The sequence below is a fragment of the Amia ocellicauda genome, chromosome 13 (assembly GCF_036373705.1).
Source record: "Amia ocellicauda isolate fAmiCal2 chromosome 13, fAmiCal2.hap1, whole genome shotgun sequence".
NCBI classification, from domain to species: Eukaryota; Metazoa; Chordata; class Actinopteri; order Amiiformes; family Amiidae; genus Amia; species Amia ocellicauda.
The window spans coordinates 4032940-4105028 of NC_089862.1; the positions used below are offsets into that span (position 1 = coordinate 4032940).

The 72089-nt window shown below is 43.0% G+C and overlaps 13 non-coding genes across 13 annotated transcripts; 11 read left to right on the forward strand and 2 right to left on the reverse strand.

Moving 5' to 3' along the window:
- Positions 1-13824: 13824 nt before the first annotated feature.
- On the reverse strand, positions 13825-13915 carry trnar-ucu (transfer RNA arginine (anticodon UCU)). Its single transcript is given in 2 exon segments — positions 13825-13860; positions 13879-13915. It is a non-coding gene; the product is annotated as a tRNA-Arg (tRNA).
- A 7202-nt stretch (positions 13916-21117) lies between these two features.
- On the forward strand, positions 21118-21191 carry trnai-aau (transfer RNA isoleucine (anticodon AAU)). The gene has a single exon. It is a non-coding gene; the product is annotated as a tRNA-Ile (tRNA).
- Positions 21192-22264: 1073 nt separating this feature from the next.
- trnal-caa (transfer RNA leucine (anticodon CAA)) lies at positions 22265-22379 on the forward strand. The gene is made up of 2 exons: positions 22265-22302; positions 22334-22379. It is a non-coding gene; the product is annotated as a tRNA-Leu (tRNA).
- Positions 22380-23751: 1372 nt separating this feature from the next.
- Positions 23752-23866, forward strand: trnal-caa (transfer RNA leucine (anticodon CAA)). Its single transcript has 2 exons — positions 23752-23789; positions 23821-23866. It is a non-coding gene; the product is annotated as a tRNA-Leu (tRNA).
- A 1210-nt stretch (positions 23867-25076) lies between these two features.
- trnal-caa (transfer RNA leucine (anticodon CAA)) lies at positions 25077-25191 on the forward strand. Its single transcript has 2 exons — positions 25077-25114; positions 25146-25191. It is a non-coding gene; the product is annotated as a tRNA-Leu (tRNA).
- A 30183-nt stretch (positions 25192-55374) lies between these two features.
- Positions 55375-55465, reverse strand: trnar-ucu (transfer RNA arginine (anticodon UCU)). Its single transcript is given in 2 exon segments — positions 55375-55410; positions 55429-55465. It is a non-coding gene; the product is annotated as a tRNA-Arg (tRNA).
- Positions 55466-61501: 6036 nt separating this feature from the next.
- Positions 61502-61575, forward strand: trnai-aau (transfer RNA isoleucine (anticodon AAU)). The gene has a single exon. It is a non-coding gene; the product is annotated as a tRNA-Ile (tRNA).
- A 1234-nt stretch (positions 61576-62809) lies between these two features.
- Positions 62810-62924, forward strand: trnal-caa (transfer RNA leucine (anticodon CAA)). Its single transcript has 2 exons — positions 62810-62847; positions 62879-62924. It is a non-coding gene; the product is annotated as a tRNA-Leu (tRNA).
- A 1363-nt stretch (positions 62925-64287) lies between these two features.
- trnal-caa (transfer RNA leucine (anticodon CAA)) lies at positions 64288-64402 on the forward strand. Its single transcript has 2 exons — positions 64288-64325; positions 64357-64402. It is a non-coding gene; the product is annotated as a tRNA-Leu (tRNA).
- Positions 64403-65514: 1112 nt separating this feature from the next.
- Positions 65515-65629, forward strand: trnal-caa (transfer RNA leucine (anticodon CAA)). Its single transcript has 2 exons — positions 65515-65552; positions 65584-65629. It is a non-coding gene; the product is annotated as a tRNA-Leu (tRNA).
- Positions 65630-66902: 1273 nt separating this feature from the next.
- On the forward strand, positions 66903-67017 carry trnal-caa (transfer RNA leucine (anticodon CAA)). Its single transcript has 2 exons — positions 66903-66940; positions 66972-67017. It is a non-coding gene; the product is annotated as a tRNA-Leu (tRNA).
- A 1372-nt stretch (positions 67018-68389) lies between these two features.
- trnal-caa (transfer RNA leucine (anticodon CAA)) lies at positions 68390-68504 on the forward strand. Its single transcript has 2 exons — positions 68390-68427; positions 68459-68504. It is a non-coding gene; the product is annotated as a tRNA-Leu (tRNA).
- A 1210-nt stretch (positions 68505-69714) lies between these two features.
- On the forward strand, positions 69715-69829 carry trnal-caa (transfer RNA leucine (anticodon CAA)). Its single transcript has 2 exons — positions 69715-69752; positions 69784-69829. It is a non-coding gene; the product is annotated as a tRNA-Leu (tRNA).
- The last annotated feature ends 2260 nt before the right edge of the window (positions 69830-72089 follow it).

Sequence of the window (72089 nt, forward strand, 5' to 3'; positions counted from 1 at the left end):
GAAGTGAGAGGAAGAGGAAGGGATAGCACGTGTGTGGGCTCACTGGCTGCCTCAGCTGGAATGGGTGAATGAGAGAGTGCAGGAACGGAACGCAGGAAATATACAATTGTATGTGACAGGCCGCTGTCTGTCACGGCACGGCTGCTGCTGACGTCTACTGATGAGGTGCTCATGTGCCACAGCTGTGTTGTCGCTGCCTCGCTAACAGGCTGTGGACTCACGGTTGCGGACAATGAGCACCGAGGCCATTGTGACGTCAGTGGCAGCTGTGCCTTCTCTATTTAATCCCTCTCCTTCCCAGACGGAGGCAGCTAACCCGCCGAGAAGGAGGACTGACACTCCCAACCCTGACTGCCCGGAGCACCCTGTTTTGTGTGGACGTTTCGTTTTGGTTGTTTTTACCCCTTGTATCTTGTCCCGTTTACCCTGTGAACCACAATAAAGCCCGGACACCAACGGAACCAGAGATTCTCTCCCTCCCTGTGTCTGGCTTTTACATTGTATTATGCATATTCTGAATCGATATGTAAAGTATATTAATGATTTATTGATTGAAAGAGTTCTGTTTCTTCTGGCTAAACTTGTTTGCACATTGAATATTGAATTGTAGTGTGTGTGTGTGTGTGTGTGTGTGTGTGTGTGTGTGTGTGTGTGTGTGTGTGTGTGTGTGTGTGTGTGTGTGTGTCACTAGAAGTCCAGCACACTATCCATTGTGGCACAGAACCACAAAACTGTACGACGAAGATTCTCTTCTGCATGCCTGCAGATGACCGGGCGTCTCAGCCCGTGCCAGCAGGGTTAGGCAAGATCTTGCAAGCCCATCCCTCCCGACAAGCGTGGTTTATACTCTGTCCGATTCCACCGTCTTGATTTCTGTTGCAGCCACTTTCCATGCTTTGCTCACTCGAGAGGCAGCCAGGTTAAGCGGGCAATAATGCACAAGTAGCTCTGTCTTGCGAATCTTGGAACTGTCCATTGGACGTACACGGCGTCAGTCGTCAAGAAATGTCAAACAAGGAATGCCCACGACGAAGGTGGGATAGAAATACTGTTTATTAGGTTTAGTATTTTTACATTTCTTAAAATAGAACAATTTCAATTTTAATACTTGTGATTAAAATCATTTAGAATATCAATTCTTAAAATCACTTAAAATTTTTAAAATCTTGTGATTTTTTTAACAAAACTAAAACAATAAACTTTAAAATAAACGTGCTCAAATCAAATAAACAAAACGTGATAAAAGCAAAAACTGCACACCAACAAAAGAGTCAAATACATTGAAAATAACAGAAAATGCATTAGACAAATTAAAAAAACAATTAAAAAGTAAAAATAAAAAACAAACAAAAAAAGTCTAATGCATTTTAAATTAAACCCAAAAACGGTCAATGTATTTGACAAAAAAATATAACAAAACTATACCTAAAAAGCCCTAAACAATGTGATTTAAAAACAACTAAATCTTTAAAAGCAATTAAGATTCATTATTTAAAATTTTCTTTTAAAAACAATCATTCATAAAATCTTTAAAAGATCTTGGACTCGGGCTCCAGCAGGGGGAACTAACCGTCCCCGGAGGTGGGTCCCATCACGGGATCCTGAGCTCCCCCAGATCTTGTATGCGCCAGTTCTTAAAGGCTTCCTCCTTGCCCCTCTGATGGACCTCCAGATTGACGTAGTCTTTCACAAACACCATGCCCCTCCGCGCGATGACGATCGGGTCCAGCTCCTGCTTATTGAACAAACAGATGTTCCGTCCCTCCCACAGTGCCTGCTTCACTGCGCAGACGACACGCCACCAGCACCTCAAGGTAGATGTAGAGATTCCCTTGGCTGGACCGTATAGGATCTGCTGGGCGGTCGCCCGCGCAGGAACGGCGAACCTGTGGAGGAACGGAGAAAACAGGAGCCAGACCCTGTGGGCGGAGGGGCACTCACTAAGGATGTGAGCCTCCGTCTCCTTCCCCAAGCAACCCTTATAGGGGCAGGTGTCATAAGGAGCTATGCCCCTTCTGTGCATAAACACTCGGGTGGGGAGACACCGACTCACAGCCATCCAGGAGACAAGGTGGGATAGAAAGCCACGTGTGCAAAACACAACGGCTTAGTAGTCCATGGCCTTAAGTACATGGCCACCTGATCCAGCTGTTCCCGGAGATGCAACTGACACGGAGGGGGACTGGTACAGTGACATTGGCTAGGAAAAGAAGCAGCGTATGAGGTCTTGAGAGTCAGGCAAGGATTTGGGACAAAGTCAGCATTCCAGAAAAGTAAGAAGTGAAGGTCTCAGCGAGGCACTTGACTGCAAGATACCTCTGGCTGTCCAACACACTATACATTGCACCACAGAGCCACATGAACAACTGGTGATGATGCTCTTCTGCACGCCTACTGATGACGGGGCATCTCAGCGTGCTTGTACAAGTAGCATTTTCAGATGTGTTTTTCAATCCCTGTCTCGCTGATATTGACACAAAAGGAAATGATGGGTTCTTCTTTTAGATTATGCGGCTCATGTTGACTTGACTGTGAGGGGAAGTATTTGTCAAGCACACTGTCTGTGTGTCTGTCTGTCTATCTGTGGCTGTCTGTGTGTGTCTGTGCTTGTGTGTGTGTGTCTCTGTGTGTGATGTGGGACAGTGCCCTGTCTGAGTGCCAAATATATTATATTCCCACCATTGTTGCAGCAAGATTGTGTAACCCATATATGAATTTAAGCTTTGTGTATGGCTCCGGAGAGGACAGGTACAGTAGTTCTGTGCAGGTGATTTTTAGAAAAACATTTTCATCCAAGGACATAGAAAGAACATAATGTAAGACACAGGAGACGTGTGTGTTAAAGTTTGAGGTACCTCATTACCATCATCTAGTTGCCCAGAAACCAAAGGGAGTCCTTTTGTATATGATAGCAAGTTCTTTAGAAAAACTTTAGATGTGTCTTGCCCAGTGACCATCTCCGGAGCGCTTCGTTGTAGCTCAATAAACTTTTTTGGTATTATTTCAGTTAAATCAGGTCCTGATTATTCCTTGTCCGCCTGTTTATTAAGGGAGTAAAATTTGTCCCTATCAGTGCGTCTGTGTCTGTGTCTCTGTATGTGTGTCTGTGGAGGGTTGACATTTTTGATATCCGTAACATCACAGCAGATGAGCTGAACATGTTTCTCATTATGCACACTGGGCACACTATATTGAAAAGCGATAACACTACACACATATGAACACCAAACTATTGCTGAAACTTTAGTTATGCTAACTCTGAAAATGATAAAATGATCATCTGAAACACACAACAATAAAGCAAAGAACATCATTCCACAAAGCAAAGCGAGTACATACAAGGATACTGTAACATTGTAACTGTACGCATACACTTAAACTAGTTCAACTAATGTACAGGCACAATGACCATGAACTCAGACCCAATTCTTGGTGGGGGGGTTTAAGACTATAAAAGTCACTGGTGCCATCACTGGTATACATTGATTACAGATCGGGCCCTGTGTTCAGTGTGGCCACTGCTACCTTCCTACATACCAGAGGAGGCTGGTGCATAGAGGTGCGAGAGAGCAGTTCTGGATCAAACACACCTGCTGCTGCGCTCTGCTCTCCAATGCGCACTGCAGGTCAGTCTCAGAACCAGACAGTGCGCAGTAAGTTGACCATTGAAATACTCTTGCTGTGCTGGATTTTATTTCTGCTATGACACTGACAATTTGATGAATGGTGATAGCTAGTTTAGGGTTACCATACATCAGAGGAGGCTGGTCCACAGAGGCAGAGGAGGTTGCTCCTCCTCTATCTTTGAGTGTTTAGCTGTTACTGTTTCTTCAGTTATATTTGTACTATATTACCTTGTTATAGTGTTAAAATGTATTTTCATTTAATAGTGTGGTTTTTCAAAGTAAATAATTTTTATATACATTAATCATATTAACTAAAACAAATATGATATTCTTTTTAGTAAAAATAATACTAATCGTTAATGTTATTTATTGTTTGTTATTGATTGTTAAAAAAATATGTTTTAGCTCACAAGTTTTTGTGTTCTTTTCTTGGTAAAGCATTTTAGCACCTTTTTGCCATGTATTGAACAAAGAAGTGCTGTTTTTTATTTGACCTATTTGTATATATTTGCACAGTATATAATGTTACATAAGGGTCCAGGGATTGAATGTTACACTCATAACTTATTGTTCAGACATTAATACATAGATTTTGTTTTGCATGTAAATACTTGTTTGAGGTCATAACACTTTGTTGTAAAAGGGACTACTTAACATACAGTGTTAAAGATGCATTCTAGTGATGTTGGGGGGAGTTGTGTACCCATTCTCTCCAGTCAGGCATTTTCTTTGTTTTTGCATATTAAGGGGACCCTATTTTGTTCACTAATACCATTCCCTCTTGCACTGAACACATGCTCAAGGAATGTGTCCATATTGAAGCACTTTTGGGGGTGAGGCGGGTGGAAAAGTTGTCTGTATTGTCTTGTGTTCATGGCAAGAAGGCATCACCGTTGTCTATTGTGTTCATTTTAAAATACATTTGTCACTAGCAAATGGTAGCAAATATGGTGGTACATTAATGCTGGATTGTTATGAATAGCTCAGCTTATCCTTGTAATTTGCTTCAATCTTGACTTACAAACTGAGTTTTTAAAATCAATTTTAAAAGCATGCCCCCAGACCCCCCTAGCAGACCTCTCTGTAATAATCATGGCCTCCTTATGGCCCCCACCCCATTTTCAAAATCCTAGAAATCACCCCTGTTCATCAGTGAAATTGTTTTTGTCCTGTTTTTCATGTTGTACAGAATTGATTTCTTATTATCATGGTTGTACAGTAAACTGTCCAATTTATTAATTCGGGACCGTTTAGGCTGGAGCTTAGGCTCACTCAAATCTTCCTCTTGAAAGTGGCGACTGCAGACGCTAGTATGAGGGGTTATGCTGAACTGCTCACACCAAATATTTTGTATCCACTTTTTGAGAGTATCTTCCATGGCAGGGAAAGTATGAAAAGAAAGCTCAACACGCAGTTGAACTAGAGGAAGCCTCACGCAGCGGGACATCTGATACCCCACTCCCCCGCTGTTATTGTGAAAATGGTGCGGTCGAAACACTTGGCCAGTCAGATGTGCGGAACACACTGATGTGCATTTTGCAGCTCAGCAAAGCGGAAACTGACTAGCGAGTCAAAATGCCTCACCAAAGGCAAAAATCAGGGGACAGAGAGGAAAAGGAATCGAAAGAAGCAGAGAGGCAATGGCCACATTTCTTGCAAAGCATGAACACCAGGTATGATAGGCGAAGCTGAACATGGCAAAAGTGAGGAGCTGGTAGACTAGCAAATAAAACGTCAGCTAGAAAGCTTAACCTTTAAGTAACGTTAGCACATTCACTTCACTAGATAAGAAAAAAAAAAACACTGCTTCACTGGCCATGAGAAGGGCTGTGTACCAACCCGGTATTAAACGGGCCCCGGTGCTAAATGATTAAAGACTGTAGTATTGATGAGCTCCGACGTTACGGTTCTTTTGAACGTGTCGGTGTCATTGGAAATCACGCAGCTGCAGCCGCTGCTCTGCTCTGTCGGACTGACAGACACACACACACACACACACACACACACACACACACACACACACACACACACACACACACACACACACACACACACACACACACACACACACACACTATGGCAGGGATGGCGAACCCGTAATGCAACGTCTGAATTTCAGTGTGAATACATATACAATAAAATAGCACCCTTCCCAGTAGCTAGAAATACCACGCATTAGGCTGCTATGAGTTAGATCATGGGTTTTCAAACCGGTCCTGGAGTACCCCCTGCCCTGCTGGTTTTTGTTCCAATTTAGGTTTTAATTACTTAATTGAATGGTATATTGCTTTGTTAGGTCAATTAAGGATTCAATTAAGCAATTTAAGACCCCAGTTGCAGTGAACATTTTGTCAGGGTTCACATCGCAAAAAGTGAGACAAATTCACCTCCATTTGCGATGTATTTTCTTCATCGATTCGTTGATTCTACGATGCATTAAAATACGTTTTTCCGACCCAAATCAAGCATCGAAAATGCTTATAAGCAATGCTGAGGTACCTCCCCTTTAAGAAACGCGTTTTTTATTTTTTTATTGTGACGCCCGAGAGGCGGCCCGCACTCCGTGCCCTGTTACCCGAATCCCGTCCCTCATTGGCCAGCGGGTCTGTCACTCATACAGGGCAGGGCTGTAGCTTTCCAATTACACCAGACACGCCCATATCCGAGCACTTGGCTGCGCTGCGTGTTTGTGTGAGAGGCACAGAGCGCACATGGGGAAGACGGGGCGCACACAGAATAGAGGCGATTCACAGACAGCACAAAGACGCCATACAGCACGAAAAAACAAATACAAAGTAGAAAAAATGCAATCTGACAAAATAAATAAAACAAATCAGCTTTCAGAAACAAATCATACATGCGGAGTCTGTTTACAGCACTATGAAAGCCACTGACAGTGTGTTGTTTGCAAGAATAAAACGCCAGGGCGGCGTGGTAGCTGGGATGAGTTACTGCATCAACATAGATAGGAGCTCTTGTAAAGAATAGCCTGTGTCTATGTAAGGCCTGAAGTGACAATATTCAAAAGCCAGATGTTTGGAATTCTGTTTCCCTGTTTAGCATTCTTATGTACTTGTATATAGTTATTCCGGCTGGTGGTAGTCTAATATAAATGGCTGTAATTTCTGTTCTGGAGGTCAGATTTGAGTAGTTATTTTTACACAAGTTCATAAGACTTCGAAGTTTCACTGTCCAGTGTCAAAAGTCTACCTGGAGCACTAAAAAAGTGTTATATTTACAATAAATTCATTTTTTCTTATAAGCGCTTTTGATTTTCTTCACTTTTTTGAGTTCTGTATTAACTCTGGTGGGGCAAACACAATTATTTGTTATTTTCCGAATTTCCATTTTGTGCTGAGTGTTTCCATATAAGATACTTGCCTCTAGCCCTTGTAGTTACAGAGTTATATGACAACAGTAAAATCAGGCAAAAATGTGGGGCCTCAGTGGGTTAAATAAAGAAGTTGTATTGAAAGTCAATTGCATAACTGTATTAGTCAAGACAGATGTTATGATCTGCATTCAGTCTGATGCTGAATGTTATGCATCTATAGAGTTTCAAACTTGTATTAGCACACCAGTTCCTCTCCTATGCAATGGTGAATGCAGGCATTATTTAATAAGTAGACAATGCAGTCAGAGTCTGTGAGCAGAGATGGATAGTACTGTGCAGGATTCTGGAAAGGCTTGACTACATACTACAGGAGAAGCATGGAAGTCTTGGTGGTATAACTTGGGTACAGGGATGAGCATAGGGCAGGATATTATCTACAGTCACACACCTGCAACATGCAATCATTAAACAACAATGCAAATATCTGTAAAATGCATTTCACAATCTAAAATGCATGCAAAGTAATGTAGATACGAATGCACATATCATATGTCATGAGAACAAATCATAATCACCACTTTTGATAATTGGTAGACCAATTTAAGTTGCTAATCAAGCAACTCGTGTTGCTAAGCAAAATTATATTTGATTAGCATAACTGCTATGCAAATTTGAGACAACAAAATGTACGCTGCAGTTGGAACAAAAACCAGCAGGGCAGGGGGTACTCCAGGACCGGTTTGAAAACCACTGGGTTAGACGATTGCACTGACTCCTTTTTTCACACGCAAAATTACATCGAGAGCAACAGACATGGACGGTCACTACTACTGAGTTCAGGCAATAATTACTATGCATGCTATTTAAAGTCGTTCACATTGTCTGTCAAACCCAGCGGATTGTACATCACGCGTCACACTCCCCTCACACACACGCACACAAAGTAAGAGATAGAGAGACACCGAGAGAGACAGATAGAGAGAGAGAGCGCTACAGTAATTAACGGAGCACAAGAGGTGGCCGCCGAGGCCACACAAAACACGACAAAGTCAGCACAGTTTCCAAATCGACCCTATTATTTAAAATATATTCAAACTCGGCATTTACGTTTTCAAAGGAGCACAATCTGCCGGTTGTCGTGGTTGGATCGATCCATAATAATGCTAACAATGTTCCAATTTCCCAAATTACTTAGCTAGCTAGCGTTAACTAATTTGACTCAGATCAGTGTAATGTGTGATGCGCTGCATCACTACACTGCATGCTAACGCCCGCAGTTTCACGCAGCAATGACGCAGTGACGCAAATGGAACTGGCTGGCACTTATTCTGCTCGGTGATATTCTTGGTTGTTCCATGGTGGTGCTAAGGTGGGGCTGTAGCCTAACCAAGCCATACCCCGCTGCCGCCCCTGACGCTGTGCAAGATTTCTATGAGGGCAATTATTGCTGTGAGTGACCTAGACAGATGTCATCATGGGCAGACTCTCTCTCTATATATTTTTTTTCACAATAATGCATATTGTCTTGTGCATCATAATAATTTACCCTTGGCTAAATTACTGACCATGCCACTCGTTTCGCCCAAATAGTTTTAGATATAATGCGCACAACTCAGGTTTCCCCCTACAAGATCTTTTTAATCAAATAAAAGTAAGCAGAGACCGGAATAAATTGTACAAAATGTTTAACAGTTTATTACAAGGAAAAATCCAAGAATAAAAGCAGGATATGCAATAAACGATTCAATAATTATTCATCTTAAATGCCACAGGCGAACTGGGGTTAGTGAAGTAAAATTAACAAATAAACCACACTAAAAACCAAACTCTCAATGTGAAAACAAATCGTAATCATTGTAACAACTCAACTCCAAAAAAGAAACCATTCAAATAAGAAACCCCAACTACCCGTTCACCAAGTGGCAATTAGACAGATGACTTTTAAAACTATTGTACGTTACAAATCATAATATAACAGTAGTTTAAAGATGGATAAAAACAAAGCAAAAAATACATAAAATCCATTGTCAGAATGATTAAACAAAAGTTACCTAAAATGCAGTTTAAATACAGTTACCTCGGGGAGGACAGGTATGCAGAGCAGCTTCCTTCATCCAAATCCTGTCACAGACAGTTAGATGAGTTGGGAGCTGTGAACACAGGTGGGACTTGATAGGGGTGGGACACTTTCCTGGTTTTCTTCTATTTTTACCCCTTTCAGAGATCCCAGTTTAATACTAATGTCTAATCACATTAATCTGTGTCCCAGTCTGCCTCTTTCATATGATATGCAAGTATTACTGATGTAACAAATATCATTTTATTTTGTAGAAAGGGGTGAGGTGACACATTAGCTGACTAATGTAGGTAGAAACTTTTTTTTTTTAATCTATGTACTATTTGTCAATAGTGAAGTCATGCTGGATTCCAAGACGTGTCTCAGGCTGCCCTCTGACAGAGAAGGAGCTTATTAAGGGCATGTGTTGTGTGCAGGGTATTGTTATTGTTGTATTGCTATGACCAGCAGTACATATTGTGATATTGTGGAGCAGTGTAGCACAGTCACTCAGAGATGGCTCACACTCTGGGCCCTCATTCACCACAGCCCAACACTATAATGGGGATCCCAGACTGACGGGTAGTGGCAAAATAGTTTTCTGTTGGTCTCAGTGTAGGATGTTGTTAATATACACTGCACTGCTGGGTTTACAGGTCACAGTGAGTGTCTCTCCTGGCTGAACAGATTTCACTGATGGAGTCTGAGTCACAGTATACTGTCCGCTGGATTCTGGAAACGAAGAATAAAAACAATGCTTACATATATATGTAATATACATGAAAACAATCTGATTTGGTCTATGAGTTTGATGTGTGCCTGTTTAGATATTACAAAGAAATACATACAAAATGGAAATAATAAAATCAAAATAATTCCCACCCTGAGTGCAGAGTGTCCAGATTAACATGGTGATGAAAGTCATTGTTGATGTGTATTGTGTTGGCATGAAGGGCAGCTGTCAGTCATGAAGTGTTAAACTCACAGGCTATAAACACTCCCAGAGCACTGAAGCATGTGCTGCCGGTGCCAAGTGTCTCGTTGTCGGACCTGCTGCATGGATTCCCCAGATCACCGCTAGCTGTCACCCCTGTCTCAAGTTTTGTGGTTTCCCTTCTAATAATTTAATTATCAATTTCACCTGTCTACTGTCTCCCTGCCCTGCTGAGAAAATCAGCTCAGACCAGCTTCAATTCCAAGATGGTCTAAGGTGGTTCATGATGGGCAATGCTGGTCTATTGCTGGTCCAAGTTGGTTTAGCTGGTTTGATGCTGGTAAAGCTGGTAAATGACAATATGATGCTGGGAGATGGTCATTTGAAAGACCAACTTGGTCAAGCTGGTTGGTTGACCATGTAACCTGGCTAAACCTGGCTAAAGTGACCAGCTAAACTGGCAATGAGATGATCTTTCTTTCAGCCTTGATCAAGATCTAAAGCAATGTATGCTCAAGGTGGTTATTAGTGATCAATTATGAAGTTGCATGCACTTATCAATAATACACGAGAGTCAGGTTTAAAATCCCAATTATTTTATAATCTGCTATTATTGTTCTCCACAATCTTAAATAGCCTTAATTCCCTGTGTTATAGCTCATGTTTTCTTGTGTATTTGATATGCAAATTCCCATAAATCTCCAGCATTGTCATTTAAAAATAATAATAAAATATATAAATACAAAATGTTATGTTTTTTAATTAAATTCCTTTATTGAGAGTTGAACACAGAAGAGTAAAACAGCACTCCTTGCTCTAAGCCTCTCCCAGCATGCATGGAGAGTAGCCTTTTCTACCCTGAGTCTACACTGTGAAATGTGCTGGGTAATAATTTGAACCCAATCATTGGGTTGTGTGTTGAGTCTAGTTTCTTACTGCTCTGAGATCTCAACCCAGCGTGTGGGTTATTTCTCTTAACTACTCGCCGTCACCTGCAGGTAACCTGCACGCGTTACAATGAAGAGCGTTTCAAATCTCTAAGAAGCAGGTAAAGTTTCTGTAACGTACCGTGGGGCACAGGAACACGGGAACCAATTGCAGTGCGTGGTAGAAGTGGTCAGACAGTCGTGGGTCAGATACGATCAGAACAGGGCAATCAAGGGCAAGGCAAAGACGTGGTCGTGGTCACAGGCAAGAGTCAGGCGATCAGGCAAACAGGGGAAGAGCAAGGTCGTGGTCGGGAAGTCAAGGAAGCAAGGCTGAGACAATGCTAAACAAGAAAGAATGCTTGGAATTGTAGAAAGAGCTGACAGAACTTCAGAATGTGTGAGAGACAGTGAGGGGTTTATAAGTGGAACAGAAAACCAGGTTGGGAGGTGCAGGGTGAATGGCAGCAGAGGGGCATTGTGGAAGTGCACATGGGTTTCAGGAATGTGATTGAATGATTGAATGAAGGGAGCTGGGAGAGGTGACTGGGAATGGGTGAGTAGTACAGGTAAGTCATATTTTTATTTTATTTTTAAATGTAGGCTATTATATTTAAATATTATAGAATTAAACTATATATATATTTATATATATATATGTGTGTGTGTGTGTGTGTGTGTGAACCCTGCAAATAGAAAAATAAAAATAGGTTGTAAGTTGCTGACTAGTGCTAATGTTTTTATATTTAACGTGTGTGTGTGTGTATATATATATATATATATATATATATATATATATATATATACACACACACAAACACAAACACACATATATATACACTGTATACAGTGGCTCTCAAAAGTATTCACTCCCCTTGGACTTTTCCACATTTCCTTGTGTTACAACAGGAAATCAGTTTTTGTAGTTTTTGCCACTGATCAACACAGAAAATGTCCATAATGTCAAAGTGAAAACTGCAAATTGTTCTAAATGAATTACAAATACAAAACAGAAAATAATTGAATGCATAAGTAATCACCCACTTCAGTCAATATTTGGTAGAGGCACCTTTGGCAGCAATTATAGCCATGAGTCTATGTGGATAAGTCTCTACCAGCTTTGCACATCTGGAAACAGCAATGTTTGCCCATTGTTTGTAAAATTGCTCAAGCTCCATCAAGTTGGATGGGGACCTTTGGTGAACAGCAATGTTCAAATCTTTCCACATATTCTCAATTGGATTGAGGCCCTGGCTTTGACTGGGCCACTCCAGGACATTCACCTTTTTGTTTTTAAGTCACTCCAGTGTGGCTTTGACTGTATGTTTGGGGTCATTGTCCTGCTGGAAGGTGAATCTTCTCCCAAGTCCCAGGTCTCTTGCAGACTCCAGCAGGTTTTCTTCCAGGGTTATGCTGGGAGGTTATGCTGGGAGTTCAGGCAGACTGCAGTGTAGGACTGCGAGGCTGCAGCCCGACCGGTGCTCTGAAGAGTCACGTTTTTATATTCTAATGAAAGAACCATTTGTTTATTGATAATACATATTTGGTGATTATACATATGATATCCATCCAAGACTTGGTCACCTGTTGCTCTTAGTACTTTCTTCAAATGTACTTAAACCAAGGAGTACAGTTTTTGAACCATTCAAGACGATTTTATTAATTTGTCCTTTTTAAAAAAAAACTGGTGGTTCAGTTAATTTGCTACAGAAATTCGATACCCTCTCAGTAATGTTGTGTAGATTGCTAAATGGAGAGTCTTTGACAGCATAAACATATTAACTGTGTAGTGGTGCACCTCAACAGAGCTCTTCACAAGCTTAACAAGCTTTCCATTTCCATTTTCAAAATAAGAAGCAGAATGTGCTCACAGGGCTCCCCAGGTGCGTACAATCCCCCAGGAAATTATATACTAGGCTGCAATTTAGTGCGTATCCTCCACTTGTGTTGCAATCTGACCCAAAGGGCAACACCTTTGAGTTACTAACTTAATCCTGTACCAATGTTTACATATTAGATAACTTTCACCATCTGCTGTCAGAGAAACAATGCACTATGTTTGGCAAAGCACTACGCTATGTACAGAACACACTTATTCCTGGGTAGCTGCTGCCATGCTGGAACAGGCTGGCACACAAAATCAGGCACCTGCAAAACAGTTTATATGTTATTGCTCAACTGTCATAAATTGTAGAATACATGATCTCGATAAAAGCTCAGACATTTATCACACAGGGCAAGCCAGCTAAGTGATGAAAGGAACCATAACCGATTTAATGTGCCTTTTCACAATTGCTGGCGCTCTGTGCCACGATCAGCCGTGTTCAGCCAGCATTAATGACACAGGCCGCTTGTCTAGAACGGCAACATGAATTGAGCACCATCAGAGTAAACAGACAGTCGCAGTGCGGGGGCTTCTGTAGACTTTCACAAGTATCCGAATTTACTTTTCTCGCTTTAATTCTGTGCTCTCTATATTATCGCTGGATCCAGGGTGGGGGGGGCGTGCTGGGCGTCCCAGGTGCTGCTCTCTTAGACCGAGGTGGAGCCCGAGTGGTAGTCTGAGGTCACCTTCTCTGTGGCACTCGTCACTTCCTTAGTTATTGTCATCATTGCCGCTGCTGGGGAAACTCTCCACTTTAACCGACACGTGGGATAGAAAGCCACGTGTGCAAAACACAACGGCTTAGTAGTCCATGGCCTTAAGTACAAGGCCACCTGATCCAGCTGTTCCCGGAGATGCAACTGACACGGAGGGGGACTGGTACAGTGACAGTGGCTAGGAAAAGAAGCAGGGTATGAGGTCTTGATAGTCAAGCAAGGATTTGGGACAAAGTTGGCATTCCAGAAAAGTAAGAAGTGAAGGCGTCAACGAGGCACTTGACTGCAAGATACCTCTGGCTGTCACAAGGAAGCCCAGCAAGCTGTAAGCTTCATGAAGTGAGCACTGACTCTGGTGGGACTCGAACCCACAACCTTTGAATGACCACTGCCCTTTTCACTAGAAGTCCAACGCGCTATCCATTGCGCCACAGAGCCCCACAAGACATTTATCGCCATACTGTTCTGCACGCCTACTGATGACGGGGCATCTCAGCGTGCTTGTACAAGTAGCATTTACAGATGTGTTTTTTTAATCCCTGTCTCGCTGATATTGAGACGAAAGGAAATGAATGGTTCTTCTTTTAGATAATGCTACTCATGTTGACTTGACTATGAGGGGAAGTATTTGTCAGGCACACTGTGTGTTTGTCTGTTTATCTGTGGCTGTCTTTGTGTCTGTGGCAGTCTGTCTGTGTGTGTGTGTCTGTCTGTGTGTCTATCTGTGGCTGTCTGTGTGTCTGTGGCAGTCTGTGCTTGTGGCTGTCTTGTGTGTGTGTCTGTGGCTGGACCGTTGGGGCTGGTTGGAAACATCATCGACCTGGGTTTCTCTTCATCACAAATACATCTTTCCCTGCCCACATGCCCGAATTGCTTTTCAGCTGGATCACAGCCTCGCCCCAGGTGGGCAAAACCTCCAAAAGTGGTACAAACTCATCCACGTATTGCAGTGTTTCTGGGAAAGCTGGCATAGTGAGTGAGAAAGTCAACCCTGACAGTGTGGCGAGAGACGGGAAGCCACGGAATTTATGCGCTCTGTGATGTCATAGAAGTCAGCTGTGAGAGAGTTCAGCGATGACATCTCAGATCTCTCTCACAGCTGACTTCTATGACATCACAGAGCGCATAAATTCCGTGGCTTTTCGTCTTTCGCCACACTGTCAGGGTCAACTGAAAAACATATTAATTGAACTTAATTTTTCAAGTTTTCACAACTATAAACCAAGTCTAATTGACAAAATAGTCATTCTTCCTCAACTTTCATTACTTACAGTGAGGGAAAAAAGTATTTGATCCCCTACTGATTTTGTACGTTTGCCCACTGACAAAGAAATGATCAGTCTATAATTTTAATGTTAGGTGTATTTTAACAGTGAGAGACAGAATAACAACAAAAAAATCCAGAAAAACGCATTTCAAAAAAGTTATAAATTGATTTGCATGTTAATGAGGGAAATAAGTATTTGATCTCCTATCAATCAGCAAGATTTCTGGCTCCGAGGTGTCTTTTATACAGGTAACGAGCTGACATTAGGAGCGCTCCTAATCTCAGCTCGTTACCTGTATAAAAGACACCTGTCCACAGAAGCAATCAATCAATCAGATTCCAAACTCTCCACCATGGCCAAGACCAAAGAGCTGTCCAAGGATGTCAGGGACAAGATTGTAGACCTACACAAGGCTGGAATGGGCTACAAGACCATCGCCAAGCAGCTTGGTGAGAAGGTGACAACAGTTGGTGCGATTATTCGCAAATGGAAGAAACACAAAATAACTGTCAGTCTCACTCGTTCTGGGGCTCCATGCAAGATCTCACCTTGTGGAGTTTCAATGATCATGAGAACGGTGAGGAATCAGCCCAGAACTACACGGGAGGATCTTGTTAATGATCTCAAGGCAGCTGGGACCATAGTCACCAAGAAAACAATTGGTAACACACTACGCCATGAAGGACTGAAATCCTGCAGCGCCCGCAAGGTCCCCCTTCTCAAGAAAGCACATGTACAGGCCCGTCTTAAGTTTGCCAATGAACATCTGAATGATTCAGAGGAGAACTGGGTGAAAGTGTTGTGGTCAGATGAGACCAAAATCGAGCTCTTTGGCATCAACTCAACTCGCCGTGTTTGGAGGAGGAGGAATGCTGCCTATGACCCCAAAAACACCATCCCCACCATCAAACATGGAGGTGGAAACATTATGCTTTGGGGGTGTTTTTCTGCTAAGGGGACAGGACAACTGCACCGCATCAAAGGGACGATGGACGGGGCCATGTACCGTCAAATCTTGGGTGAGAACCTCCTTCCCTCAGCCAGGGCATTGAAAATGGGTCGTGGATGGGTATTCCAGCATGACAATGACCCAAAACACACAGGAGTGGCTCAAAAAGAAGCACATTAAGGTCCAGGAGTGGCCTAGCCAGTTCTCCAGATCTTAATCCCATAGAAAATCTGTGGAGGGAGCTGAAGGTTCGAGTTACCAAACGTCAGCCTCGAACCCTTAATGACTTGGAGAGGATCTGCAAAGAGGAGTGGGACAAAATCCCTCCTGAGATGTGTGCAAACCTGGTGGCCAACTACAAGAAACGTCTGACCTCTGTGATTGCCAACAAGGGTTTTGCCACCAAGTACTAAGTCGAAGGGGTCAAATACTTATTTCCCTCATTAACATGCAAATCAATTTATAACTTTTGAAATGCATTTTTCTGGATTTTCTTGTTGTTATTCTGTCTCTCACTGCTAAAATACACCTACCATTAAAACTATAGACTGATCATTTAATTGTCAGTGGGCAAACGTACAAAATCAGCAGGGGATCAAATACTTTTTTCCCCCACTGTACTTATTAATTTCATTATTTGCAATCCACAAAGTCCATCTATAATCATTCAAACGCGGGCTACTTCATCTTTTCTTGCATGATCAGCAACTTTATCCCATGCTAATTAATACAAAAAATGTCTCAACTCCGGTAAAGTAGTATGTCATCATGACGTGATGGTTTTGGCACATGCGCATTAAACAAAACGTTCATAGAACATATGTTTTGTGGTTACCTGAACACGTTATTTAAAGTTTTACAATTCTGTTCAAGTTGAGGTTGTTGTAACTCATCTTATTGTGTGGTGAGACACTGCAATTTCACAGAACATGATTTTACTTGTCCAATTTCCAAAACGAGCTCTCTTCAATCTCCGTTTCAAATCCATGTTGATTTGCGGGTAATCACTGTATCCACTCAATCTTACTACAGTTGTAAGAAAACACCTGTAATGCTGTACAATGCATGTGTTTTTCAAGCACATGAAAGATTGTAGACAGGTAGAGATCGCCACTTGAGTGCCAGACTGACTCTATTGTAAAGGGAAGGCAGGATTATGTGTTATATTTGATTTATTATGTATTTAAATGACCAGTCAAAATAACCCGATTTTGGCTATTCTAGGTAAATGTGTTTATAACTTATTTATTTTCGTGTTTATGCAGCTAAAACGCTGTAGGCATGTTTAATACATATAGTTAGGAATAGTCACGAATGGGTATATGCGCAGTGTATTTTGGAACACAGTATAATTCAAATTTGAATAACCAAAACGGTCAAATTGACCGGCTCTGCGCTTGTAGTGTTAAATGTGGGTGTCATATCGTGGGCCGCACTTCCATGTGTGACGGGCCGCAGGTCGAGAACCACTGCCCTATTCAGAACAGGTTGGTCAGATAGGACCAGAACCAGTGCAGACCCAAAGAACAGAGGACGAGCGTTAGGCAGACAAACCCCAGGGCCCCAGGGCCACAGGTTAGTGCTTTCCTGGAGGTCTTTAGCTCCCCTGTATAATGGACCATTCCAGAGAGATTCCCCTTTGCAGTCAATATCATCAGCTCAGCAGTTTGCCAATACAGATCCCTGGGGAGGTGGGGGCTCAAATCCAGGACCAGGGTTAGCCACCCCTAGCATAAAGCAAAACATTACATGTGTTTAAATGGTTGAAGTCAATACAATGATTAATGAATTGATGTATTTATTGAGGTGGCTGTGACAGAGCAGCTATAGAGACTATTGCACTCCTTCACAGCAGCATCTCTGTTGCTTATATTAAGTTATACTAAGGTATGCTGAGCTGACGATATTGAGGTTTTTACTAAAGAAAAAACAGATAACATGCCACAGGTTAACAACCAGTCCAGTCAAACCCTAAGAGAGATCAGGATAAATGAGGAGGAGGTAGTAAAGGGACTAGCAGAATTAAAAACAAACAAATCACCTGGGCCAGATGGTATATTTCCAACAGTACGTAAAGAAATTATGGAAATGATTGTATTAATTATTTCTAAATAGCACTGGTTTCACTGTTTGTGAATGTTTTGATGGTTTTTTTATTTGTCAAATGCATTGACCGTTATTGTTCTTTTAAATGCATCAGATTGTTTTGATAGTTTTTTTTTGTTTGTTGTTTTTTACATTTCAGTTATTTTGACAATTTTTTCACCATTGCATAAATTAAATAGTCTAAAATGTGCTTTTTATTATTTTGTCTTGCTTTTCAAAGACAAAATCAATTACAAAACTACAATTAAAAAATATATATTTAAGACTGAACATTAAACACTGTGCCAACAAAGCACAATAAATAAAATAAAATAAAATAGATACATTTATATCTGGCCATCTTTGAGCCCCCCTTCTTGAATAGCCTACTGTGAAAGCCGGACACAAATAACGGGGAGAGAGAGAGGGAGAGTCTCCGGTTTCGGTTGTGTCCGGGCTTTATTGAGTTCAGGTATGTCAAAAAAGGGCGGAGATACAAAACAAAAACAAAATCAAAAGCAAAAGCAAAAGCAAAAAGTGTCCACAATCGGGGTGCTCCGGGCAGACAGGGGTAATAGACTCAGTCCACCTTCTTGTCGGTTAGCTGCTTCCGTCGGGGAGGGAGAGGGATTAAATAAACAGGGCACAGCCCACTTTATAGCGAGACACTCCTTTTCAATGGTGCTATATTTACGCTCCTGGGCGATAATTGTTTGCTTAGATAGAGGACGGGGTGTTCCTGACCCCCAACACTCTGGGACAGGACCGCGCCCACTCCAACTTCTGAGGCGTCGGTCTGTAGAATGAAAGGGAGAGAGAAGTCAAGGCATTTAAAAAAAGGGTGTTGGCAGAGGCGGTCCTTAATCGCCTGGAAAGCCACCTGGCACTGCTCCGTCCACTGGACCGTATCTGGAGCACCTTTTCGCGTCACTTCGGTCAGGGGGTAAGCCAGGGTGGCAAAGTCCGGCAGAAACTGGCGATAATACCCGGAAAACCCCCAAAACTGCCGAACTTCCTTTTTGGACTTAGGAGGCGGACAGGAGGCAATAGCGGTCACTTTGTCAACGACTGGCCGTACCTGCCCCCCTCCTAAGAGGTACCCCAGATACTTGGTCTCCCTCCTCCCAACTGTTCACTTGCCCGGGTTTTCCGTGAGCAGCGCCCAGCCGATCCAGCAACTCATCCACACGGGGCATCGGATAGGCATCAAACCTAGACACTGCATTGAGCTCCCTATAATCAACGCAGAATCTAGTGCTGCCGTCAGGCTTTGGCACCAAGACTATAGGGCTACACCATTCCGATTGTGACTTTTCAATGACTCCCAGCTCCAACATCTTCTGCACCTCTTCATTGACAGCCTACTTTTTGTAATAAGGGGTGCGATAGGGTTTGACACGCACGCAGGTGTCCAGTGCCGTGTGGATGTGGTGTTCAATGAGAGGTGTGAGCCCGGGTCGGTGAGAAAAGACATGCTGGAAGTGGCACAATAAAGAGCGAACCTGCTGTTTCTGGGCGTTTGTTAAATGGGCGTTTGTTAAATTGAGTTCAGTGCGAACCTCAGAAACAGCGGCTTCAGACTCTTTGTTGTGGGGGGAACTAGAAGCACCCAATGCTTCCTCCTCTCGCCACTTCTTCAGCATGTTCAGATGATAGATCTGCTTTTCCCACCGATGATCCGGGCGACACACCTCATAATCAACATCCCCTAAGCGGCGTGTGACCACAAAGGGTTCCTACCACTTAGCCAGCAGTTTAGATGTTGAATTTGGGAATAACACCAGTACCTTGTCCTTGGGTGAACGATCGTAACCGGGCTCTCCTGTTGTACATGCGCTGTTGTCGCTCCTGGGCCTGTAAGAGATGCGACTGTGCAAGTTTCCCCAGTGCCGATAGCCGATCTCTCAGGTGCAGGATGTGCTGTACCATAGAGGTCTGGGAGGGGGCGGTCGCCTCCCAGTCCTCCTTTATTAAGTCGAGGATGCCCCTCAGCCGCCTCCCGTACAGCAGCTCGAAGGGAGAGAAGCCGGTGGACATCTGGGGCACCTCGCGTACAGCGAACAGCAGGGGTGGCAATAACTTGTCCCAGTCCCGAGCGTCTGTGCTCAAAAACTTACAGATCATGTTCTTTAGGGTTTTATTAAAGCGCTCCACTAGGGCGTCTGTCTGGGGATGATAGATTGAGGTCCTGATGGACTTTATCCCCAGCAGCCTACAGAGGTCTCGCATCACGCTTGACATGAATGGAGAGCCCTGATCTGTCAGGATTTCCTTTGGGATCCCCACCCGAGTGAAGACCTTAAACAGCTCCTCGGCGATCCTAGTCGCTGACATTGTCCGTAGATGAATTGCCTCCAGGTACCGAGTGGCATAGTCTACTATGACCAGCACAAATTGATACCCCGGGGAGCTTTTCTCCAACGGACCGATCAAATCCATCCCAATGCGCTCAAATGTTATCTCCATGAGAGGCAGCGGTACCAGCGGAGCCCGCGGTACTGCACTGGCATTGGTCTTCTGGCACTCCGGACAGGCAGCACACCATCTTTCTACCACCTTTTTGATGCCTGGCCAGAAGAATCGGTCCATTATCCGGCTTAAGGTCTTGTCACGACCCAGGTGACCTGCCCCAGCCAAATCAGATGAGAGCCTATGATCCTTAATATTAGATAGATAGTTTTCACTAGCGAGCACCCGGCCGGGCGATGTCCAGGCTGCCCGCAACGCCGGCACATCACCGTGGTTTTTCCAGGGGACCGCACACTGCCGGGAGAGAGAGAAAAAGAAGGAGCTAAGGAGACAGATTTGTTTTTGGGACGGGTAAGGCAAGAAGGGGAAGTGGGTTGGGGAGAAACATGTTTAGGTGTGGTGTTTGGCAACGTGCTGGTATCCAGGACAGTCGGGGTCTTGGGAACGGAAGGGAGGGTGCCTGCCATCGGGCATCAGAAGGTGGCATCGTCCCAGGCAATGATGGTTCTGTGCCAGCCTGGAGGCCTCCTCCAGGTCTTCGGGTTGGACGTGAGGACGTGGGAGATGGCAGATGAACTGCTCCAAGGCCACCAGGTCGGCAACTTCCGTGGCGGAGTGCTCCTCCGGCTTGAGCCAGCGGTGGCAGGCGCCGGAAGCCAGGTTCAAACCGCAGGCTTCTGAGCTTTCAGCGCTGGCCGTCTGACGGATGGATGGAGGCGTGTGTTCAAATCCCACTTCTTAAACACTGATTTATAACATCACCAATGCTAGGAATTACAAAAGTGTTCTTTTCACACTTGTGTGTAATGCATTTTGCAGCCATATTACATAAACATGAGCAAATGCCTGGCAGATAGATTGCTTTTGCTGGCCGGTTAGCTCAGTTGGTTACAGCGTGGTGCTAATAACGCCAAGATCTTGGGTTCGATCCCCACATCAGCCAATGCCAATCCAAGGTGCTCGTTCGTCCAGTAAGAGTCATGTTTTTTGCAAGTTATAGATGAAACTCCCTGAAGGCAAGCGTAGTAGTGCACTTAAGCAGTGGTAGGATCCACAAGACTTCATCAAGCCGTGTCAAAGTCGGCCATCTACATGCACACGGGAAAATGTCCTTTCTCTGCTTTGCTTTTCTCAGAACACTTCATTTGCATTCTGTCCTCTGATTGTTTCAACTCGTGGGCTCCTGCCAAATCCTAATTACACAGACTTGGAGAGGGAATCAAAGCCAATGGCTTCAAGAATCAACGCAAGTTTCATGAATGGCACATCTAAGCCATGTTGCCAACCAGACATTTAGCTGTTGGTCACCTCGACTCGGTTTCATAAGTGTTGAAAGTCACGGAATCCAGCAATTCTGGCATATCGATCTTTACAGTTAGGAAGCCTAAGCGGTTGTGAATCACTGTCTCCATTTTTGGTGCAAATGAAAGTGACAGCAGGTGCACCGGAGAGAGGCAACAGCAAGACAACCCCAAAAAGGGAATGGTTTTGCAGGTGGTGGCCACAGACGATTGCTCTCTCCTTATCCTTCCCGACTGATTCTTCTCTAGTTTTGCCTTTTGCTAGTGTCCTTGTCACTACTGGTATTATGAGGCGCTCCCTGCAGCCCATTCAGGTTGCACAGGTAGTCCAGCTCCTCCAGTATGGCACATCCATACATGCCGTCTGACGATTGCTCTCTCCTTATCCTTCCTGACTGATTCTTCTCTCGTTTTGCCTTTTGCTAGTGTCCTTGTCACTACTGGTAACATGAGGCGCTCCCTGCAGCCCATTCAGGTTGCACAGGTAGTCCAGCTCCTCCAGTATGGCACATCCATACGTGGCGCTTGAAGAAAGTTTGCTGTGTCTCCCAGTACAGTCTCAAAAGCATGAAGGTGGGAGAGTTATGAATTTTGCAATGTACGGTGAAGATTTTGAGGTTTCCTAGACTTCGATCACGGAGATCCGATGTGTGATTTAAGTGTCCCCGCAGTTTTCTTGAGCACTATATAATCTCCCGGTGGACACGTACATCCTGTCAGAATGGCCGAGTGGTCTAAGGCTCCAGACTCAAGGTGTTGTTCCCTCGAAGAGTGTAGAAGGGTTTTCTGGTCTCCTGATGGAGGCGTGGGTTCAAATCCCACTTCTGACAGATTGATTTATAGCATCACCAATGCTAGGAACTGCAAAAGTGTTCTTTTCACACTTGTGTGAAATGCATTTTGCAGCCATTTTACATAAACATGAGCAAATGCCTGGCAGAGAGATTGCTTTTGCTGGCTGGTTAGCTGAGTTGGTTAGAGCATGACGTTAATAACTACAAGGTCTTGGGTTCGATCCTCACATCGACCAAGGCCAATCCAAGGTGCTCGTCTGTCTAGTACGAGTCCTATTTTTTGAAAGTTATAGACGACACTCCCTGAAGGCAAGCGTAGTAGTGCACTTAAGCAGTGGTAGGATCCACAAGACTTCATCAAGCCGTGTCAAAGTCGGCCATCTACATGCACACGGGAAAATGTTCTTTCTCTGCTTTGCTTTTCTCAGAACACTTCATTTGCATTCTGTCCTCTGATTGTTTCAACTCGTGGGCTCCTGCCAATTCTTAATTACACAGACTTGGAGAGGGAAGCAAAGCCAATGGCTTCAAGAATCAACGCAAGTTTCATGAATGGCACATCTAAGCCATGTTGCCAACCAAACATTTAGCTTTTCGTCACCTCGACTCGGTTTCATAATGTGTTGAAAGTCAAGGAATCCTGCAATTCTGTGGCCTCATTCTCAAGGCTATCATTTATAATACACCTCTCAAAAAAATAAGGGAACAAGTAATCATCACAGCATAACACCAAGTCAGATACACTTCAGGCATATCGATCTTTACAGTTAGGAAGCCTAAGCGGTTGTGAATCACTGTCTCCATTTTTGGTGCAAATGAAAGTGACAGCAGGTGCACCGGAGAGAGGCAACAGCAAGACAACCCCAAAAAGGGAATGGTTTTGCAGGTGGTGGCCACAGACGATTGCTCTCTCCTTATCCTTCCCGACTGATTCTTCTCTCGTTTTGCCTTTTGCTAGTGTCCTTGTCACTACTGGTATTATGAGGCGCTCCCTGCAGCCCATTCAGGTTGCACAGGTAGTCCAGCTCCTCCAGTATGGCACATCCATACGTGCCGTCTGACGATTGCTCTCTCCTTATCCTTCCTGACTGATTCTTCTCTCGTTTTGCCTTTTGCTAGTGTCCTTGTCACTACTGGTAATATGAGGCGCTCCCTGCAGCCTATTCAGGTTGCACAGGTAGTCCGGCTCCTCCAGTATGGCACATCCATACGTGGCGCTTGAAGAAAGTTTGCTGTGTCTCACAGTACAGTCTCAAAAGCATGAAGGTGGGAGAGTTACGAATTTTGCATTGTACGGTGAAGATTTTGAGGTTTCCTAGACTTCGATCACGGAGATCCGATGTGTGATTTAAGTGTCCCCGCAGTTTTCTTCAGCACTATTTAATCTCCCGGTGGACATGTACCTCCTGTCAGAATGGCCGAGCGGTCTAAGGCGCCAGACTCAAGGTGTTGTTCCCTTGAAGAGTGTAGAAGGGTTTTCTGGTCTCCTGATGGAGGCGTGGGTTCAAATCCCACTTCTGACAGATTGGTTTATAGCATCACCAATGCTAGGAATTGCAAAAGTGTTCTTTTCACACTTGTGTGTAATGCATTTTGCAGCCATTTTACATAAACATGAGCAAATGCCTGGCAGAGAGATTGTTTTTGCTGGCTGGTTAGCTCAGTTGGTTAGAGCATGGCGTTAATAACTGCAAGGTCTTGGGTTCGATCCTCACATTGACCAAGGCCAATCCAAGGTGCTCGTCTGCCTAGTTCAAGTCCTGTTTTTTGAAAGTTATAGACGACACTCCCTGAAGGCAAGCGTAGTAGTGCACTTAAGCAGTGGTAGGATCCACAAGACTTCATCAAGCCGTGTCAATGTCAGCCATCTACATGCACATGGGAAAATGTCCTTTCTCTGCATTGCTTTTCTCAGAACACTTCATTTGCATTCTGTCCTCTGATTGTTTCAACTCGTGGGCTCCTACCAATTCCTTATTACACAGACTTGGAGAGGGAAGCAAAGCCAGTGGCTTCAAGAATCAACGCAAGTTTCATGAATGGCACATCTAAGCCATGTTGCCAACCAGACATTTAGCTGTTGGTCACCTCGACTCGGTTTCATAAGTGTTGAAAGTCACGGAATCCTGCAATTCTGTTGCCTCATTCTCAAGGCTATCTTCTATAATACACCACTCAAAAAAATAAGGGAACAAGTAATCATCACAGCATAACACCAAGTCAGATACACTTCAGGCATATCAATCTTTACAGTTAGGAAGCCTAAGTGGTTGTGAATCACTGTCTCCATTTTTGGTGCAAATGAAAGTGACAGCAGGTGCACCGGAGAGAGGCAACAGCAGGACAACCCCAAAAAGGGAATGGTTTTGCAGGTGGTGGCCACAGACGATTGCTCTCTCCTTATCCTTCCTGACTGATTCTTCTCTCGTTTTGCCTTTTGCTAGTGTCCTTGTCACTACTGGTAATATGAGGCGCTCCCTGCAGCCCATTCAGGTTGCACAGGTAGTCCAGCTCCTCCAGTATGGCACATCCATACGTGGCGCTTGAAGAAAGTTTGCTGTGTCTCCCAGTACAGTCTCAAAAGCATGAAGGTGGGAGAGTTACGAATTTTGCAATGTACGGTGAAGATTTTGAGGTTTCCTAGACTTCGATCACGGAGATCCGATGTGTGATTTAAGTGTCCCCGCAGTTTTCTTCAGCACTATTTAATCTCCCGGTGGACACGTACCTCCTGTCAGAATGGCCGAGCGGTCTAAGGCGCCAGACTCAAGGTGTTGTTCCCTTGAAGAGTGTAGAAGGGTTTTCTGGTCTCCTGATGGAGGCGTGGGTTCAAATCCCACTTCTGACAGATTGGTTTATAGCATCACCAATGCTAGGAATTGCAAAAGTGTTCTTTTCACACTTGTGTGTAATGCATTTTGCAGCCATTTTACATAAACATGAGCAAATGCCTGGCAGAGAGATTGCTTTTGCTGGCTGGTTAGCTGAGTTGGTTAGAGCATGGCGTTAATAACTACAAGATCTTGGGTTCGATCCTCACATCGACCCAGGCCAATCCAAGGTGCTCGTCTGCCTAGTTCGAGTCCTATTTTTTGAAAGTTATAGACGACACTCCCTGAAGGCAAGCGTAGTAGTGCACTTAAGCAGTGGTAGGATCCTCAAGACTTCATCAAGCCGTGTCAAAGTCGGCCATCTACATGCACACGGGAAAATGTCCTTTCTCTGCTTTGCTTTTCTCAGAACACTTCATTTGCATTCTGTCCTCTGATTGTTTCAACTCGTGGGCTCCTGCCAATTCTTAATTACACAGACTTGGAGAGGGAAGCAAAGCCAATGGCTTCAAGAATCAACACAAGTGTCATGAATGGCACATCTAAGCCATGTTGCCAACCAAACATTTAGCTTTTCGTCACCTCGACTCGGTTTCATAAGTGTTGAAAGTCACGGAATCCCGCAATTCTGTGGCCTCATTCTCAAGGCTATCTTCTATAATACACCACTCAAAAAAATAAGGGAACAAGTAATCATCACAGCATAACACCAAGTCAGTTACACTTCAGGCATATTAATCTGTACAGTTAGGAAGCCTAAGCGGTTGTGAATCACTGTCTCCTTTTTTGGTGCAAATGAAAGTGACAGCAGGTGCACCGGAGAGAGGAAACAGCAAGACCACCCCAATAAGGGAATGGTTTTGCAGGTGGTGGCCACGGACGATTGCTCTCTCCTTATCCTTCCTGACTGATTCTTCTCTAGTTTTGCCTTTTGCTAGTGTCCTTGTCACTACTGGTATTATGAGGTGCTCCCTGCAGCCCAATTAATGTAGAGTAGGAAGTCCAGCTCCTCCAGGATGTCACATCCATACGTGCTATCAGAAGAACCAGAAGGACCAGTATCTGCTTCTTTGTGCGAGGAGGAACAGGAGGAAACAGACTCTATGAGGGTAGCATGAGGGCCCGTCATCCTCTAGTGGGACCTGTGCTCACAGCCCAGCACCGTGCAGCTCGATTGGTATTCGTGAAAGAGTCTGGAGGCACCGTGGTGAACGTCATTCTGCCTGCAACATCATCCAGCATGACCGGTTTGGCTGCTGGTTTGGAGAGAAACACAAAGTGCCCTCTGTGTATTCACTATGCAACCATCAACAACTCTGACCTGGTCATATATACGTCCCAGGGCATCATCCTGTGTCTGGTCCATAGCGAAATCGGAAAACCTGTTGAAGGTGGGATCCAGTATTGGGCCTTCCACGGGAAGAAGGAGAGAGGAGGTGAGTCCCAGAACTCGTTCCTTCCCCTGGGTCCAACAGGGTACTGTTGGCTGCTACACGACTGGAGTCAGAGGGAAGGCTGTCCCTGCCCCGCTCATCACCTGCAGTCACTAATGGTGATCGGTCCCAAGAGACATGTCCCAATTGTGCCCCAGCCAAATCAGACAATGAGAGCCTAGGATCTTTAATATTGGACAGAAATTCAGAGCAGCCGCAACACCGGGCAGTACGTTCAAAGATGATGAAGAAAGCCTCTGGGTCGTCCTCCGGTCCCATCTTTGGAACCTGCAGACCTGCCCAAGCTGGGTTTGCTGCGGCCACAGCAGGGTTAGGTGCAGGAGTTGGTACTTGAAGTTGCTGGACAAGCGTCTCGAGAGTTTGTTGTTTTTGAGCCTGCAGCTTCACCACTGGGGCCAACAACTGTTCCACTGGAGACGCCTCCATAGCTGTCCTTCCGGGTACAGAGTTCAGGGTAAGTATGTCACAAAGCTTCCCCACATTGGCCACCAATTGTAAATGCCGGACACAATAAACGGAGAGAGTCTCGGGTTCCGGCGGTGTCCGAGCTTTATTGGGGTTCACAATAGTCCAACAGAAAAAAACACAAAAAGGGGAAAACAAGGCAAAACCAGCACACAAAACATCCACATAAACAGGGTGCTCCGGGCAGTCAGAGGTAGGATCACCAGTCCTCCTTCTCAATGGTTAGCTGTCTCCCTCGGGGAAGGAGAGGGATTAAATAGATGAAGCACACCTGCCAATGACGTCACAGTCGCCTCAGTGCTCATTGCATGCAGCCGTGAGCTCACAAGCTGTCTGCGAAGCAGCGGACAACACGGCTGCAACACATGAGCACCTAATTAGTGTGCGTCAGCAGCAGCCATGCCGTGACAGACAGCGTCCTGCCAAAATCACAATAAGATGTATAAAAGTACAGAAAAACAAAATGTAATAAACTATAAATGATCTTTAATACATAGAACTAAAGAAAATAGGTTTAGTGTTTACAGATTCCTTTTTGGAAATACAATGACATGCATTACAAATGAGTATTTACATTTTATTTACAGCTGGTGCTCATGTGTCACTGTGCCCCTCAGGCTGTGGCAGGTGGTGACATATTGGGCAGCCAGGGAGGCTGTGTGCCCCTCCTCCAGGAGGACTGACCATTTTAATTTTTTCTCAGTTTTGTCAAAGGTAGGGTGGCATTCATTATTTTGTTAAGGAATGTGTCCCTTATTTTGGGCATATTTATTGCATTGCAGGAGGAAGTGCAACTCTCTCTCTCTGTCTCTTTCTCTCTCTGTGTGCGTCCGTCTGTCACTGGAGGCGTTTGTCGTCCCCGTCCAGTGACTCCCTCTTAACTCCCCCGGCCCCCTGGAGCGTGACCTACAGCCGAAGGGAGCGCCTGAGGGCTGGTTGGAAGCATCTTGGACTCGGGTTCCTCTTCATCACCAGAAGGGGGAGCCGGAGTAGATTCCTGCAGAGATTGACACTTGTTTTTTTGTTTCAGTAGAAACAGTGCGGAGGCGACCCTAATCCTGGTGGGGGGAGGTGTTTAAAAAAAAAAAGTTTTATCTTCTTCATAATGACATTATCCTTCAAGAAAAGACAAAGGGCATCAGATGATCAATACGTTAATACATCTCTTATAATCTCTCTTTAAAATACCAACTATTACAATGTTAACCATACATAAACAAAACAACCTATGCTTTTGTTTTTAATGTTGCTAGATCTCACAGTGATAAAATAAGGAAGATATGGTTTAACCAAAGTTGATAAAACATTTCTTGGCAGAGCGCAAACAGAGGACATGTAAATAGGCTGACATTAAATTAAAGATAAGATTCTAAATAAGCTATCTTTTCTCTTCAGTCATGATGAGGAAAAATTAATAACTTGAATAATTTCATTCAGAATGACAAAGTTGCTCAATGTAAGCGCATTTTTCAGAGTAACGTTAGCACAGCTTCCTACAAATTGTCTGATAGATAAGATTAAAAAAGAAATCAGCTATCGGCTATGTTACAAATGAGAATTATACTATTAATATTGTACATTTATGATCATTATGTTTGTAGTTTGGATATGTCGATAATATATTTGACAGTAAATGGGTTTTATACGTTGTGTCCAAAAAAACAAAACAAAAACCCATCCCAATTTGCGTTACGTGATCGGGACCACTCCGTGGACCACAGTGCCGAGGTCCGGACCACTCAGTCGCTGTGATCCAGACCTTGGACCAAAAAATGCTACAACCCCTACTGCTCCGCTGTGTCAGTTGTTGCTGTAACTGAATCACAAAACTGGGTTTTGATGTGCTCCCCACGTGCGTGTTTACAACGTCACTGAAGAAAAAAAACATTGAATCTGGAACACTGACGAGAATTGGAAGAAGCCGTGGCTGTGGCTAACTGTGTCTGTGAGTAGTATAGATGGCAGCATCACTTATTTTGACAGCCGGAAGTCCCGCCCTCCCTATGTACCTTTGAACTGGAACTCCTCTCTCCTTCCCAGCACCACCCTGGGTTACCCTTTGACCCTCCCTCCTTATGTACCATTGAACCGGAACTCCTCTCTCCTTCCCAGCACCCCCCAGGGTTACCATTTGACCCTCCCTTGTCAGCCATCTTGGATGATATCAGCCATTTTGGCTGATATCGACCATTTGTAAGGTCATAGGTCATCTGGTAAGATGGTAGCCATTTTGTTAGGGTGACATCCATCATGGTGAATGTCCAAGGGCACCTCACCCTGCTGGTGTGGAGGTGTAATGTTTAATAGCATAAACTGTGTTTTTAAGGTTATATTGTTTTATGATACTGTGTTGGTAAATTAAAAAATAAGAAAATTAAAGTTTAATATATTTTAGGTTATATTGTTTTATGATACTGTTTTAGTAAATAAAAAGAGAATAAAAGTTTTAAATACAGATTTATATATATATTTTTTAGTTTAAATTGTTTTATGATACTGTTTTAGTGAATTAAAAAATAAGAAAAATTAAAGTTTAATATATATATACATATATATATATAACAATAGGTTATATTGTTTTATGATACTGTTTTAGTAAATAAAAAGAGAATAAGAAAATAAAAGTTTGATATTTTATTTTAGGTTATAATGTTTTATGATTCGTTTTAGTAAATTAAAAAATAAGAAAAATAAACGTTGTATATATATTTAAGGTTATACTGTTTTATGATACTGTTTTAGTAAATTAAAAAAGAAACATGAATATTTACCCAGAGTGGGATTTGAACCCACATGTGTTTTTAGTTTATATGTTTTATGATTAGGCTTAGGATGATACTGTGTTGGCAAAATAAAAAGGTAAGAAAAAATCAATTAAGAAATGTATAGACTTACATATATTGCATGTCATTACATATATATTTAAGCAAACACTGATAAACACACATACCTATATCTCTTTAGTTTATATTTATCAATAGACAATAGAGAACAACAGTGAAATGTATAGAATTATTTCTGTACATTTTGACCAGCCCTGTACTTATTATATTTGTTACATTAGTGAATGCTCAAACGTAGCCTTAACATGTATCATATTTAAGAATATACTGCATTTCATTCCATTACACACACACACACACACACACACAAACATATATATATATATATATATATATATATATATATATATATATATATATATATATATATATATATCTTGTAAGGTTTTATTTATCAATAGACACTAAAGACATGCACACCACTTTTCTTAGAGAGACACAGTGAAGCACTATTTGTGAATACTCATATGTAATAAATAATATATGTATATATGATTTGTTTGTGCTCAAATGTATAGAATTAATAAAATACACACACACACACACACACACAATGTTGACTTTTATTGTGACAAACAAGCATTTTACAACATGGAACATAGTCAGAAGTAGAAAAAGATACTCCATGAAATGTTGTATAGATACTTGTAATCATTAATTTCTGGTTCACAACACCAACATTGGACAGAAAGAAACACTGACCTGTACGGAGTCATGTCATTTCCAGCATATTCCATATATATTCTATTAAGTCTTTCACTCTTGGCTTCTTTTTCAAAGTTATACCAGGTTCTGGCGACAAAGTACATCAGGTATCTATTGTAAATAAAGTGAGAAACACTTAAGTTTCTATTCCTTTGGAAATACCTTATTTTTCAAACCTACAAATACATGGTGACAACTGCAAGCATGACACACATACAAAACACAGAAATAGGGACCACATTGCAAGGATATAATAAGCACAGATGGTATTTTACTGCAAATTTTAAGTTTTGTAAAATTATTTATATAACTTCTAGGAATAATCTGCAAACTACATAGTGAAAATGCAATCAGTCTTCAGGAAACACACACAGCAGACTGAAATAAGCACAACGTCATATTTATATGAACCAAAACTGCATTCTACTAAACCCTGAAACTCTGAAAAATCACTACAAACTCTATGTTTTGTAAAATGGCTTATTTCACAGACACAGAAACAAATAGGCTCACCCTCAACATATTCCAACACTTACAAAAATTATGATGTAAACTTAAAGGTTTACCAGTAGTACAGGGGTATTATTAATCTATTCATGCAACTTTTAGACACTTGTCTAATACAGAGCTAACAACTGCATTGATAACGGGTAGCAGGGCTTTGACAATGCTGTGCAGTGGGGTTTAAAATGACTTTGTAGGCCAGGGCTTCAAAACCTTACCCCATTTTAACATTGTCAAATTAGCCTCCAACCCCTAAAATACTAAGACATGTTTTTTGTATCATATGTATCATGTTGTATTACTATGTACATTAATGTGGTTTATAATTTTGATTTAATTTGACATAATTGTATCATATTTTTAATTACAAATTCATATATATAAATAACAAATACTATATAATAATAGTAATAATAATGCAAAAACATATTAAGCAATCATATTTTTACTTACAAAATAATATATATAAAATAACAATATAATAATTTAATAATAATAATAATAATAATTTAAAAACATATTAAACAAAACTCACCCTGACTTTGTCACAACCTCAGGATGGGGAACCTCTGCTGTAGACCCTCATCCACTCTGTCAACAGTTTGTAGGTGACATGTGCAGAAACATGAAAACTCAGTCTTGGTGGGGTGTTTCTGTCCAGTGGTCTGATCTGATACAACTTTCTACTACATTTCATATTCTATTAAAATAGAACAAATTAGTAGTTCATAAAAAAGTGTTAAATCTGCTACTCTTATGAGTGTCTCTACAGCCCCTCATTGCTCCCTTGCATTACAGAGCATGACACGTGCTCTTCACATTGAATTTCACATTCATGTTGATGTAGGACTCGTCAACACAAAACTGTACAAAAATACATGAAATACGTAAACAATACAAACATTAAGAACAGAAACCACTTTCAATCTGACATTTCACAGTATAGAAATTAAATAAGTTTGAATTACCTCATGGTTTTCCTCAGGCTCGGAGCCAGGCCCCATGTTGCCATCAGCGTCAGAAGCTGAGCGCTCTGTGTAAGATTCAGAATAACGTTCAGCTGTGTGCGGTGGAGAGGGGAAATGGCGATGCAGAGCAGGCAGAGTGTCTGTGAGACGGGTCTCTGTCCTGCTTGTCCTGCAGAGCCTCTCTTATCTGAAATGGCACTGGACACAACCAAAGCAGCAACGTCCCACAGGCAACAGGTCCTTAAGAGAGAACACTGTCAAATTTAACATTCAATAAAAGTCCACAGTTTTGACCATTTTCAGTTGAATTAATCCTCCGCATCAAATGCATTGAGACCATACACAGCTTTCAGATGCCTTGTACTTTAAGATATGTTGTATATTTAGGCTACCCTGTTATTGCTTGAATAAAATGTTATTTTAAGAGAGCAGTAAGAAAAAGGGGGAACAAAGATATATAATTCAATTAATAATTTTAAGCACTCTTGCCATTAGAAATAACTAAGATGAAGGCCTAAACTGGCTATCTAGTAACTGTTTAAAAATAAATGGTTTTCCGTGAGTGTGCTAAAGAAATGAACTTCTCATTTCTGTCATTACAGTGAACTAACTGGAATACGTACAGCATACACCTAACAATTGCTAAGAATTAAATGCTTTTCTTTATGAAATGTAAGATTAGTGCTCAAAATAATTAGACATCTATATTTCTACCTGGGCTTGATTATGTTGACAGTTTATGGCTGTGCTTTGCCATTAATCCAGATTTCACCTTGTTCTCTATGGGTTGGTTTCAGAGCATGATTAGCACTAGTTTAAGTACATTACTCAGAATATGTCACTCACCATTGTTTGGTATACAAAATGATTTAGCCTGAAGGACAATAAAGCATTGGTATATAGTACTATACTAGGCTAGCAAAAGTAATTTACCCATGTACATAAACAACCTACAGTCTGAATTCAACCTTCTTGGCTCTGTCTCACATGTACCAACTTTTAAAATCTCAATTTGACTTACTAGTAAAAGTTACAAAGTGAGAGGGATTTAACCATAGACAAAGAATGATAGGTTGCATATGCAACCCCGGTTATCTGAGAAAAGAAGGACTTCCCAAGGGGGAGGGGTTTTCAGCGTGCATCGCTGGAACGCATCAAAGACTTTTGTCTATCAAAGCTGCCATTGGCCCTTGTGCCCGTCACTCAAACAGGACCCTTCCACTTCCTGTTTGTATAAAAGGTGATGGCTGACCGGAGTGCTCGCTGCGCGCGTACGTTGCAGTGCACGAGCGTGGTATTGACGGTATGGAGAGACCCCGTTCCTTCTCCTCCCGTCCCCGCTGCTGTGCCACGTGTGGCCACCGCATGCTACCGGCTTGGAGTGGTGACGTGATCTGCCCCCTCTGTCAGGGACCGGGGGTCCTAGTCACGTCCTGAAAGACAGGGGGCGAGATGCTGCTCCAGGATGGACCAGATCTGTGCCCTACTGGCTGCTCAAGGTTTATTTAGCCGCCCTCTCCTCATGTCATGTCAGGATTGATGGCGAGCCTCCGGGCCCTCATTTTTTAGCAGCGCAGTTTCTGAAATTTGCCCGCATGGCGCCTTGATGTAGTGCTGGACGCGCTTTCCAAGGCCCCATTTGAGCCCTTGCTCATATGACTTAAGGTTTGCGTCACTGAAGACGGCGTTTTTGCTGGCAATCACGTCAGCAAAACGTGTGAGCGAGTTACATGCCCTGTCTGTTCACCCTGTGTGTGTGCGTTTTGCAGGAGATGGTTCCAGGGTTACACTTTGGCCTAATCCTGCATTCCTCCCGAAGGATATGTCTCCTTTCCATATCAACAGGCCTATTGAGTTAATGGCTTTCCATCCTCCACCCTTCTCTTCGGAGGAGGAGAGTAGGCTACACCTGTTGTGCCTGCTGCGGGCTCTCAGGTGCTATTTGAAGCGCACCAAGGACATTCGATGCTCGGACCAATTGTTTGTGGCCGGGCGCTTTCAAAGCAGCGCCTCTCGCACTGGATTGTGGACACCATTACCACGGCTTATGAGTCAACTGGAGCCCCAGTGCCTGAACACCTGCTGGCCTACTCGACTCAAGGTGTAGCCACGTCGTGGGCCCTTTTTCCAAGGCGCCCCACTGGCAGACATCTGTGCGGCTGCGAGTTGGGTCTCACCGCACACCTTTGTTCGGTTCTACAGGCTGGACGTGACAGGCCCAGTTCCTTCTATTGGGAATCCGGTGTTGGCTTCAGCTGAGTCGCAGTAGCCTGTTAGGCACTGGCTCCTGGCTTTTCTATCCCTGTCTGCCCCTGTTGAGCATGCTTGGGAAAAGCAATGCAGAACCGTTATCCCTTCCTACCGGACTGTGACTTGTATACAGTTCATTCTATAGGTGGGAGTGCATGTGTTTTTTACACGTGTACCCCGCCATTGTACATAGTTCCTTTGTCAGCAGGCCTTGGCCCCTCCCTAGCTATACTAGCTGTGCTGAGGGCCGCTGCTGCTGTATTCAGCAGTAGGCTTTGAGTTTGCTCTTGTGCCCCGTTGTGTATATAGTTCATTTATTGACATCAGTAGAGCATCTGTTGCCGCTAGCTGCCGCAGTGGGTAACCTGCTCCTGTGTCTTGTGTGTGGTGCATGAACTGGCTCCTGCGCCCCGCAGTGTATATAGTTCTTTAGAATATACAGTTGAGCTTGTCCGCTCCTTATTAAGTTTAGCATGGACAACTGCTCCTGTTGTTAGCGAGGGCACTTGTGCTTCGCTATGTATATAGTTCCTTTGCCAGCAGTCTGTGGCCCCGCCCTAGCTATGCTAGTACTGAGGCCACTGCTGTGGTGTCCAGCGGAAGGCACTTGAGTTGGTTCTTGTTGGTCCACTGTGTATATTGTTCCATTATTCATAATTGAACTATCCAGCAGTGGCTATCTAGTCTGGTTAGCCCGCTGTATGTTGAGCACGGGCTGCGACACTACGCCCTGTGCTTATATGGTGTGGTCTGGGTATTGGCCCTGCTCCTAGCCCTGCTAGTAGAGCAGGAGGCTGCTATTACTAGGCTTCATGGTAGGCACAAGGTCTTGTTGCCTGTGGATACACCATTGCTTATTTCTTCCCAGTTCAGCGTGACTGTGGTCTTCGCGTCTGAGCAGCACAGATGTGGCCCAAGGGGCCCCTGTGGTTCTATCATAGAGTTGGTACGGCTCCTAGTAGGTTCGCCTCGGGGCAGGCTCTCTTACCAGCTCGCTGCCTCCTCCCTTGCGACGGTTTGGTTATACTGTAACCCCTCCCCCTTGGGCAGTGCTTCTGACTCGAAAGATAACGATAGGTTGCGTATGAAACCCCGGTTATCTGAGAAAAGAAGCACTGCCCAAGGGTTGCAAGCTCGCGCGGGAGTTCAAGCTCCCAGCAAAAAGAGGAAGTCCTTGTGCAGACGTCACCTTTTATACAAACAGGAAGTGGAAGGGTCCTGTTTGAGTGACGGGCACAAGGGCCAATGGCAGCTTTGATAGACAAAAGTCTTTGATGCGTTCCAGCGATGCACGCTGAAAACCCCTCCCCCTTGGGAAGTCCTTCTTTTCTCAGATAACCGGGGTTGCATATGCAACCTATCATTCTTTGTCTATGGTTAAATCCCTCTCACTTTGTAACTTTTACTAGTAAGTCAAATTGAGATTTTAAAAGTTGGTACATGTGAGACAGAGCCAAGAAGGTTGAATTCAGACTGTAGGTTGTTTATGTACATGGGTAAATTACTTTTGCTAGCCTAGTATAGTACTATATACCAATGCTTTATTGTCCTTCAGGCTAAATCATTTTGTATACCAAACAATGGTGAGTGACATATTCTGAGTAATGTACTTAAACTAGTGCTAATCATGCTCTGAAACCAACCCATAGAGAACAAGGTGAAATCTGGATTAATGGCAAAGCACAGCCATAAACTGTCAACATAATCAAGCCCAGGTAGAAATATAGATGTCTAATTATTTTGAGCACTAATCTTACATTTCATAAAGAAAAGCATTTAATTCTTAGCAATTGTTAGGTGTATGCTGTACGTATTCCAGTTAGTTCACTGTAATGACAGAAATGAGAAGTTCATTTCTTTAGCACACTCACGGAAAACCATTTATTTTTAAACAGTTACTAGATAGCCAGTTTAGGCCTTCATCTTAGTTATTTCTAATGGCAAGAGTGCTTAAAATTATTAATTGAATTATATATCTTTGTTCCCCCTTTTTCTTACTGCTCTCTTAAAATAACATTTTATTCAAGCAATAACAGGGTAGCCTAAATATACAACATATCTTAAAGTACAAGGCATCTGAAAGCTGTGTATGGTCTCAATGCATTTGATGCGGAGGATTAATTCAACTGAAAATGGTCAAAACTGTGGACTTTTATTGAATGTTAAATTTGACAGTGTTCTCTCTTAAGGACCTGTTGCCTGTGGGACGTTGCTGCTTTGGTTGTGTCCAGTGCCATTTCACATAAGAGAGGCTCTGCAGGACAAGCAGGACAGAGACCCGTCTCACAGACACTCTGCCTGCTCTGCATCGCCATTTCCCCTCTCCACCGCACACAGCTGAACGTTATTCTGAATCTTACACAGAGCGCTCAGCTTCTGACGCTGATGGCAACATGGGGCCTGGCTCCGAGCCTGAGGAAAACCATGAGGTAATTCAAACTTATTTAATTTCTATACTGTGAAATGTCAGATTGAAAGTGGTTTCTGTTCTTAATGTTTGTATTGTTTACGTATTTCATGTATTTTTGTACAGTTTTGTGTTGACGAGTCCTACATCAACATGAATGTGAAATTCAATGTGAAGAGCACGTGTCATGCTCTGTAATGCAAGGGAGCAATGAGGGGCTGTAGAGACACTCATAACACTCATAAGAGTAGCAGATTTAACACTTTTTTATGAACTACTAATTTGTTCTATTTTAATAGAATATGAAATGTAGTAGAAAGTTGTATCAGATCAGACCACTGGACAGAAACACCCCACCAAGACTGAGTTTTCATGTTTCTGCACATGTCACCTACAAACTGTTGACAGAGTGGATGAGGGTCTACAGCAGAGGTTCCCCATCCTGAGGTTGTGACAAAGTCAGGGTGAGTTTTGTTTAATATGTTTTTAAATTATTATTATTATTATTATTAAATTATTATATTGTTATTTTATATATATTATTTTGTAAGTAAAAATATGATTGCTTAATATGTTTTTGCATTATTATTACTATTATTATATAGTATTTGTTATTTATATATATGAATTTGTAATTAAAAATATGATACAATTATGTCAAATTAAATCAAAATTATAAACCACATTAATGTACATAGTAATACAACATGATACATATGATACAAAAAACATGTCTTAGTATTTTAGGGGTTGGAGGCTAATTTGACAATGTTAAAATGGGGTAAGGTTTTGAAGCCCTGGCCTACAAAGTCATTTTAAACCCCACTGCACAGCATTGTCAAAGCCCTGCTACCCGTTATCAATGCAGTTGTTAGCTCTGTATTAGACAAGTGTCTAAAAGTTGCATGAATAGATTAATAATACCCCTGTACTACTGGTAAACCTTTAAGTTTACATCATAATTTTTGTAAGTGTTGGAATATGTTGAGGGTGAGCCTATTTGTTTCTGTGTCTGTGAAATAAGCCATTTTACAAAACATAGAGTTTGTAGTGATTTTTCAGAGTTTCAGGGTTTAGTAGAATGCAGTTTTGGTTCATATAAATATGACGTTGTGCTTATTTCAGTCTGCTGTGTGTGTTTCCTGAAGACTGATTGCATTTTCACTATGTAGTTTGCAGATTATTCCTAGAAGTTATATAAATAATTTTACAAAACTTAAAATTTGCAGTAAAATACCATCTGTGCTTATTATATCCTTGCAATGTGGTCCCTATTTCTGTGTTTTGTATGTGTGTCATGCTTGCAGTTGTCACCATGTATTTGTAGGTTTGAAAAATAAGGTATTTCCAAAGGAATAGAAACTTAAGTGTTTCTCACTTTATTTACAATAGATACCTGATGTACTTTGTCGCCAGAACCTGGTATAACTTTGAAAAAGAAGCCAAGAGTGAAAGACTTAATAGAATATATATGGAATATGCTGGAAATGACATGACTCCGTACAGGTCAGTGTTTCTTTCTGTCCAATGTTGGTGTTGTGAACCAGAAATTAATGATTACAAGTATCTATACAACATTTCATGGAGTATCTTTTTCTACTTCTGACTATGTTCCATGTTGTAAAATGCTTGTTTGTCACAATAAAAGTCAACATTGTGTGTGTGTGTGTGTGTGTGTATTTTATTAATTCTATACATTTGAGCACAAACAAATCATATATACATATATTATTTATTACATATGAGTATTCACAAATAGTGCTTCACTGTGTCTCTCTAAGAAAAGTGGTGTGCATGTCTTTAGTGTCTATTGATAAATAAAACCTTACAAGATATATATATATATATATATATATATATATATATATATATATATATATGTTTGTGTGTGTGTGTGTGTGTGTGTGTAATGGAATGAAATGCAGTATATTCTTAAATATGATACATGTTAAGGCTACGTTTGAGCATTCACTAATGTAACAAATATAATAAGTACAGGGCTGGTCAAAATGTACAGAAATAATTCTATACATTTCACTGTTGTTCTCTATTGTCTATTGATAAATATAAACTAAAGAGATATAGGTATGTGTGTTTATCAGTGTTTGCTTAAATATATATGTAATGACATGCAATATATGTAAGTCTATACATTTCTTAATAGATTTTTTCTTACCTTTTTATTTTGCCAACACAGTATCATCCTAAGCCTAATCATAAAACATATAAACTAAAAACACATGTGGGTTCAAATCCCACTCTGGGTAAATATTCATGTTTCTTTTTTAATTTACTAAAACAGTATCATAAAACAGTATAACCTTAAATATATATACAACGTTTATTTTTCTTATTTTTTAATTTACTAAAACAGTATAATCAAACATAATCTAAAATAAAATGTATATGTGTATTTACAACTTTTATTTTTCTCAAATGTATACAATATAACCTTGTATATATATAAAACTTTTATTTTTCTTATTTTTTAATTTACTAAAACGAATCATAAAACATTATAACCTAAAATAAAATATAAAACTTTTATTTTCTTATTCTCTATATAACCTTAAATATATATATATATATATATATATATATGTATTTAAAACTTTTCTTATTTTTTAATTTACCAAAACAGTTTCATAAAACAATATAACCTAATATATATATATATATATATATATATATATATATATATATATATATATATATATATAACTTTTCTTATTCTTTTTATTTACTTAAACAGTATCATAAAACATTATAACCTAAAATATATAAAACTTTTATTTTCTTATTTCTTAATCTTCCAACACAGTATCATAAAACAATATAACCTTAAAAACACAGTTTACGCTATTAAACATTACATCTCCACACCAGCAGGGTGAGGTGCACTTGGACACTCACCATGATGGATGTCACCCTAACAAAATAGCTACCATCTTACCAGATGACCTATGACCTTACAAATGGCCGATGTCAGCCAAGATGGCTGACATCCAAAATAGCCAATATCATCCAAGATGGCTGACAAGGGAGGGTCAAATGATAACCTAAGGGGGGTGCTGGGAAGGAGAGAGGAGTTTCGGTTCAAAGGTACATAGGGAGGGCGAGACTTCCAGCTGTCAAAATAAGTGATGCCGCCATCTATACTACTTCTGTGGCTGTCTGTGGCTGGACCGGAGGGTTGGACCTGGGTTTCTCTTCATTACGAATACATCTTTCGATTTCTATTATGTCATCGCTGATATAGCAGTGAAGTGAGAGGAAGAGGAAGGGATAGCACGTGTGTGGGCTCACTGGCTGCCTCAGCTGGAATGGGTGAATGAGAGAGTGCAGGAACGGAACGCAGGAAATATACAATTGTATGTGACAGGCCGCTGTCTGTCACGGCACGGCTGCTGCTGACGTCTACTGATGAGGTGCTCATGTGCCACAGCTGTGTTGTCGCTGCCTCGCTAACAGGCTGTGGACTCACGGTTGCGGACAATGAGCACCGAGGCCATTGTGACGTCAGTGGCAGCTGTGCCTTCTCTATTTAATCCCTCTCCTTCCCAGACGGAGGCAGCTAACCCGCCGAGAAGGAGGACTGACACTCCCAACCCTGACTGCCCGGAGCACCCTGTTTTGTGTGGACGTTTCGTTTTGGTTGTTTTTACCCCTTGTATCTTGTCCCGTTTACCCTGTGAACCACAATAAAGCCCGGACACCAACGGAACCAGAGATTCTCTCCCTCCCTGTGTCTGGCTTTTACATTGTATTATGCATATTCTGAATCGATATGTAATGTATATTAATGATTTATTGATTGAAAGAGTTCTGTTTCTTCTGGCTAAACTTGTTTGCACATTGAATATTGAATTGTAGTGTGTGTGTGTGTGTGTGTGTGTGTGTGTGTGTGTGTGTGTGTGTGTGTGTGTGTGTGTGTGTGTGTGTGTGTGTGTGTGTCACTAGAAGTCCAGCACACTATCCATTGTGGCACAGAACCACAAAACTGTACGACGAAGATTCTCTTCTGCATGCCTGCAGATGACCGGGCGTCTCAGCCCGTGCCAGCAGGGTTAGGCAAGATCTTGCAAGCCCATCCCTCCCGACAAGCGTGGTTTATACTCTGTCCGATTCCACCGTCTTGATTTCTGTTGCAGCCACTTTCCATGCTTTGCTCACTCGAGAGGCAGCCAGGTTAAGCGGGCAATAATGCACAAGTAGCTCTGTCTTGCGAATCTTGGAACTGTCCATTGGACGTACACGGCGTCAGTCGTCAAGAAATGTCAAACAAGGAATGCCCACGACGAAGGTGGGATAGAAAGCCACGTGTGCAAAACACAACGGCTTAGTAGTCCATGGCCTTAAGTACAAGGCCACCTGATCCAGCTGTTCCCGGAGATGCAACTGACACGGAGGGGGACTGGTACAGTGACATTGGCTAGGAAAAGAAGCAGCGTATGAGGTCTTGAGAGTCAGGCAAGGATTTGGGACAAAGTCAGCATTCCAGAAAAGTAAGAAGTGAAGGTCTCAGCGAGGCACTTGACTGCAAGATACCTCTGGCTGTCCAACACACTATACATTGCACCACAGAGCCACATGAACAACTGGTGATGATGCTCTTCTGCACGCCTACTGATGACGGGGCATCTCAGCGTGCTTGTACAAGTAGCATTTTCAGATGTGTTTTTCAATCCCTGTCTCGCTGATATTGACACAAAAGGAAATGATGGGTTCTTCTTTTAGATTATGCGGCTCATGTTGACTTGACTGTGAGGGGAAGTATTTGTCAAGCACACTGTCTGTGTGTCTGTCTGTCTATCTGTGGCTGTCTGTGTGTGTCTGTGCTTGTGTGTGTGTGTCTCTGTGTGTGATGTGGGACAGTGCCCTGTCTGAGTGCCAAATATATTATATTCCCACCATTGTTGCAGCAAGATTGTGTAACCCATATATGAATTTAAGCTTTGTGTATGGCTCCGGAGAGGACAGGTACAGTAGTTCTGTGCAGGTGATTTTTAGAAAAACATTTTCATCCAAGGACATAGAAAGAACATAATGTAAGACACAGGAGACGTGTGTGTTAAAGTTTGAGGTACCTCATTACCATCATCTAGTTGCCCAGAAACCAAAGGGAGTCCTTTTGTATATGATAGCAAGTTCTTTAGAAAAACTTTAGATGTGTCTTGCCCAGTGACCATCTCCGGAGCGCTTCGTTGTAGCTCAATAAACTTTTTTGGTATTATTTCAGTTAAATCAGGTCCTGATTATTCCTTGTCCGCCTGTTTATTAAGGGAGTAAAATTTGTCCCTATCAGTGCGTCTGTGTCTGTGTCTCTGTGTGTGTGTGTCTGTGGAGGGTTGACATTTTTGATATCCGTAACATCACAGCAGATGAGCTGAACATGTTTCTCATTATGCACACTGGGCACACTATATTGAAAAGCGATAACACTACACACATATGAACACCAAACTATTGCTGAAACTTTAGTTATGCTAACTCTGAAAATGATAAAATGATCATCTGAAACACACAACAATAAAGCAAAGAACATCATTCCACAAAGCAAAGCGAGTACATACAAGGATACTGTAACATTGTAACTGTACGCATACACTTAAACTAGTTCAACTAATGTACAGGCACAATGACCATGAACTCAGACCCAATTCTTGGTGGGGGGGTTTAAGACTATAAAAGTCACTGGTGCCATCACTGGTATACATTGATTACAGATCGGGCCCTGTGTTCAGTGTGGCCACTGCTACCTTCCTACATACCAGAGGAGGCTGGTGCATAGAGGTGCGAGAGAGCAGTTCTGGATCAAACACACCTGCTGCTGCGCTCTGCTCTCCAATGCGCACTGCAGGTCAGTCTCAGAACCAGACAGTGCGCAGTAAGTTGACCATTGAAATACTCTTGCTGTGCTGGATTTTATTTCTGCTATGACACTGACAATTTGATGAATGGTGATAGCTAGTTTAGGGTTACCATACATCAGAGGAGGCTGGTCCACAGAGGCAGAGGAGGTTGCTCCTCCTCTATCTTTGAGTGTTTAGCTGTTACTGTTTCTTCAGTTATATTTGTACTATATTACCTTGTTATAGTGTTAAAATGTATTTTCATTTAATAGTGTGGTTTTTCAAAGTAAATAATTTTTATATACATTAATCATATTAACTAAAACAAATATGATATTCTTTTTAGTAAAAATAATACTAATCGTTAATGTTATTTATTGTTTGTTATTGATTGTTAAAAAAATATGTTTTAGCTCACAAGTTTTTGTGTTCTTTTCTTGGTAAAGCATTTTAGCACCTTTTTGCCATGTATTGAACAAAGAAGTGCTGTTTTTTATTTGACCTATTTGTATATATTTGCACAGTATATAATGTTACATAAGGGTCCAGGGATTGAATGTTACACTCATAACTTATTGTTCAGACATTAATACATAGATTTTGTTTTGCATGTAAATACTTGTTTGAGGTCATAACACTTTGTTGTAAAAGGGACTACTTAACATACAGTGTTAAAGATGCATTCTAGTGATGTTGGGGGGAGTTGTGTACCCATTCTCTCCAGTCAGGCATTTTCTTTGTTTTTGCATATTAAGGGGACCCTATTTTGTTCACTAATACCATTCCCTCTTGCACTGAACACATGCTCAAGGAATGTGTCCATATTGAAGCACTTTTGGGGGTGAGGCGGGTGGAAAAGTTGTCTGTATTGTCTTGTGTTCATGGCAAGAAGGCATCACCGTTGTCTATTGTGTTCATTTTAAAATACATTTGTCACTAGCAAATGGTAGCAAATATGGTGGTACATTAATGCTGGATTGTTATGAATAGCTCAGCTTATCCTTGTAATTTGCTTCAATCTTGACTTACAAACTGAGTTTTTAAAATCAATTTTAAAAGCATGCCCCCAGACCCCCCTAGCAGACCTCTCTGTAATAATCATGGCCTCCTTATGGCCCCCACCCCATTTTCAAAATCCTAGAAATCACCCCTGTTCATCAGTGAAATTGTTTTTGTCCTGTTTTTCATGTTGTACAGAATTGATTTCTTATTATCATGGTTGTACAGTAAACTGTCCAATTTATTAATTCGGGACCGTTTAGGCTGGAGCTTAGGCTCACTCAAATCTTCCTCTTGAAAGTGGCGACTGCAGACGCTAGTATGAGGGGTTATGCTGAACTGCTCACACCAAATATTTTGTATCCACTTTTTGAGAGTATCTTCCATGGCAGGGAAAGTATGAAAAGAAAGCTCAACACGCAGTTGAACTAGAGGAAGCCTCACGCAGCGGGACATCTGATACCCCACTCCCCCGCTGTTATTGTGAAAATGGTGCGGTCGAAACACTTGGCCAGTCAGATGTGCGGAACACACTGATGTGCATTTTGCAGCTCAGCAAAGCGGAAACTGACTAGCGAGTCAAAATGCCTCACCAAAGGCAAAAATCAGGGGACAGAGAGGAAAAGGAATCGAAAGAAGCAGAGAGGCAATGGCCACATTTCTTGCAAAGCATGAACACCAGGTATGATAGGCGAAGCTGAACATGGCAAAAGTGAGGAGCTGGTAGACTAGCAAATAAAACGTCAGCTAGAAAGCTTAACCTTTAAGTAACGTTAGCACATTCACTTCACTAGATAAGAAAAAAAAAACACTGCTTCACTGGCCATGAGAAGGGCTGTGTACCAACCCGGTATTAAACGGGCCCCGGTGCTAAATGATTAAAGACTGTAGTATTGATGAGCTCCGACGTTACGGTTCTTTTGAACGTGTCGGTGTCATTGGAAATCACGCAGCTGCAGCCGCTGCTCTGCTCTGTCGGACTGACAGACACACACACACACACACACACACACACACACACTATGGCAGGGATGGCGAACCCGTAATGCAACGTCTGAATTTCAGTGTGAATACATATACAATAAAATAGCACCCTTCCCAGTAGCTAGAAATACCACGCATTAGGCTGCTATGAGTTAGATCATGGGTTTTCAAACCGGTCCTGGAGTACCCCCTGCCCTGCTGGTTTTTGTTCCAATTTAGGTTTTAATTACTTAATTGAATGGTATATTGCTTTGTTAGGTCAATTAAGGATTCAATTAAGCAATTTAAGACCCCAGTTGCAGTGAACATTTTGTCAGGGTTCACATCGCAAAAAGTGAGACAAATTCACCTCCATTTGCGATGTATTTTCTTCATCGATTCGTTGATTCTACGATGCATTAAAATACGTTTTTCCGACCCAAATCAAGCATCGAAAATGCTTATAAGCAATGCTGAGGTACCTCCCCTTTAAGAAGCGCGTTTTTAATTTTTTTATTGTGACGCCCGAGAGGCGGCCCGCACTCCGTGCCCTGTTACCCGAATCCCGTCCCTCATTGGCCAGCGGGTCTGTCACTCATACAGGGCAGGGCTGTAGCTTTCCAATTACACCAGACACGCCCATATCCGAGCACTTGGCTGCGCTGCGTGTTTGTGTGAGAGGCACAGAGCGCACATGGGGAAGACGGGGCGCACACAGAATAGAGGCGATTCACAGACAGCACAAAGACGCCATACAGCACGAAAAAACAAATACAAATAGAAAAAATGCAATCTGACAAAATAAATAAAACACCTCAGCTTTCAGAAACAAATCATACATGCGGAGTCTGTTTACAGCACTATGAAAGCCACTGACAGTGTGTTGTTTGCAAGAATAAAACGCCAGGGCGGCGTGGTAGCTGGGATGAGTTACTGCATCAACATAGATAGGAGCTCTTGTAAAGAATAGCCTGTGTCTATGTAAGGCCTGAAGTGACAATATTCAAAAGCCAGATGTTTGGAATTCTGTTTCCCTGTTTAGCATTCTTATGTACTTGTATATAGTTATTCCGGCTGGTGGTAGTCTAATATAAATGGCTGTAATTTCTGTTCTGGAGGTCAGATTTGAGTAGTTATTTTTACGCAAGTTCATAAGACTTCGAAGTTTCACTGTCCAGTGTCAAAAGTCTACCTGGAGCACTAAAAAAGTGTTATATTTACAATAAATTAATTTTTTCTTATAAGCGCTTTTGATTTTCTTCACTTTTGTGAGTTCTGTATTAACTCTGGTGGGGCAAACACAATTATTTGTTATTTTCCGAATTTCCATTTTGTGCTGAGTGTTTCCATATAAGATACTTGCCTCTAGCCCTTGTAGTTACAGAGTTATATGACAACAGTAAAATCAGGCAAAAATGTGGGGCCTCAGTGGGTTAAATAAAGAAGTTGTATTGAAAGTCAATTGCATAACTGTATTAGTCAAGACAGATATTATGATCTGCATTCAGTCTGATGCTGAATGTTATGCATCTATAGAGTTTCAAACTTGTATTAGCACACCAGTTCCTCTCCTATGCAATGGTGAATGCAGGCATTATTTAATAAGTAGACAATGCAGTCAGAGTCTGTGAGCAGAGATGGATAGTACTGTGCAGGATTCTGGAAAGGCTTGACTACATACTACAGGAGAAGCATGGAAGTCTTGGTGGTATAACTTGGGTACAGGGATGAGCATAGGGCAGGATATTATCTACAGTCACACACCTGCAACATGCAATCATTAAACAACAATGCAAATATCTGTAAAATGCATTTCACAATCTAAAATGCATGCAAAGTAATGTAGATACGAATGCAGATATCATATGTCATGAGAAAAAATCATAATCACCACTTTTGATAATTGGTAGACCAATTTAAGTTGCTAATCAAGCAACTCGTGTTGCTAAGCAAAATTATATTTGATTAGCATAACTGCTATGCAAATTTGAGACAACAAAATGTACGCTGCAGTTGGAACAAAAACCAGCAGGGCAGGGGGTACTCCAGGACCGGTTTGAAAACCACTGGGTTAGACGATTGCACTGACTCCTTTTTTCACACGCAAAATTACATCGAGAGCAACAGACATGGACGGTCACTACTACTGAGTTCAGGCAATAATTACTATGCATGCTATTTAAAGTCGTTCACATTGTCTGTCAAACCCAGCGGATTGTACATCACGCGTCACACTCCCCTCACACACACGCACACAAAGTAAGAGATAGAGAGACACCGAGAGAGACAGATAGAGAGAGAGAGCGCTACAGTAATTAACGGAGCACAAGAGGTGGCCGCCGAGGCCACACAAAACACGACAAAGTCAGCACAGTTTCCAAATCGACCCTATTATTTAAAATATATTCAAACTCGGCATTTACGTTTTCAAAGGAGCACAATCTGCCGGTTGTCGTGGTTGGATCGATCCATAATAATGCTAACAATGTTCCAATTTCCCAAATTACTTAGCTAGCTAGCGTTAACTAATTTGACTCAGATCAGTGTAATGTGTGATGCGCTGCATCACTACACTGCATGCTAACGCCCGCAGTTTCACGCAGCAATGACGCAGTGACGCAAATGGAACTGGCTGGCACTTATTCTGCTCGGTGATATTCTTGGTTGTTCCATGGTGGTGCTAAGGTGGGGCTGTAGCCTAACCAAGCCATACCCCGCTGCCGCCCCTGACGCTGTGCAAGATTTCTATGAGGGCAATTATTGCTGTGAGTGACCTAGACAGATGTCATCATGGGCAGACTCTCTCTATATATATTTTTTTTCACAATAATGCATATTGTCTTGTGCATCATAATAATTTACCCTTGGCTAAATTACTGACCATGCCACTCGTTTCGCCCAAATAGTTTTAGATATAATGCACACAACTCAGGTTTCCCCCTACAAGATCTTTTTAATCAAATAAAAGTAAGCAGAGACCGGAATAAATTGTACAAAATGTTTAACAGTTTATTACAAGGAAAAATCCAAGAATAAAAGCAGGATATGCAATAAACGATTCAATAATTATTCATCTTAAATGCCACAGGCGAACTGGGGTTAGTGAAGTAAAATAAACAAATAAACCACACTAAAAACCAAACTCTCAATGTGAAAACAAATCGTAATCATTGTAACAACTCAACTCCAAAAAAGAAACCATTCAAATAAGAAACCCCAACTACCCGTTCACCAAGTGGCAATTAGACAGATGACTTTTAAAACTATTGTACGTTACAAATCATAATATAACAGTAGTTTAAAGATGGATAAAAACAAAGCAAAAAATACATAAAATCCATTGTCAGAATGATTAAACAAAAGTTACCTAAAATGCAGTTTAAATACAGTTACCTCGGGGAGGACAGGTATGCAGAGCAGCTTCCTTCATCCAAATCCTGTCACAGACAGTTAGATGAGTTGGGAGCTGTGAACACAGGTGGGACTTGATAGGGGTGGGACACTTTCCTGGTTTTCTTCTATTTTTACCCCTTTCAGAGATCCCAGTTTAATACTAATGTCTAATCACATTAATCTGTGTCCCAGTCTGCCTCTTTCATATGATATGCAAGTATTACTGATGTAACAAATATCATTTTATTTTGTAGAAAGGGGTGAGGTGACACATTAGCTGACTAATGTAGGTAGAAACTTTTTTTTTTTAATCTATGTACTATTTGTCAATAGTGAAGTCATGCTGGATTCCAAGACGTGTCTCAGGCTGCCCTCTGACAGAGAAGGAGCTTATTAAGGGCATGTGTTGTGTGCAGGGTATTGTTATTGTTGTATTGCTATGACCAGCAGTACATATTGTGATATTGTGGAGCAGTGTAGCACAGTCACTCAGAGATGGCTCACACTCTGGGCCCTCATTCACCACAGCCCAACACTATAATGGGGATCCCAGACTGACGGGTAGTGGCAAAATAGTTTTCTGTTGGTCTCAGTGTAGGATGTTGTTAATATACACTGCACTGCTGGGTTTACAGGTCACAGTGAGTGTCTCTCCTGGCTGAACAGATTTCACTGATGGAGTCTGAGTCACAGTATACTGTCCGCTGGATTCTGGAAACGAAGAATAAAAACAATGCTTACATATATATGTAATATACATGAAAACAATCTGATTTGGTCTATGAGTTTGATGTGTGCCTGTTTAGATATTACAAAGAAATACATACAAAATGGAAATAATAAAATCAAAATAATTCCCACCCTGAGTGCAGAGTGTCCAGATTAACATGGTGATGAAAGTCATTGTTGATGTGTATTGTGTTGGCATGAAGGGCAGCTGTCAGTCATGAAGTGTTAAACTCACAGGCTATAAACACTCCCAGAGCACTGAAGCATGTGCTGCCGGTGCCAAGTGTCTCGTTGTCGGACCTGCTGCATGGATTCCCCAGATCACCGCTAGCTGTCACCCCTGTCTCAAGTTTTGTGGTTTCCCTTCTAATAATTTAATTATCAATTTCACCTGTCTACTGTCTCCCTGCCCTGCTGAGAAAATCAGCTCAGACCAGCTTCAATTCCAAGATGGTCTAAGGTGGTTCATGATGGGCAATGCTGGTCTATTGCTGGTCCAAGTTGGTTTAGCTGGTTTGATGCTGGTAAAGCTGGTAAATGACAATATGATGCTGGGAGATGGTCATTTGAAAGACCAACTTGGTCAAGCTGGTTGGTTGACCATGTAACCTGGCTAAACCTGGCTAAAGTGACCAGCTAAACTGGCAATGAGATGATCTTTCTTTCAGCCTTGATCAAGATCTAAAGCAATGTATGCTCAAGGTGGTTATTAGTGATCAATTATGAAGTTGCATGCACTTATCAATAATACACGAGAGTCAGGTTTAAAATCCCAATTATTTTATAATCTGCTATTATTGTTCTCCACAATCTTAAATAGCCTTAATTCCCTGTGTTATAGCTCATGTTTTCTTGTGTATTTGATATGCAAATTCCCATAAATCTCCAGCATTGTCATTTAAAAATAATAATAAAATATATAAATACAAAATGTTATGTTTTTTAATTAAATTCCTTTATTGAGAGTTGAACACAGAAGAGTAAAACAGCACTCCTTGCTCTAAGCCTCTCCCAGCATGCATGGAGAGTAGCCTTTTCTACCCTGAGTCTACACTCTGAAATGTGCTGGGTAATAATTTGAACCCAATCATTGGGTTGTGTGTTGAGTCTAGTTTCTTACTGCTCTGAGATCTCAACCCAGCGTGTGGGTTATTTCTCTTAACTACTCGCCGTCACCTGCAGGTAACCTGCACGCGTTACAATGAAGAGCGTTTCAAATCTCTAAGAAGCAGGTAAAGTTTCTGTAACGTACCGTGGGGCACAGGAACACGGGAACCAATTGCAGTGCGTGGTAGAAGTGGTCAGACAGTCGTGGGTCAGATACGATCAGATCAGGGCAATCAAGGGCAAGGCAAAGACGTGGTCGTGGTCACAGGCAAGAGTCAGGCGATCAGGCAAACAGGGGAAGAGCAAGGTCGTGGTCGGGAAGTCAAGGAAGCAAGGCTGAGACAATGCTAAACAAGAAAGAATGCTTGGAATTGTAGAAAGAGCTGACAGAACTTCAGAATGTGTGAGAGACAGTGAGGGGTTTATAAGTGGAACAGAAAACCAGGTTGGGAGGTGCAGGGTGAATGGCAGCAGAGGGGCATTGTGGAAGTGCACATGGGTTTCAGGAATGTGATTGAATGATTGAATGAAGGGAGCTGGGAGAGGTGACTGGGAATGGGTGAGTAGTACAGGTAAGTCATATTTTTATTTTATTTTTAAATGTAGGCTATTATATTTAAATATTATAGAATTAAACTATATATATATTTATATATATATATGTGTGTGTGTGTGTGTGTGTGTGAACCCTGCAAATAGAAAAATAAAAATAGGTTGTAAGTTGCTGACTAGTGCTAATGTTTTTATATTTAACGTGTGTAACACAAACACACATATATATACACTGTATACAGTGGCTCTCAAAAGTATTCACTCCCCTTGGACTTTTCCACATTTCCTTGTGTTACAACAGGAAATCAGTTTTTGTAGTTTTTGCCACTGATCAACACAGAAAATGTCCATAATGTCAAAGTGAAAACTGCAAATTGTTCTAAATGAATTACAAATACAAAACAGAAAATAATTGAATGCATAAGTAATCACCCACTTCAGTCAATATTTGGTAGAGGCACCTTTGGCAGCAATTATAGCCATGAGTCTATGTGGATAAGTCTCTACCAGCTTTGCACATCTGGAAACAGCAATGTTTGCCCATTGTTTGTAAAATTGCTCAAGCTCCATCAAGTTGGATGGGGACCTTTGGTGAACAGCAATGTTCAAATCTTTCCACATATTCTCAATTGGATTGAGGCCCTGGCTTTGACTGGGCCACTCCAGGACATTCACCTTTTTGTTTTTAAGTCACTCCAGTGTGGCTTTGACTGTATGTTTGGGGTCATTGTCCTGCTGGAAGGTGAATCTTCTCCCAAGTCCCAGGTCTCTTGCAGATTCCAGCAGGTTTTCTTCCAGGGTTTCTTTGTACTTTGCTGCATCCATTTTGCCCTGTATTTGTCCTGATGCAGAGCATCCCCATAGCATGATGCTGCCAGCACCATGCTTCACGGTAGGGATGGTGTTCTCAGGATGATGTGCAGTGTTAGGCTTGCGCTAAACATAGTGCTTGGCGTTGAGGCCAAAAAGCTCTATTTTGGTCTTATCAGACTCATCTAGCCGAGATTTGATGTGAGTTTGTTTCAACAATGGCTTTCGTTTTGCCACTCTCCCATGAAGGCCACTTTTGTGAAGCACCCAGGCTATTGCTGCAGTCTGCACTGTCTCCCCCAACTCAGCCGTGGAAGACTGTAACTCTTGGTGGCCTCTGTGACTAGTGCCCTTCTTGCCCAGATACTCAGTTTTTGAGGATGACCTGATCTAGGCAGATTCACAGTCTTCACATTTTATCTCCATTTCTTAATAATGGCCTTTACTGTGTTCCAGGGGATATTCAATGCCTTGGAAACGTTCTTATTTCCTACCCCTGATTGGTGCTTTTAAAGAACCTTATTCCGGATTTGATTTAATGATGTAGTTTCTGTTAGGAATTGTACTAACCAACTGTGGGACTACTAGAATTACATTTTTATATTTTAATCAGAAGAATTCAAATAGTTTAAATAAAACAAATTAACTGTGTAACATGATTGTCACCGAAAGTTACAAAATTCAACAAAACAATCTGTAATTTGTATACAATACATTCACAATTAAACAAAATATACAAATTACATTTAATTTTACTTTATTTTCTCAACTCTGTCTTATCTTACTTTTAATAGGAAATGTAATGTATTTTTTACCCCTCATAAAATAACACAGTACCTAACCAAAATATTAGGAAATGGTATAAGGCAAGGCAAGGGAAAACAAAATCAAGCCATATGTATAGCTTGGTTATGTAACAGACAATCCAGAAAATATAGTAAAGTCTGTAAAAGAAACTCTCTGCACTGGACACGTTCGAAGCAAACATATGCTGACTTCACCAATTGTGCCATCCTATACTAAAGCACCAGTGTCATTGGACTTCTTTTGGTTTAGTTTATTCAATCAATAATCACAGGGTAGCCACAGAGTGCTTTACAGAGTGGTAAACACAACAAATGTACAGCAAAATAAAATAATACGTAAATACAAGTAAAATAAGTAAAATAAATATAGACCTGTAAACAGTTTACATGATCTAAAATAAAGTAAGTGAACATTTAAATAAATAAACCATTTAGGCACGGAGGAGAGAAAAACCAAAAACTAATAATGAATTAATAATATTGTGCATTATGTGAATAATGAATGGCAGAGATTGTTTTAGCAGTTTAGTGGATATAGGGTCTAGTGCGCAGGTTGTAGTATTCATTTTAGTAATTAAGGAGACCAATTCCTGGTGATTTACTGCGTTAAATGAGTCCAAGGTAGGCAGGGGCTGTGAAGGACTGCAGACATCGGCTATAGCATTTGTGTGTGTTTCCACTTCTGTCTGTTTTCTAATGCCGTTAACTTTGCTATTGAAATGATCCATGAAGTCATTGCAGATAATATTGGGGGGGATAACCTCTGAAGGCTTTAAATGCTGATTAGTAAGTGTCGATATTGTATTAAAAAGAAAACGCGGGTTATTCTTATGCGTCTCTATTCAATTAGAGTAGTAGGCAGACCTAGCAGAGGACAGGGCTTGCTTGTATCTTTTTATAATGCCATATGGAAGACCATATGGAAGTTTTGTTGCTCTCCATTTACGTTCATATCTACGGCATCCTGTTTAAAGTGAGCGAGTGTGTTCGTTAAACCATGGTGAGTGGTTTGTTGCTTTAATCTGTCGTGTCCTTAATGGAGCTACTGTATCTAAAGCAGTGCTTAGTGTATTGTTGAAATTATTTAATAATTCATCTACAGATCCCGTTTTGATAAAGCTAGCATTTGGCAACAGAGTAGTACACTTATGAATAGCAGTAGGATTTAGGCAGCAAGTTTCTATGTTCCTCTCCTGTGTGTCTGATTCTACTCCAGGCAGCTCAAATGTAATAAGGCAGTGGTCAGAAATCATCTGGTTCTGGGGTGATATTATTAAGTTGTGAATCTGTACCCCATGGCTAATAACTAGATCCAGTGTGTGATTGTGATGATGTGTGGGTCCTGACACATGCTGAGTGAAGCCTACAGACTCCAATAGGGACAAGAAACTAACACTGAGGGGGTCGTCTTTAATGTCAATATGTATGTTAAAGTCCCCCAAAACATTTTACCAGAGTTTACCATGGTGAATGGCTAAGTCAGATAAGAGATCGCTAAATTCGGTCATAATACAGGAATAGGGGCCTGATGGCCTATAAACAGCTATAAGCTGAAGGTGGATTAAGCCTAAACCTGGTGAATTTCAAAAGATGTGAAGCTGTCAAATGGCTTAGTAGTCTGTGCGGTAGATGGTGGCTAGGCCCCCCCCACAGCCTGTTGTACGGGCCTTCTGGCATTAAGAGAAGTCAATAGGGGAGGCTTCTACTAATGGAATAGTGTCGTCTGGTCTTAACCAGGTCTCTCCAAGCCAATGAAAAATTACTGTTTTAATAGGATAACTATTCATTTTGTTTGTATAAGATTCAATTTCAGGATTATGTGATTTATTCGATGCCCCCAGGCATGGATCTACGATCGGGGTCAGGTTATGCTGGGAGTTCAGGCAGACTGCAGTGTAGGACTGCGAGGCTGCAGCCCGACCGGTGCTCTGAAGAGTCACGTTTTTATATTCTAATGAAAGAACCATTTGTTTATTGATAATACATATTTGGTGATTATACATATGATATCCATCCAATACTTGGTCACCTGTTGCTCTTAGTACTTTCTTCAAATGTACTTAAACCAAGGAGTACAGTTTTTGAACCATTCAAGACGATTTTATTAATTTGTCCTTTTTAAAAAAAAACTGGTGGTTCAGTTAATTTGCTACAGAAATTCGATACCCTCTCAGTAATGTTGTGTAGATTGCTAAATGGAGAGTCTTTGACAGCATAAACATATTAACTGTGTAGTGGTGCACCTCAACAGAGCTCTTCACAAGCTTAACAAGCTTTCCATTTCCATTTTCAAAATAAGAAGCAGAATGTGCTCACAGGGCTCCCCAGGTGCGTACAATCCCCCAGGAAATTATATACTAGGCTGCAATTTAGTGCGTATCCTCCACTTGTGTTGCAATCTGACCCAAAGGGCAACACCTTTGAGTTACTAACTTAATCCTGTACCAATGTTTACATATTAGATAACTTTCACCATCTGCTGTCAGAGAAACAATGCACTATGTTTGGCAAAGCACTACGCTATGTACAGAACACACTTATTCCTGGGTAGCTGCTGCCATGCTGGAACAGGCTGGCACACAAAATCAGGCACCTGCAAAACAGTTTATATGTTATTGCTCAACTGTCATAAATTGTAGAATACATGATCTCGATAAAAGCTCAGACATTTATCACACAGGGCAAGCCAGCTAAGTGATGAAAGGAACCATAACCGATTTAATGTGCCTTTTCACAATTGCTGGCGCTCTGTGCCACGATCAGCCGTGTTCAGCCAGCATTAATGACACAGGCTGCTTATCTAGAACGGCAACATGAATTGAGCACCATCAGAGTAAACAGACAGTCGCAGTGCGGGGGCTTCTGTAGACTTTCACAAGTATCCGAATTTACTTTTCTCGCTTTAATTCTGTGCTCTCTATATTATCGCTGGATCCAGGGTGGGGGGGGCGTGCTGGGCGTCCCAGGTGCTGCTCTCTTAGACCGAGGTGGAGCCCGAGTGGTAGTCTGAGGTCACCTTCTCTGTGGCACTCGTCACTTCCTTAGTTATTGTCATCATTGCCGCTGCTGGGGAAACTCTCCACTTTAACCGACACGTGGGATAGAAAGCCACGTGTGCAAAACACAACGGCTTAGTAGTCCATGGCCTTAAGTACAAGGCCACCTGATCCAGCTGTTCCCGGAGATGCAACTGACACGGAGGGGGACTGGTACAGTGACAGTGGCTAGGAAAAGAAGCAGGGTATGAGGTCTTGATAGTCAAGCAAGGATTTGGGACAAAGTTGGCATTCCAGAAAAGTAAGAAGTGAAGGCGTCAGCGAGGCACTTGACTGCAAGATACCTCTGGCTGTCACAAGGAAGCCCAGCAAGCTGTAAGCTTCATGAAGTGAGCACTGACTCTGGTGGGACTTGAACCCACAACCTTTGAATGACCACTGCCCTTTTCACTAGAAGTCCAACGCGCTATCCATTGCGCCACAGAGCCCCACAACACATTTATCGCCATACTGTTCTGCACGCCTACTGATGACGGGGCATCTCAGCGTGCTTGTACAAGTAGCATTTACAGATGTGTTTTTTTAATCCCTGTCTCGCTGATATTGAGACGAAAGGAAATGAATGGTTCTTCTTTTAGATAATGCGACTCATGTTGACTTGACTATGAGGGGAAGTATTTGTCAGGCACACTGTGTGTTTGTCTGTTTATCTGTGGCTGTCTTTGTGTCTGTGGCAGTCTGTCTGTGTGTGTGTGTCTGTCTGTGTGTCTATCTGTGGCTGTCTGTGTGTCTGTGGCAGTCTGTGCTTGTGGCTGTCTTGTGTGTGTGTCTGTGGCTGGACCGTTGGGGCTGGTTGGAAACATCGCAAGGTCCCCCTTCTCAAGAAAGCACATGTACAGGCCCGTCTTAAGTTTGCCAATGAACATCTGAATGATTCAGAGGAGAACTGGGTGAAAGTGTTGTGGTCAGATGAGACCAAAATCGAGCTCTTTGGCATCAACTCAACTCGCCGTGTTTGGAGGAGGAGGAATGCTGCCTATGACCCCAAGAACACCATCCCCACCATCAAACATGGAGGTGGAAACATTATGCTTTGGGGGTGTTTTTCTGCTAAGGGGACAGGACAACTGCACCGCATCAAAGGGACGATGGACGGGGCCATGTACCGTCAAATCTTGGGTGAGAACCTCCTTCCCTCAGCCAGGGCATTGAAAATGGTTCGTGGATGGGTATTCCAGCATGACAATGACCCAAAACACACAGGAGTGGCTCAAAAAGAAGCACATTAAGGTCCAGGGGTGGCCTAGCCAGTTCTCCAGATCTTAATCCCATAGAAAATCTGTGGAGGGAGCTGAAGGTTCGAGTTACCAAACGTCAGCCTCGAACCCTTAATGACTTGGAGAGGATCTGCAAAGAGGAGTGGGACAAAATCCCTCCTGAGATGTGTGCAAACCTGGTGGCCAACTACAAGAAACGTCTGACCTCTGTGATTGCCAACAAGGGTTTTGCCACCAAGTACTAAGTCGAAGGGGTCAAATACTTATTTCCCTCATTAACATGCAAATCAATTTATAACTTTTGAAATGCATTTTTCTGGATTTTCTTGTTGTTATTCTGTCTCTCACTGCTAAAATACACCTACCATTAAAACTATAGACTGATCATTTAATTGTCAGTGGGCAAACGTACAAAATCAGCAGGGGATCAAATACTTTTTTCCCCCACTGTACTTATTAATTTCATTATTTGCAATCCACAAAGTCCATCTATAATCATTCAAACGCGGGCTACTTCATCTTTTCTTGCATGATCAGCAACTTTATCCCATGCTAATTAATACAAAAAATGTCTCAACTCCGGTAAAGTAGTATGTCATCATGACGTGATGGTTTTGGCACATGCGCATTAAACAAAACGTTCATAGAACATATGTTTTGTGGTTACCTGAACACGTTATTTAAAGTTTTACAATTCTGTTCAAGTTGAGGTTGTTGTAACTCATCTTATTGTGTGGTGAGACACTGCAATTTCACAGAACATGATTTTACTTGTCCAATTTCCAAAACGAGCTCTCTTCAATCTCCGTTTCAAATCCATGTTGATTTGCCGGTAATCACTGTATCCACTCAATCTTACTACATTTGTAAGAAAACACCTGTAATGCTGTACAATGCATGTGTTTTTCAAGCACATGAAAGATTGTAGACAGGTAGAGATCGCCACTTGAGTGCCAGACTGACTCTATTGTAAAGGGAAGGCAGGATTATGTGTTATATTTGATTTATTATGTATTTAAATGACCAGTCAAAATAACCCGATTTTGGCTATTCTAGGTAAATGTGTTTATAACTTATTTATTTTCGTGTTTATGCAGCTAAAACGCTGTAGGCATGTTTAATACATATAGTTAGGAATAGTCACGAATGGGTATATGCGCAGTGTATTTTGGAACACAGTATAATTCAAATTTGAATAACCAAAACGGTCAAATTGACCGGCTCTGCGCTTGTAGTGTTAAATGTGGGTGTCATATCGTGGGCCGCACTTCCATGTGTGACGGGCCGCAGGTCGAGAACCACTGCCCTATTCAGAACAGGTTGGTCAGATAGGACCAGAACCAGTGCAGACCCAAAGAACAGAGGACGAGCGTTAGGCAGACAAACCCCAGGGCCCCAGGGCCACAGGTTAGTGCTTTCCTGGAGGTCTTTAGCTCCCCTGTATAATGGACCATTCCAGAGAGATTCCCCTTTGCAGTCAATATCATCAGCTCAGCAGTTTGCCAATACAGATCCCTGGGGAGGTGGGGGCTCAAATCCAGGACCAGGGTTAGCCACCCCTAGCATAAAGCAAAACATTACATGTGTTTAAATGGTTGAAGTCAATACAATGATTAATGAATTGATGTATTTATTGAGGTGGCTGTGACAGAGCAGCTATAGAGACTATTGCACTCCTTCACAGCAGCATCTCTGTTGCTTATATTAAGTTATACTAAGGTATGCTGAGCTGACGATATTGAGGTTTTTACTAAAGAAAAAACAGATAACATGCCACAGGTTAACAACCAGTCCAGTCAAACCCTAAGAGAGATCAGGATAAATGAGGAGGAGGTAGTAAAGGGACTAGCAGAATTAAAAACAAACAAATCACCTGGGCCAGATGGTATATTTCCAACAGTACGTAAAGAAATTATGGAAATGATTGTATTAATTATTTCTAAATAGCACTGGTTTGTGAATGTTTTGATGGTTTTTTTATTTGTCAAATGCATTGACCGTTATTGTTCTTTTAAATGCATCAGATTGTTTTGATAGTTTTTTTTTGTTTGTTGTTTTTTACATTTCAGTTATTTTGACAATTTTTTCACCATTGCATAAATTAAATAGTCTAAAATGTGCTTTTTATTATTTTGTCTTGCTTTTCAAAGACAAAATCAATTACAAAACTACAATTAAAAAATATATATTTAAGACTGAACATTAAACACTGTGCCAACAAAGCACAATAAATAAAATAAAATAAAATAGATACATTTATATCTGGCCATCTTTGAGCCCCCCTTCTTGAATAGCCTACTGTGAAAGCCGGACACAAATAACGGGGAGAGAGAGAGGGAGAGTCTCCGGTTTCGGTTGTGTCCGGGCTTTATTGAGTTCAGGTATGTCAAAAAAGGGCGGAGATACAAAACAAAAACAAAATCAAAAGCAAAAGCAAAAGCAAAAAGTGTCCACAATCGGGGTGCTCCGGGCAGACAGGGGTAATAGACTCAGTCCACCTTCTTGTCGGTTAGCTGCTTCCGTCGGGAAGGGAGAGGGATTAAATAAACAGGGCACAGCCCACTTTATAGCGAGACACTCCTTTTCAATGGTGCTATATTTACGCTCCTGGGCGATAATTGTTTGCTTAGATAGAGGACGGGGTGTTCCTGACCCCCAACACTCTGGGACAGGACCGCGCCCACTCCAACTTCTGAGGCGTCGGTCTGTAGAATGAAAGGGAGAGAGAAGTCAAGGCATTTAAAAAAAGGGTGTTGGCAGAGGCGGTCCTTAATCGCCTGGAAAGCCACCTGGCACTGCTCCGTCCACTGGACCGTATCTGGAGCACCTTTTCCCGTCACTTCGGTCAGGGGGTAAGCCAGGGTGGCAAAGTCCGGCAGAAACTGGCGATAATACCCGGAAAACCCCCAAAACTGCCGAACTTCCTTTTTGGACTTAGGAGGCGGACAGGAGGCAATAGCGGTCACTTTGTCAACGACTGGCCGTACCTGCCCCCCTCCTAAGAGGTACCCCAGATACTTGGTCTCCCTCCTCCCAACTGTTCACTTGCCCGGGTTTTCCGTGAGCAGCGCCCAGCCGATCCAGCAACTCATCCACACGGGGCATCGGATAGGCATCAAACCTAGACACTGCATTGAGCTCCCTATAATCAACGCAGAATCTAGTGCTGCCGTCAGGCTTTGGCACCAAGACTATAGGGCTACACCATTCCGATTGTGACTTTTCAATGACTCCCAGCTCCAACATCTTCTGCACCTCTTCATTGACAGCCTACTTTTTGTAATAAGGGGTGCGATAGGGTTTGACACGCACGCAGGTGTCCAGTGCCGTGTGGATGTGGTGTTCAATGAGAGGTGTGAGCCCGGGTCGGTGAGAAAAGACATGCTGGAAGTGGCACAATAAAGAGCGAACCTGCTGTTTCTGGGCGTTTGTTAAATGGGCGTTTGTTAAATTGAGTTCAGTGCGAACCTCAGAAACAGCGGCTTCAGACTCTTTGTTGTGGGGGGAACTAGAAGCACCCAATGCTTCCTCCTCTCGCCACTTCTTCAGCATGTTCAGATGATAGATCTGCTTTTCCCACCGACGATCCGGGCGACACACCTCATAATCAACATCCCCTAAGCGGCGTGTGACCACAAAGGGTTCCTACCACTTAGCCAGCAGTTTAGATGTTGAATTTGGGAATAACACCAGTACCTTGTCCTTGGGTGAACGATCGTAACCGGGCTCTCCTGTTGTACATGCGCTGTTGTCGCTCCTGGGCCTGTAAGAGATGCGACTGTGCAAGTTTCCCCAGTGCCGATAGCCGATCTCTCAGGTGCAGGATGTGCTGTACCATAGAGGTCTGGGAGGGGGCGGTCGCCTCCCAGTCCTCCTTTATTAAGTCGAGGATGCCCCTCAGCCGCCTCCCGTACAGCAGCTCGAAGGGAGAGAAGCCGGTGGACATCTGGGGCACCTCGCGTACAGCGAACAGCAGGGGTGGCAATAACTTGTCCCAGTCCCGAGCGTCTGTGCTCACAAACTTACAGATCATGTTCTTTAGGGTTTTATTAAAGCGCTCCACTAGGGCGTCTGTCTGGGGATGATAGATTGAGGTCCTGATGGACTTTATCCCCAGCAGCCTACAGAGGTCTCGCATCACGCTTGACATGAATGGAGAGCCCTGATCTGTCAGGATTTCCTTTGGGATCCCCACCCGAGTGAAGACCTTAAACAGCTCCTCGGCGATCCTAGTCGCTGACATTGTCCGTAGATGAATTGCCTCCAGGTACCGAGTGGCATAGTCTACTATGACCAGCACAAATTGATACCCCGGGGAGCTTTTCTCCAACGGACCGATCAAATCCATCCCAATGCGCTCAAATGTTATCTCCATGAGAGGCAGCGGTACCAGCGGAGCCCGCGGTACTGCACTGGCATTGGTCTTCTGGCACTCCGGACAGGCAGCACACCATCTTTCTACCACCTTTTTGATGCCTGGCCAGAAGAATCGGTCCATTATCCGGCTTAAGGTCTTGTCACGACCCAGGTGACCTGCCCCAGCCAAATCAGATGAGAGCCTACGATCCTTAATATTAGATAGATAGTTTTCACTAGCGAGCACCCGGCCGGGCGATGTCCAGGCTGCCCGCAACGCCGGCACATCACCGTGGTTTTTCCAGGGGACCGCACACTGCCGGGAGAGAGAGAAAAAGAAGGAGCTAAGGAGACAGATTTGTTTTTGGGACGGGTAAGGCAAGAAGGGGAAGTGGGTTGGGGAGAAACATGTTTAGGTGTGGTGTTTGGCAACGTGCTGGTATCCAGGACAGTCGGGGTCTTGGGAACGGAAGGGAGGGTGCCTGCCATCGGGCATCAGAAGGTGGCATCGTCCCAGGCAATGATGGTTCTGTGCCAGCCTGGAGACCTCCTCCAGGTCTTCGGGTTGGACGTGAGGACGTGGGAGATGGCAGATGAACTGCTCCAAGGCCACCAGGTCGGCAACTTCCGTGGCGGAGTGCTCCTCCGGCTTGAGCCAGCGGTGGCAGGCGCCGGAAGCCAGGTTCAAACCGCAGGCTTCTGAGCTTTCAGTGCTGGCCGTCTGACGGATGGATGGAGGCGTGTGTTCAAATCCCACTTCTAAAACACTGATTTATAACATCACCAATGCTAGGAATTACAAAAGTGTTCTTTTCACACTTGTGTGTAATGCATTTTGCAGCCATATTACATAAACATGAGCAAATGCCTGGCAGATAGATTGCTTTTGCTGGCCGGTTAGCTCAGTTGGTTACAGCGTGGTGCTAATAACGCCAAGATCTTGGGTTCAATCCCCACATCAGCCAATGCCAATCCAAGGTGCTCGTTCGTCCAGTAAGAGTCATGTTTTTTGCAAGTTATAGATGAAACTCCCTGAAGGCAAGCGTAGTAGTGCACTTAAGCAGTGGTAGGATCCACAAGACTTCATCAAGCCGTGTCAAAGTCGCCCATCTACATGCACACGGGAAAATGTCCTTTCTCTGCTTTGCTTTTCTCAGAACACTTCATTTGCATTCTGTCCTCTGATTGTTTCAACTCGTGGGCTCCTGCCAAATCCTAATTACACAGACTTGGAGAGGGAATCAAAGCCAATGGCTTCAAGAATCAACGCAAGTTTCATGAATGGCACATCTAAGCCATGTTGCCAACCAGACATTTAGCTGTTGGTCACCTCGACTCGGTTTCATAAGTGTTGAAAGTCACGGAATCCAGCAATTCTGGCATATCGATCTTTACAGTTAGGAAGCCTAAGCGGTTGTGAATCACTGTCTCCATTTTTGGTGCAAATGAAAGTGACAGCAGGTGCACCGGAGAGAGGCAACAGCAAGACAACCCCAAAAAGGGAATGGTTTTGCAGGTGGTGGCCACAGACGATTGCTCTCTCCTTATCCTTCCCGACTGATTCTTCTCTAGTTTTGCCTTTTGCTAGTGTCCTTGTCACTACTGGTATTATGAGGCGCTCCCTGCAGCCCATTCAGTTTGCACAGGTAGTCCAGCTCCTCCAGTATGGCACATCCATACGTGCCGTCTGACGATTGCTCTCTCCTTATCCTTCCCGACTGATTCTTCTCTAGTTTTGCCTTTTGCTAGTGTCCTTGTCACTACTGGTATTATGAGGCGCTCCCTGCAGCCCATTCAGGTTGCACAGGTAGTCCAGCTCCTCCAGTATGGCACATCCATACATGCCGTCTGACGATTGCTCTCTCCTTTTCCTTCCTGACTGATTCTTCTCTCGTTTTGCCTTTTGCTAGTGTCCTTGTCACTACTGGTATTATGAGGCGCTCCCTGCAGCCCATTCAGGTTGCACAGGTAGTCCAGCTCCTCCAGTATGGCACATCCATACGTGGCGCTTGAAGAAAGTTTGCTGTGTCTCCCAGTACAGTCTCAAAAGCATGAAGGTGGGAGAGTTACGAATTTTGCAATGTACGGTGAAGATTTTGAGGTTTCCTAGTCTTCGATCACGGAGATCCGATGTGTGATTTAAGTGTCCCCGCAGTTTTCTTGAGCACTATATAATCTCCCGGTGGACACGTACATCCTGTCAGAATGGCCGAGTGGTCTAAGGCGCCAGACTCAAGGTGTTGTTCTCTCGAAGAGTGTAGAAGGGTTTTCTGGTCTCCTGATGGAGGCGTGGGTTCAAATCCCACTTCTGACAGATTGATTTATAGCATCACCAATGCTAGGAATTGCAAAAGTGTTCTTTTCACACTTGTGTGTAATGCATTCTGCAGCCATTTTACATAAACATGAGCAAATGCCTGGCAGAGAGATTGCTTTTGTTAGCTGAGTTGGTTAGAGCATGGCGTTAATAACTACAAGGTCTTGGGTTCGATCCTCACATCGACCAAGGCCAATCCAAGGTGCTCGTCTGTCTAGTACGAGTCCTATTTTTTGAAAGTTATAGACGACACTCCCTGAAGGCAAGCGTAGTAGTGCACTTAAGCAGTGGTAGGATCCACAAGACTTCATCAAGCCGTGTCAAAGTCGGCAATCTACATGCACACGGGAAAATGTCCTTTCTCTGCTTTGCTTTTCTCAGAACACTTCATTTGCATTCTGTCCTCTCATTGTTTCAACTCGTGGGCTCCTACCAATTCCTTATTACACAGAATTTGAGAGGGAAGCAAAGCCAATGGCTTCAAGAATCAACGCAAGTTTCATGAATTGCACATCTAAGCCATGTTGCCAACCAAACATTTAGCTTTTCGTCACCTCGACTCGGTTTCATAAGTGTTGAAAATCACGGAATCCTGCAATTCTGTGGCCTCATTCTCAAGGCTATCTTCTATAATACACCTCTCAAAAAAATAAGGGAACAAGTAATCATCACAGCATAACACCAAGTCAGATACACTTCAGGCATATCAATCTTTACAGTTAGGAAGCCTAAGCGGTTGTGAATCACTGTCTCCATTTTTGGTGCAATTGAAAGTGACAGCAGGTGCACCGGAGAGAGGCAACAGCAAGACAACCCCAAAAAGGGAATGGTTTTGCAGGTGGTGGCCACAGACGATTGCTCTCTCCTTATCCTTCCCGACTGATTCTTCTCTAGTTTTGCCTTTTGCTAGTGTCCTTGTCACTACTGGTATTATGAGGCGCTCCCTGCAGCCCATTCAGGTTGCACAGGTAGTCCAGCTCCTCCAGTATGGCACATCCATACATGCCGTCTGACGATTGCTCTCTCCTTATCCTTCCTGACTGATTCTTCTCTCGTTTTGCCTTTTGCTAGTGTCCTTGTCACTACTGGTAATATGAGGCGCTCCCTGCAGCCCATTCAGGTTGCACAGGTAGTCCAGCTCCTCCAGTATGGCACATCCATACGTGGCGCTTGAAGAAAGTTTGCTGTGTCTCCCAGTACAGTCTCAAAAGCATGAAGGTGGGAGAGTTATGAATTTTGCAATGTACGGTGAAGATTTTGAGGTTTCCTAGACTTCGATCACGGAGATCCGATGTGTGATTTAAGTGTCCCCGCAGTTTTCTTGAGCACTATATAATCTCCCGGTGGACACGTACATCCTGTCAGAATGGCCGAGTGGTCTAAGGCGCCAGACTCAAGGTGTTGTTCCCTCGAAGAGTGTAGAAGGGTTTTCTGGTCTCCTGATGGAGGCGTGGGTTCAAATCCCACTTCTGACAGATTGATTTATAGCATCACCAATGCTAGGAACTGCAAAAGTATTCTTTTCACACTTGTGTGAAATGCATTTTGCAGCCATTTTATATAAACATGAGCAAATGCCTGGCAGAGAGATTGTTTTTGCTGGCTGGTTAGCTCAGTTGGTTAGAGCATGGCGTTAATAACTACAAGGTCTTGGGTTCGATCCTCACATCGACCAAGGCCAATCCAAGGTGCTTGTCTGTCTAATACGAGTCCTATTATTTGAAAGTTATAGACAACACTTCCTGACGGCAAGCGTAGTAGTGCACTTAAGCAGTGGTAGGATCCACAAGACTTCATCAAGCCGTGTCAAAGTCGGCCATCTACATGCACACGGGAAAATGTCCTTTCTCTGCTTTGCTTTTCTCAGAACACTTCATTTGCATTCTGTCCTCTGATTGTTTCAACTCGTGGGCTCCTGCCAAATCCTAATTACACAGACTTGGAGAGGGAATCAAAGCCAATGGCTTCAAGAATCAACGCAAGTTTCATGAATGGCACATCTAAGCCATGTTGCCAACCAGACATTTAGCTGTTGGTCACCTCGACTCGGTTTCATAAGTGTTGAAAGTCACGGAATCCAGCAATTCTGGCATATCGATCTTTACAGTTAGGAAGCCTAAGCGGTTGTGAATCACTGTCTCCATTTTTGGTGCAAATGAAAGTGACAGCAGGTGCACCGGAGAGAGGCAACAGCAAGACAACCCCAAAAAGGGAATGGTTTTGCAGGTGATGGCCACAGACGATTGCTCTCTCCTTATCCTTCCCGACTGATTCTTCTCTAGTTTTGCCTTTTGCTAGTGTCCTTGTCACTACTGGTATTATGAGGCGCTCCCTGCAGCCCATTCAGGTTGCACAGGTAGTCCAGCTCCTCCAGTATGGCACATCCATACGTGGCGCTTGAAGAAAGTTTGCTGTGTCTCCCAGTACAGTCTCAAAAGCATGAAGGTGGGAGAGTTATGAATTTTGCAATGTACGGTGAAGATTTTGAGGTTTCCTAGACTTCGATCACGGAGATCCGATGTGTGATTTAAGTGTCCCCGCAGTTTTCTTGAGCACTATATAATCTCCCGGTGGACACGTACATCCTGTCAGAATGGCCGAGTGGTCTAAGGCGCCAGACTCAAGGTGTTGTTCCCTCGAAGAGTGTAGAAGGGTTTTCTGGTCTCCTGATGGAGGCGTGGGTTCAAATCCCACTTCTGACAGATTGATTTATAGCATCACCAATGCTAGGAACTGCAAAAGTGTTCTTTTCACACTTGTGTGAAATGCATTTTGCAGCCATTTTACATAAACATGAGCAAATGCCTGGCAGAGAGATTGTTTTTGCTGGCTGGTTAGCTCAGTTGGTTAGAGCATGGCGTTAATAACTACAAGGTCTTGGGTTCGATCCTCACATCGACCAAGGCCAATCCAAGGTGCTTGTCTGTCTAATACGAGTCCTATTATTTGAAAGTTATAGACGACACTTCCTGACGGCAAGCGTAGTAGTGCACTTAAGCAGTGGTAGGATCCACAAGACTTCATCAAGCCGTGTCAAAGTCGCCCATCTACATGCACACGGGAAAATGTCCTTTCTCTGCTTTGCTTTTCTCAGAACACTTCATTTGCATTCTGTCCTCTGATTGTTTCAACTCGTGGGCTCCTGCCAAATCCTAATTACACAGACTTGGAGAGGGAATCAAAGCCAATGGCTTCAAGAATCAACGCAAGTTTCATGAATGGCACATCTAAGCCATGTTGCCAACCAGACATTTAGCTGTTGGTCACCTCGACTCGGTTTCATAAGTGTTGAAAGTCACGGAATCCAGCAATTCTGGCATATCGATCTTTACAGTTAGGAAGCCTAAGCGGTTGTGAATCACTGTCTCCATTTTTGGTGCAAATGAAAGTGACAGCAGGTGCACCGGAGAGAGGCAACAGCAAGACAACCCCAAAAAGGGAATGGTTTTGCAGGTGGTGGCCACAGACGATTGCTCTCTCCTTATCCTTCCCGACTGATTCTTCTCTAGTTTTGCCTTTTGCTAGTGTCCTTGTCACTACTGGTATTATGAGGCGCTCCCTGCAGCCCATTCAGGTTGCACAGGTAGTCCAGCTCCTCCAGTATGGCACATCCATACATGCCGTCTGACGATTGCTCTCTCCTTATCCTTCCTGACTGATTCTTCTCTCGTTTTGCCTTTTGCTAGTGTCCTTGTCACTACTGGTAACATGAGGCGCTCCCTGCAGCCCATTCAGGTTGCACAGGTAGTCCAGCTCCTCCAGTATGGCACATCCATACGTGGCGCTTGAAGAAAGTTTGCTGTGTCTCCCAGTACAGTCTCAAAAGCATGAAGGTGGGAGAGTTATGAATTTTGCAATGTACGGTGAAGATTTTGAGGTTTCCTAGACTTCGATCACGGAGATCCGATGTGTGATTTAAGTGTCCCCGCAGTTTTCTTGAGCACTATATAATCTCCCGGTGGACACGTACATCCTGTCAGAATGGCCGAGTGGTCTAAGGCGCCAGACTCAAGGTGTTGTTCCCTCGAAGAGTGTAGAAGGGTTTTCTGGTCTCCTGATGGAGGCGTGGGTTCAAATCCCACTTCTGACAGATTGATTTATAGCATCACCAATGCTAGGAACTGCAAAAGTGTTCTTTTCACACTTGTGTGAAATGCATTTTGCAGCCATTTTACATAAACATGAGCAAATGCCTGGCAGAGAGATTGCTTTTGCTGGCTGGTTAGCTCAGTTGGTTAGAGCATGGCGTTAATAACTACAAGGTCTTGGGTTCGATCCTCACATCGACCAAGGCCAATCCAAGGTGCTTGTCTGTCTAATACGAGTCCTATTATTTGAAAGTTATAGACAACACTTCCTGACGGCAAGCGTAGTAGTGCACTTAAGCAGTGGTAGGATCCACAAGACTTCATCAAGCCGTGTCAAAGTCGGCCATCTACATGCACACGGGAAAATGTTCTTTCTCTGCTTTGCTTTTCTCAGAACACTTCATTTGCATTCTGTCCTCTGATTGTTTCAACTCGTGGGCTCCTGCCAATTCTTAATTACACAGACTTGGAGAGGGAAGCAAAGCCAATGGCTTCAAGAATCAACGCAAGTTTCATGAATGGCACATCTAAGCCATGTTGCCAACCAAACATTTAGCTTTTCGTCACCTCGACTCGGTTTCATAATGTGTTGAAAGTCAAGGAATCCTGCAATTCTGTGGCCTCATTCTCAAGGCTATCATTTATAATACACCTCTCAAAAAAATAAGGGAACAAGTAATCATCACAGCATAACACCAAGTCAGATACACTTCAGGCATATCATTCTTTACAGTTAGGAAGCCTAAGCGGTTGTGAATCACTGTCTCCATTTTTGGTGCAAATGAAAGTGACAGCAGGTGCACCGGAGAGAGGCAACAGCAAGACAACCCCAAAAAGGGAATGGTTTTGCAGGTGGTGGCCACAGACGATTGCTCTCTCCTTATCCTTCCCGACTGATTCTTCTCTAGTTTTGCCTTTTGCTAGTGTCCTTGTCACTACTGGTAATATGAGGCGCTCCCTGCAGTCCATTCAGGTTGCACAGGTAGTCCAGCTCCTCCAGTATGGCACATCCATACATGCCGTCTGACGATTGCTCTCTCCTTATCCTTCCTGACTGATTCTTCTCTCGTTTTGCCTTTTGCTAGTGTCCTTGTCACTACTGGTAATATGAGGCGCTCCCTGCAGCCCATTCAGGTTGCACAGGTAGTCCAGCTCCTCCAGTATGGCACATCCATACGTGGCGCTTGAAGAAAGTTTGCTGTGTCTCCCAGTACAGTCTCAAAAACATGAAGGTGGGAGAGTTACGAATTTTGCAATGTACGGTGAAGATTTTGAGGTTTCCTAGACTTCGATCACGGAGATCCGATGTGTGATTTAAGTGTCCCCGCAGTTTTCTTGAGCACTATATAATCTCCCGGTGGACATGTACATCCTGTCAGAATGGCCGAGTGGTCTAAGGCGCCAGACTCAAGGTGTTGTTCCCTCGAAGAGTGTAGAAGGGTTTTCTGGTCTCCTGATGGAGGCGTGGGTTCAAATCCCACTTCTGACAGATTGATTTATAGCATCACCAATGCTAGGAATTGCAAAAGTGTTCTTTTCACACTTGTGTGTAATGCATTTTGCAGCCATTTTACATAAACATGAGCAAATGCCTGGCAGAGAGATTGCTTTTGCTGGCTGGTTAGCTGAGTTGGTTAGAGCATGGCGTTAATAACTACAAGGTCTTGGGTTCGATCCTCACATTGACCAAGGCCAATCCAAGGTGCTCGTCTGTCTAGTACGAGTCCTATTTTTTGAAAGTTATAGACGACACTCCCTGAAGGCAAGCGTAGTAGTGCACTTAAGCAGTGGTAGGATCCACAAGACTTCATCAAGCCGTGTCAAAGTCGGCAATCTACATGCACACGGGAAAATATCCTTTCTCTGCTTTGCTTTTCTCAGAACACTTCATTTGCATTCTGTCCTCTCATTGTTTCAACTCGTGGGCTCCTACCAATTCCTTATTACACAGAATTTGAGAGGGAAGCAAAGCCAATGGCTTCAAGAATCAACGCAAGTTTCATGAATTGCACATCTAAGCCATGTTGCCAACCAAACATTTAGCTTTTCGTCACCTCGACTCGGTTTCATAAGTGTTGAAAATCACGGAATCCTGCAATTCTGTGGCCTCATTCTCAAGGCTATCTTCTATAATACACCACTCAAAAAAATAAGGGAACAAGTAATCATCACAGCATAACACCAAGTCAGATACACTTCAGGCATATCAATCTTTACAGTTAGGAAGCCTAAGCGGTTGTGAATCACTGTCTCCATTTTTGGTGCAAATGAAAGTGACAGCAGGTGCACCGGAGAGAGGCAACAGCAGGACAACCCCAAAAAGGGAATGGTTTTGCAGGTGGTGGCCACAGACGATTGCTCTCTCCTTATCCTTCCTGACTGATTCTTCTCTCGTTTTGCCTTTTGCTAGTGTCCTTGTAACTACTGGTAATATGAGGCACTCCCTGCAGCCCATTCAGGTTGCACAGGTAGTCCAGCTCCTCCAGTATGGCACATCCATACGTGGCGCTTGAAGAAAGTTTGCTGTGTCTCCCAGTACAGTCTCAAAAGCATGAAGGTGGGAGAGTTACGAATTTTGCAATGTACGGTGAAGATTTTGAGGTTTCCTAGACTTCGATCACGGAGATCCGATGTGTGATTTAAGTGTCCCCGCAGTTTTCTTCAGCACTATTTAATCTCCCGGTGGACACGTACCTCCTGTCAGAATGGCCGAGCGGTCTAAGGCGCCAGACTCAAGGTGTTGTTCCCTTGAAGAGTGTAGAAGGGTTTTCTGGTCTCCTGATGGAGGCGTGGGTTCAAATCCCACTTCTGACAGATTGGTTTATAGCATCACCAATGCTAGGAATTGCAAAAGTGTTCTTTTCACACTTGTGTGTAATGCATTTTGCAGCCATTTTACATAAACATGAGCAAATGCCTGGCAGAGAGATTGCTTTTGCTGGCTGGTTAGCTGAGTTGGTTAGAGCATGGCGTTAATAACTACAAGATCTTGGGTTCGATCCTCACATCGACCCAGGCCAATCCAAGGTGCTCGTCTGCCTAGTTCGAGTCCTATTTTTTGAAAGTTATAGACGACACTCCCTGAAGGCAAGCGTAGTAGTGCACTTAAGCAGTGGTAGGATCCTCAAGACTTCATCAAGCCGTGTCAAAGTCGGTCATCTACATGCACACGGGAAAATGTCCTTTCTCTGCTTTGCTTTTCTCAGAACACTTCATTTGCATTCTGTCCTCTGATTGTTTCAACTCGTGGGCTCCTGCCAATTCTTAATTACACAGACTTGGAGAGGGAAGCAAAGCCAATGGCTTCAAGAATCAACACAAGTGTCATGAATGGCACATCTAAGCCATGTTGCCAACCAAACATTTAGCTTTTCGTCACCTCGACTCGGTTTCATAAGTGTTGAAAGTCACGGAATCCCGCAATTCTATGGCCTCATTCTCAAGGCTATCTTCTATAATACACCACTCAAAAAAATAAGGGAACAAGTAATCATCACAGCATAACACCAAGTCAGTTACACTTCAGGCATATTAATCTGTACAGTTAGGAAGCCTAAGCGGTTGTGAATCACTGTCTCCTTTTTTGGTGCAAATGAAAGTGACAGCAGGTGCACCGGAGAGAGGAAACAGCAAGACCACCCCAATAAGGGAATGGTTTTGCAGGTGGTGGCCACGGACGATTGCTCTCTCCTTATCCTTCCTGACTGATTCTTCTCTAGTTTTGCCTTTTGCTAGTGTCCTTGTCACTACTGGTATTATGAGGTGCTCCCTGCAGCCCAATTAATGTAGAGTAGGAAGTCCAGCTCCTCCAGGATGTCACATCCATACGTGCTATCAGAAGAACCAGAAGGACCAGTATCTGCTTCTTTGTGCGAGGAGGAACAGGAGGAAACAGACTCTATGAGGGTAGCATGAGGGCCCGTCATCCTCTAGTGGGACCTGTGCTCACAGCCCAGCACCGTGCAGCTCGATTGGTATTCGTGAAAGAGTCTGGAGGCACCGTGGTGAACGTCATTCTGCCTGCAACATCATCCAGCATGACCGGTTTGGCTGCTGGTTTGGAGAGAAACACAAAGTGCCCTCTGTGTATTCACTATGCAACCATCAACAACTCTGACCTGGTCATATATACGTCCCAGGGCATCATCCTGTGTCTGGTCCATAGCGAAATCGGAAAACCTGTTGAAGGTGGGATCCAGTATTGGGCCTTCCACGGGAAGAAGGAGAGAGGAGGTGAGTCCCAGAACTCGTTCCTTCCCCTGGGTCCAACAGGGTACTGTTGGCTGCTACACGACTGGAGTCAGAGGGAAGGCTGTCCCTGCCCCGCTCATCACCTGCAGTCACTAATGGTGATCGGTCCCAAGAGACATGTCCCAATTGTGCCCCAGCCAAATCAGACAATGAGAGCCTAGGATCTTTAATATTGGACAGAAATTCAGAGCAGCCGCAACACCGGGCAGTACGTTCAAAGATGATGAAGAAAGCCTCTGGGTCGTCCTCCGGTCCCATCTTTGGAACCTGCAGACCTGCCCAAGCTGGGTTTGCTGCGGCCACAGCAGGGTTAGGTGCAGGAGTTGGTACTTGAAGTTGCTGGACAAGCGTCTCGAGAGTTTGTTGTTTTTGAGCCTGCAGCTTCACCACTGGGGCCAACAACTGTTCCACTGGAGACGCCTCCATAGCTGTCCTTCCGGGTACAGAGTTCAGGGTAAGTATGTCACAAAGCTTCCCCACATTGGCCACCAATTGTAAATGCCGGACACAATAAACGGAGAGAGTCTCGGGTTCCGGCGGTGTCCGAGCTTTATTGGGGTTCACAATAGTCCAACAGATAAAAACACAAAAAGGGGAAAACAAGGCAAAACCAGCACACAAAACATCCACATAAACAGGGTGCTCCGGGCAGTCAGAGGTAGGATCACCAGTCCTCCTTCTCAATGGTTAGCTGTCTCCCTCGGGGAAGGAGAGGGATTAAATAGATGAAGCACACCTGCCAATGACGTCACAGTCGCCTCAGTGCTCATTGCATGCAGCCGTGAGCTCACAAGCTGTCTGCGAAGCAGCGGACAACACGGCT